Source organism: Melitaea cinxia, chromosome 6, assembly GCF_905220565.1.
Source record: "Melitaea cinxia chromosome 6, ilMelCinx1.1, whole genome shotgun sequence".
In the NCBI taxonomy this organism is placed as follows: domain Eukaryota; kingdom Metazoa; phylum Arthropoda; class Insecta; order Lepidoptera; family Nymphalidae; genus Melitaea; species Melitaea cinxia.
Genome location: NC_059399.1, coordinates 16,749,227 through 16,821,315, shown reverse-complemented (window position 1 = coordinate 16,821,315; position 72,089 = coordinate 16,749,227). Strand labels below are relative to the sequence as shown.

Here is a 72,089-nt window from a genome sequence, read left to right as displayed (position 1 = left end):
CCGAAAATTAAGTGTCGAATATTTTTAACATGGTGATTTTTTATTTGTTTTGCACAAATATCAGCTTCTAGTTTGGATGTCTGTCCTTGTGGTATGTCGGACGTGACGTAGAGAATACGTAGCTTCAGCTGTTGGTCACGGTTGTTATAGACCCTGCAATTGTTACTCGTACTAGGGAATATATAGGGATCGGCGTGGTGGATGAGACCTCTTCTGCTACTTGGGAAAAGTGCCCTATGCCCAAAAATTCGAACAAATGAAACTTAATTTCTTTGCAATAAATAAAAATTAAGACAGTGAAAGTTAGTGAATGCTAGAGTGGAAATAATGGAATGAAAATATTTTTCCACTATTATGTGATTACGAAACCAAGAACAACCGATGTAGTGTAGTGGTGCAAGTTCCGTGAGGGCCCATAAGCACCAAAGGTTTGCGGGTTCGATGGGGGCTCGGGATGGATATTTATATTTTTGCAAATATTTATGTCCGGTCTAGTTCTTTGTCCTTTTGGGTCTCTCCACCGTGCCTCGAAGAGCACATCGAACTGTCCGTCCCGGTTGTTGTCATATACACCTAGTAGCAATTATTACTCATTATAGGGAATTTACCCACCAACAAGCGCTGGAGCAGCGTGGTAGATTAATCTCCAATCCTTCTCCTACATTAATAAAGAACTCTATGCCCAGTAGTTGGACGTTAGAGGCTAAATCTATCGTCGTGAAAGTACATACACCCTTAACAAAAATAATAAGGAAAGGCAAGTTTATAAGTTCAAAGTCGCCTATATTTTTGTTCATATTAATAAAAGGCTCCATTTCTAATACTATAATGATATATCGTCGTAAATTTTATCATTAGGTAGGTACATTGCAAACTTGGACACATTCCCGATATTATCCTGCCAACTTAAGTTAATATCAATATTTAATGAACTAAGATAAAATCTAGCGCCACTGTAGATTATTAAAGAAGATGAAATTTTGTTTCATACTAAATGTACTCTATATCATATATACGAGTATTAATACGCTAATCTTAAGATGTTTGCCTCACTTTTTAGAAAAAAAAACCTCACAACTATTCCACATAAATTATATATTATTTTATAGATAGTTGCTTTCGCCACCGGCATCCACAATTTAATAAAACATTATTGCTTTTGTTTTTGTAAATTAATTAATAATTAAAATTATATATACCACTGCTTTAATTCTGAAACAATGTCAACATGATTGACGTTCGGTAAATTTATTTATTTATTGCGAATTATTCGCACGGGTATTGCTATTATACATGTAGACAATACGTCGCGACGGCGCAGCGGTCACACCCATGGATTGCACCTGTTGCGCTGGCGGTTGCGGGTTCGATCCCCGCACGTGACAAACATTTGTATTGGCCATATAGGTGTTTGCCGTGATCTGGGTGTTTGTGCAGTCCTCGTGGGTCTCCCCACCGTGCCTCGGAGAGCACGTTAAGCCGTCGGTCCCCGTTGTTATCATGTTCACCCGATAGCGATCGTTACTCATAGCAGGGAATATATCCGCCAACCCGCATTGGAGCAGCGTGGTGGATTAAGCTCTGACCCTTCTTCTATATGGGGAAAGAGGCCTATGCCCAGTAGTTGGATATTACAGGCTGAAGCGATATAGACAATATGTGTTCGTAGGTAATGACTGTCAGTACTTGTCAGGTAACACATGACAGGTAATGACAGTATATATTACATCATTACTTAGTACAAACAAAGTCGTTTCCCACTGTCTGTATGCTTAGATCTTTAAAATTACGAAAAGCATTTTGATACGATTTTCTTTAGTAAATAGAGTGATGAAAGAGGAAGGTTTATATGTATAATACATGCATAGTATAGTAAAGGAACACTGATAGTGTTTACCGTGCGAAGTCGGGGCGGGACGCTAGTTATTCATAAATGGTTGTGTTTACTTGCAAACGACAAAAACCCGACTATAATTACATGGACGAGTAATAAAACTCAGGTAGGTAGATAAAAAAAATAGTCAAGTAAATGCGCATTTTTAATGATAACTCAAAAAGTACTTGTCGGATCTCAATTTAATTTAAATGGGAATTCGAAAAAAAAAAAACATCGAAATCGGTCCACCCAGGAAAAAGATCTGAGGTAACATACATAAACGAAATATAGTCGAGTTGATAACTTCCTCTTTTTTTGAAGTCGGTTAAAAATGTATAACAGCATACACGTGTGTAGGTTTGATAACCATCTAAGTTTATAATAATAATAAATTACACTTCAAACGAATAATTTTAATTCAAGTTTGTATACAAAATAAAAACTAACAAAAAGATTTACGCGGATAAGATTTCCAGTTATTATCGTGAATCGCTATATTTTATAGTCTAAAGTGTGTTTTGAAAATAATCTAATATATAAAATTCTCGTGTCGCGGTGTTAGTTAAACTCCTCCGAAACGGCTTGACCGATTCTCATGAAATTTTGCGTGCATATTGGGTAGGTCTGAGAATCGAGCATCTATTTTTCATCCCCCTAAATGTTAAGGATAGTCCAAACCTATTTTTTTTAATTTTTAGATAAATTATTTATTTTTTATTTTATTATGTTTTGGCGTTAAAAAATATATACAAGCCTAAATTTTCACCCTTCTACCACCAAAACCTATTTTTAAATAGCATTTAGCGGCAAGACAACGTTTGCTCAGTCAGCTAGTATAATAATAAAATTATTCAATAATTACTTCGTAATATTAATAATTAACATTTAAAAATTTAAAAAAAAATGAAACAAAAAGTAAATGTACATAACTTCTCTTCGATCTTATCGCTTAGGAACTCCTCCATGTTACTTTTTTTAAAAAAAGTCAACAAGTTTCTGATAAGGCTAAAGTTGCTAAAGCATATCAGAATTTCTCAATATCAGTAGTGGTTGTCGAAATGGTTCAGAATTCGTCGAAAGAGGCCATGAACGAAGATTTAAATAATTTTGAATATTAGCTCGATCGATCCAAGGCTAGACTTGATCGGCTAATAGGTATAATTTTGAGGAATAAAAAAAAAATATTTTTAAAATCAAACGACTCGATGTTATCACCATGACTATAGATTAATACAATCTCGTTATTTGAGGCAGACACATAATTTATTGAGGTAGGTCATAGCAGGAAATATCTTGGAAAAAAATTTGGAGCAGCCGGACTGGTGACTTACCTCAACTTTACAGAAGATCATAGTTAAATAACTCTCAAGCTCAGATTTCAATTAGTATTGTGTTCCTGTGGTGAGTAAGGGAGCCAGAGCTCTGGGGGAGCGTGATGGAATATTAGCATTTTATTCTATTTCATTACCATCATTCAGACAGTACGCTTGTTGGCCGGCCACCTTTGTAATAAAAAAAAAATCTGCGTTAAAAATTTGACCTCCGGGAAGAGTTGTTGGTTGTTGTTCAACAGACATTTAAAACTTATATTATGCGGTATACTTACGAAAAATAAACAATAAACGTAAATATTTTACTCACCAAGGACTCGAATTTCCGAAACTTGATTTGACTTACTGCAAACTGTGTCAACGATTAGTCAAGTATTATTGTTAATATATAAATAATAATAATCATGAAAATATAATATAAATATACGTAATTCGTATAATTAATTATAAAGAGAGTAAATAAAGTATTTTTTTTTCATATTTAGTACAAACAAATGAGACACGATAGTTTTATACGATAGTATGAGAACACCTGTCTTTTTTCACACAAAGGTAATGATTAATATTATCAGTCGCTTGGATAAATATTAGAAGTTTATTGTATAAAATTTATATTGCATAAAACATAATAGCTAAAGAATATTTATGAGTTATTTATTGACGCTGTATTTTATGCAATATTTTCCTAATTTTATAATAAATCACATTTTTTTCAAAGAGTAACTGCGGAGTTTCTTACCTATTCTTCTCCGCAGAATCTACATTCCGAATCGGTGGTAGCTTCACTTCCAACTACACTAATAGACTAACTATATATTAATTAAAACAAATATAATTTTAATTTGTGAATGATGATACGAAAGTGCTTTAGAAGGCCTCTTAAATATTTTTTTATTTTTATTTTTATTTGGTTCTGAATAAATTTAGATTTGATTTTATTTGATCTAACTGCAAAAATATTTGCTTAAAATCAGTCGTTTCGAGTTTTGTTATTCGTGAAAACTTGATTGGTTTATATTTTTTGTATTATTTATTATTTTTATTAATGTATTATTTTTGTAGTATTATACGGTTTTTTTTTCCAAAATACAAATATAAGTATTTTATTTTCCTTAATAATAAAATAAGATACAGCTTAGTTTTATGTCTAAAATTATTAAATTATTATTTAAAATAGGATATTTAGCATGTAACCAAAAAAAAAAAATATATATATATATAATAAATATCACGCTTTAAACAATTTTAGTAATGAAAATATGTTAATTTAAAATTGTATATAGTTTTATTTCGTTTCGCTGTTGCAAAAAAAAATGTGCGTTCAAAGGCATTTGTTTAATGTATTTTTGTCTTAAATAGTTTTTTTTTTTCATATACATATAAAGATATATCCACAGGCTTATACTGCCCGTGCTTTTGTTATTCTAATTTTTATTTTTGTACCTACGCTGCAGCTTACATTAAGAAAACCAATTATTCTAACTTAGCGTCCCTAATGCAGACGTGAGTCCACGGACCAATATTACGCTAACTTAATTGATATCTTACATGCTAAAGATCATCACTTGAGCCTATGGCAGTCCACTGCTGGACAAAGGCCTCCCCAAGTTCGCGCCAGACATCCCGGTTTTCCGCAATCCTCATCCAGCCTACACTGGCAATCTTACGTAGATCGTCGGTCCAACGGGCCTGAGGACGTCCCACACTCCGTTTGCCAAGACGCGGTCTCCACTCTAGGACCCGTCTACTCCAACGGCCATCGGTCCTGCGACACAGATGACCAGCCCACTGCTACTTCAATTTGCTAATTCTGTGGGCTATCTATATTGCACCTTACCTTAATCATTATTGTCATTATTATTATTATTATTATGGTCAATGTTTATATACTTGCAATCTATAATATATGTACAATTATGTTCTAGTTACCGTATATGTACACTACTTGACCTAGCTACAATATACACTTAACCTATGTTATTATTAGTAAGTTTTTTTTTTTTTTTACTTAGAAAATCTTTTTATTCCCTTTTCTGTTTTTTTTTTATATTTTACTATCTCATTTTTATTTATTTGTGTAAAAAAAATCCTAAATAGTTAAGTTACATCCAGGTTTGGCGTTATCTCGTCTCCTGCAGTTCAAAATAGAATAAATCGTGCGTCTGCTGTTTAAAATTTGTCTTGTTTTATTAAACTCGGTTAAAAATTAAGTCATTACCATCTTGTTATTGTTTGGCTAATTTGACGTTCACGTGGCGTGGCGACTTGAAATTAGTACTTCTTTTGAACAATTTAAAACTTCCGAGATATTTTGAAACTGACGAACCATTTCTCACAATTATTAAATATTATGACCACAAGAAAACAATATCGTAAATGAAATTATCTTTAATAATGTACAAATAAAAAAAACAGGAAATATAATATGAAAAAATCCGTTAAGAATATTGTATTTGAGTTTGTATTTTGAAGCATTTTTGAATCGGCAATATCAAAAATTGACATTCCATTACTTATATTAAATAAAGGAAAGATTTGTAGTTTTATAAATATGAATATTTGTAACACATACATTTAAGAAACTACTGGACCATTTTTAATGCTGAATGATGTGCTATAATTATAACAGGCGAAAATGGACTTCCGAAATCCATGCGGGTGAAATCGCGAATAGATCGCACTAATCTATATAAAGCTATATCGACCTGAACCAGATCCTATAGAGAATAATTGACGATGATTTATATAATTGTTAAAATTGATAATTTTAGTCGTTTTTCTCGAAGTATTCGATATGGCATACCACAGGACTCCGTTCTCAGTCCACTTCTGTTTCTTATATATGTAAATAACATAAAATAGATAGGACTCAGTGGATTTATTACATCTTCGGCAATATAAGTTTATTTTATTTCAAAAAATCTTTACACGAAATAGTAAATGATGCGCAAAAAGATAAAGATGTGCTTAGTAAGTGGTTGCTGTGTAATTTGTTAACAATCAATATATCGTAAACCTCATATATGATTTTTGCAGCCAAAATTAAAATTATTCCAGTGTTTGCGCTATTAAAATAAATGAGTTTGTGAAAAGACCACACGAGGAAGAAATACACTGGGGTCTGTTTATTGACGATAAGCTAACGTGGAGACCACTCATTGAGTGCGTCAAATCTATACTAACATTTTTATTAGGAAGAGAAAAAAAAAACAATAAAATTATTTACATTTTCCTTAGTTAAATCACATCTCGAATATTTAGTAGAAATTTGGAAATCCGCTGCACCGACTACTTACGAGGCACCAGTGTCAGGCTTATTATATACATAGCATGTATATAACAGCCCCCCGGTTAAGAGGGAAACTTACGGAAAATGTAAGTTTCCGGTAGTAATTATTCAGTACGTAAACGCGGAATAGTTGAAACTGGTCTAAGTTCAATATCAGGTTTATCGTTATCTGTAATATCCTCTATTATAGGATTAACCACGAGCTTTTTATAACACTTGCCCCTTTTACAAAAATAGCTTAAAACTAAGGAGATACATAAAATTAAAGATAATATACTAATAATAGGATTACATGATTATTAAAGTTGCTAGGTTTTTCAACAACTTTCAAGTTATCAATTATTTCATCGGATACAATTTTAAAAGTTTTTAAATTATCTAGGCTAACACTTTTAATTTTTGGAGTTGGTATATCAATATTTATTTTCTTAAGACGATTAAAACTACAACAACTATCATTAATTATATCAAAGTCTGAGGATATAGAGGGAACATTAATTTTTGGATACGTTTTTGCAACTAATTTTAGATTTTTAAAGAAGCCTATCCATTGAGAAGGAATATTAAGAATACCTGTACCGGATATTACAAATTCAAAGGCATTGTGATCACATTCTATAGATAGTTTTGAGGATTTTGTTTGGATAAACACCCATTTATTATTGTTTAATCTGTGCCAAATATCTACATCTCCAAAGAAAAAATTATAAGGGCAATTTTCAGGAATCAATGACAAGGTTTGGGTAGTAATTTCTACTTCACAGGACGGGTTATTAAGTACAGCGTAGACGTCTGTGATTTCACAAAGGTAAGTTTCGGTAAGTATCTTTTTACAAGTATGTAGATTACTAAGGTAATATATGATAATCTATCTATACTAAGAGCCAGGAACTGTTTTGAAGGGAGAATCATAGCAAACGAGTTTAACTTGTCGCTGTCGTGTGGGGTTGGTAAAGGTATGTTTTTATATACATTAAATTGACACAGACATTAAAATGACCTATTATTTTATTGAACGATTCTAAATACTCATACGCACACACATACATATAGACACACGCACACTCACACGCACACACCTACCCACTCTCACCCTATCACACAATAATGAAAAAAATTTTTTTCCATACTTCAATAATTGTTAACCTTATATTTCAATTTATATTTATATACTTTTTGTTTATTATTGTGTTGTTGTCATCTTTGTATATGTACGCATTAGTAGCATTTATGTTTTCACTATTTGAACGCAAAGTCTGATTATGTAACAATAAACTAATTTTTGGGGAAGACTCTGTGGCATGTAACACAGCTTTTCAATCTAGCACAGGCCGCAGGGCTTCTAGATAATGTAAACTAAATAATAGTCCTGTGACTGCCTAGTAAAGCTAGAAATGGTCCGACGCTGACGCACCGACAAGGGTAGAAGGATAAAAATATACGCCTTGAAGTGTACAATAAATACTATTCCGATTATATGTTTTTTTTTTCGTGTGCGGTTTTTAAAAGATACGCTTCAGACTGTAATATCCCACTACTGGGCATAGGCCTCTTTCCCCATGTAGGAGAAGGATCAGAGCTTAATCCACCACGCTGCTCCAATGCGGGTTAGCGGATATATTCCCTTCTATGAGTAACGATCGCTATCAGGTGTATATGATAACAACCGGGACCGACGGCTTAACGTGCTCCCCGAGGCACGGTGCGGAGACCCACAAGAATTGCACAAGCACCCAGACCACGGCAAATACCAGTATGGCCAATACAAATGTTTGTCATGTGCGGGGATCGAACCCGTAACCGCCAGCACAACAGGTACAATCCATGGCTGTGACCGTTGCGCCAACGCGGCGTCAATTTTAAAATGTACGTTATGTTTAATGTTTACGTTATGTTTAATAGCCTAAGAAAGTAAAACAAACTTAAATTAATCAGTCAGTTCAGCCTCCCCAAATTTGCGCCAGACATCCCGGTTTTCCACAATCCTCATCCAGCCTACACCGGCAATCATGAAGTAAAATTCTAATAATTAATACTATACACCAAAATTAAATATGGAGTAAAGACAATATTATTTTTAATAGTATTTGAGGGAGATCAGCTGTATAACAAATAATAATGACTTTAAAAATGTTGTGAAAGTACTAGTATTTAAAAAATACTTATGTTGTACCTAGTTTCGAACACCAGCGACTAATGTACCTATTGCATGATTTTACTTTATTGTTTTAAATCATAATCATAATTTATCTCATTTTACGTAAAATTTGTATTTCTTATGAGAAAAAAATACGTGTAGTGTCGTGGGACACCAGATAGGAACGAAGTTCCTTATTATAAAATATTAATTTCAAGTTCTATTCGAGTTATAAAGAAAATAATTATTCGGGTATACATTTTATAATCGATAAAAATCAAAAACAGCCTTGCAAAATTATCTTAACACCTTTATTTTATTTACAATGATTAGTAAAAATATATATCTATAATAATTACCGAATGATATAATAATAATAGCAAACTGCAATAATAATAGCAGTCATCACTTTTGACAGTGTATAGTCCATCATACATGACTATAGATGCATAAGAATCTTACGGTATTATTTAACCAACTAGGGTACCCCTCCGCAACGACCTATAAGGAACTTCGTTCCAATAAATATCTTTTAACATAATCTAGAAGCTACTATTTCAAAATAACTTCAATGCTGTTGACTTCAACTAGAACCAGTTACCCTGCGAAATTCTCATAGTATTTGTATTTTTTCTTTTTTGTTTTGTCCCTTTCGTGCAGTCTTGACGTAGTGGTTAAAGAAACCGGCTTCTTCGTATGTTCTAGATAAATTTCCAAGTATATTTGTATAGGTCAGGGTAGACGAACCTTTATGCATCAACATGCCATTTTTTCTAAAGAAATGCTTAATGAGGTTATAGACGTACCAACAAATAATTCTGAGTTTGTGATTATTGGGAAAATAATAATATAAATACTATTAACTCAAATCTTTACTTGAACACTCAAAAAATACCTATTTCACACTTTTTTATCTTTGCGCATAATGAATTTTGTGATCAGTGACGTGCCCAAAATATTGTGTCACTTGCCATTGGTTTGCCATCCCTGGTAACGGTCATACGGATGATTGTGCGAATCTTGATGGTTGCATTATAATTATTGGTGCTTTTATTATGCTTCTTTACACTCGTCACATTTGTTTATCTTATCAGTCAGTCAGTCAGTTCAGCCTATTGCAATCCACTGCTGGACGTAGGACTCCCCAAGTTCGAGCCAGACATCTCGGTTTTCCGCAATCCTCATCCAGCCTACACCCGCAATCTTACGTAGGTCGTCTGTCCAACGGGTCGGAGGATGTCCCACATTACGTTTGCCAAGACGCGGTCTCCACTCCAGGACCCGTCTGCTCCAACGGCCATCGGTCCTGCGACACAGATGACCAGCCCACTGCCACTTCAACTTGCTAATTCTGTGGACTATGTCGGTTACTTTCGTTCTCTCGCGGATAGTTTATCTTATAGGAGCCATGTTTGTTAAATCTTTTTGTGAGCCTTTTGTGGCTGACGACCCTTCCCCGTCACTTCACAGAGGCTGTTTACTTTACTGCTGCTTACTGTTACTTGCACAATACTGCTGGAGAACAGTAGTATTTAGATCTTCAGACCTTCGCTATATTCTAAAAAAAAATTATATGCTTAATTAAATATATATATACGTATCATTATATATTCACTATGTTTTTTCATTTGCACAGTAAATATTAAAAAAAACTAGCTGTGCCCGCGACTTAAAAGTTATTGTTCAGTTCGCAGAGTAATAAAATAAATTTCGTTCCATAGCTTAATTGGCTAGAGCGCCGACACGGTCAGTCGGAGACGCGGGTTCGAATCCCGCTGGAGCGGTCAATTTTTGATATGATATTAAAAAATGTTTAAAATAAATTTCTAAAATAAAAGTAGCCTAAATTACTCTTTATTACATCAGCTATCTGCAAAATTGGCCCAGCCGTTTCAGAGATTAGCCGAAACAAATAGACCGACAGACAGACAGACAAACAAAAATTGTAAAAAATGTTATTTTGGTATAATATGTACTGTGTATACATCCATTAGCATTTAGTAAAAAGTGGTTATCTTAATATTACAAACAGACACGCCAATTTTTCCAAAATCTAATCTAAATACTCACTTTATTTTTTTATAACAGTGAATTTGAGTTCTGAATGAGGTGGCTAGCTTGAAGGAAGGATATATTTAATTGAAATAATGTTGGTTAGTTTTGTAATTCCAAACAAATATAAAAATTCAATTTAAATTGTAATTGAAGGCTATTTACTGAGTAACATGACTACTACATTTGGTAAAGCCGTTTTTAATTTTTAAATTATAATTAATATATTCGTATAATAAATATAATACGTAATTAGTGCAGTTTTTTCTTATCTGCAAATAAAAAATAATAATAATTAACTGTAAATTATATTGTTTTTTAAAAGCTTTTATTTAACTTGCGTATGTATGTATGTTTGTGGTGCAATATTGCAGCTCCACTTTGAAGCATATATCTTTAACCGATTGCTGAAATTTTGTATGCACGCTTTGTTTGGATGACAATGCACGTTTAGCTATGTGACGTGATTCTAAATCCAACATGGCGTCCGCACCCAAGATGGGGTAGTCGTTATTTTTAATTCACTTCCACAATATAGATATCAAAAGAAAAAACTTGCTGAGAATAGCTCGAAAAACAAAGTAAAGTTACTCTAAATGCAATATGGCGGACTTGTAAAAATGGCGAACTAATGTTTTTTTATGCTTTGTAGTAACTCGAAAATAAAAGCGACATTACTTTAAATCCAATATGGCAAACTGCTAAAAATGGCGGACTAAGTTTTTTTATGCTTTCCTTTATTACGGGTATAAAATGAAAGCATATGCTAAGAATATCAGACTGAGAAACCTGTCTAGCGATAGATAAAAAGTAAAATTAATTACAGTAAAAAACTTTAAAATAAATTCATTTTTTCTTTATAGGTGAAGGGTTCAACAAAATGCCTACGATTTCTAAGGTCTTCAGAATTCTATTGGTATTGTTTTCTCGACCGCGCCGACAAATCTCCTTTATGCCTTCTCTATTCTACATAAAACATTGGCGATCTTTGTAATTTTGCTACTATTGGATGCCATTAATCCAAATGAGTGAATAAACTTGAAATTTATCATTGTTCTTTTTTATTTTATAATACTGAAAATATTATAAACAATGTACATATTATATGACTATTATTCAACACCTTTGTACCACATTGAGTCGTTTGTCCGTTTTGCAACTGAATCGAGTTTTGAAGGTTAGCCTGTGATATAAATATTTTGAAATAATCGGATCTTTTACTTTCAAATCAAGTGTAAAGAACTTTTAAACGCTATATTTTATTGTTAATAAAATTATATGGTTCATACTGAACTAGTCAAATGTCCGGTTTCACACGATTCTCAAAAGACTCTACAGGTACGAGTCGCAGTAGTATGCCAGTTTCCTGTTTGTACATAAATAATTTATACTGTTTGCGAATAGCTCTGTGACTAAGCCAGCACTTCAGCCTATCGCAGTCCACTGCTGGACGTAGGCCTACCCAAGCTCGCGCCTTACATTCCAATTTTCTGCTATGCTCATAAAACCTCCACCGGTAATCTTACGTAGATTATCAGTCCTGCCAGGGCCCGGGTCAATCAAGTCTGAGAAGAAAGGAATGACCCTGATATATTATTATGATATATAGTTGTCGCCCTGTGATATGTGCGATGTTAAATAGTTGTTTTATATAAATTCTGTGTGACACCAAACAGGCGTACGGCACGCCAGCTGGTGAACGTATACAGTAGCGTATAAATGTCTTCAACACCACGTGTATTGTGAGAGCGTTGCCGACCGGATATCCTCCTCGGAGGGTACAGGGGTATAGTCTTTGACGTACTTGCTATTCTCCTTAATTTGCAAGCATCCACAGGCTATGTGGATGCACTACATGCACTACACTAATACTCAGGCGCACGTGTAATAAACATAAAACCTTAAGGCATAAATCACTACTTGACCCTAGAAAACTAACCTTTGACAATATGCCTTTAAAGTTAACCATCCGTCCACTAGCTCTATATGCGTAACCAACATACATAAATGAAATATACGTGCATAATCACAATGATACACTCGTCATAAAAACACACTTGACAAATGGCTTGAATCACCACGATAAACAATTCCGACATTCTCTTAATAAAGTAGAACAATTTTTGTGAGCTATTTTCGACGGCGTGTCTTTATAACGTTAAAAACGTCTTTTTTTAAACATTTTTTTTTTATTAATATACAACTTGGTCGGCAATCAAGCGTACGGCTCACCTGATGGTAAGTGATTACTGTAGCCTTACTAGCCTATAGGCTACTAGTCGAGTTACTACCCCAGTCGGGCTGCTCCATATTTTGAGCAGAAAATTTCCCGTTGCACTGTCCCTGTATACTTTAGTTAAATATATTGAAATTCAATAATAAAATTTTATTTCATATTATTTCTCTAACAGAATAAAGTTCAGTAAATGCGAGAAGTGGCGTAAATGAGTCTTATCAAAACAAAGTATTATTTTTCTGTTTTTATAACAATAAAAGTAATTTAGATCTAAAAATGTGATGTAATTATGAATTTAAATTGAAAACTATACTTCACATAAACAAAAGGAAGGTCACTTTTTACATTAAAATTCACTATGAACATTTTGTATTAAGCACAACATGGACACTGTTGTTTTTAGACTCTAATAAAAATATACAGTAATGTATAATAATGATATTATTAACTGGCGCATTGATTACAGAACTGGTTTGTGGCTGTTGCGCTGGCGGTTGTGATAAACATTTGTATCGGCCAGTCTGTGTGTCTGGTGGTAAGCGATTACCGTGCCCTACAGACGCCTGAAACTACGGAAGCATCGCAAACGCGTTACCCATCCCCAGCTTGCCCAGGAGCTCTGGTCACCTTACTCACCAACAGGAACAAAACACTGTTTGAAAACAGTATTATTTAGCTATGGTCTTCTGTAAGGTCGAGATACTACCCCAGTCGAGCTGCTCCATATTTTGAGCAGGCAAGTTCCTGCTGTGCCCTACCTCAGATAAAACCTCTGATCCTTCTCCTACATGGGGACAGAGGCATATGCGAATATTCTTGCTATACATATAAATAATTTAAATAAAACAACACAAATTTTATATCTATGAAGTAACTATTGTATCTATGAAAATATTTATAAAACACGTATTAGCGATATAAATTTTTTGACGTATTAAAATTTAATCTTAAAAAATTCGGACTTTAAATAACATGACATATAACATCGCAGTCCCCTGCTGAACATAGGCCTCAACAAGTTCGCGCCAAAAATGGCGTGAACTCATGTGGGTTGCCCATAGTCACCACGCTGGACAGGCGGATTGGTAACCGCAGGCACCTATGATGGTACTAAATTATTTTTATACAAAGTCGACTCACACTTCCTTATTATTGGAAAAACTAATAGCTGTCAGCCCTATATATGGCCAGGATTACTATAAACGTAGTTACTCGGCTCATTTATAAACATACACATTATGTAATGTTTGTATATAGTACAATAATAAACATTCACGTAACGTGAATAAGTACATACATAAATAAATTATACATAATAAAATAATATAGTAAGAATATTTTATTTACCTAAATACCTCGACCTTCTAAATCTCAAATCTTTTTCTGTTTAAAAAAAGCGTGTGTACTTATGTGCGCACGTAAAAAAATTACATTATCGTCTAGCTAACTTCATGTTGCTATCATAATTTCGTTAAGCATATTTACTTGTAACTATAAGGTAAAACAGCTTTTTTGGGTATGCAAAAGTATTGGACCCCAGTGGTTCACACATTCGCCGTACCTTGTCTCAAGATTTTATGATATTTTCTTCCTGATTGGTTTTAGAAAACGTATTTTAATAGAACATTATCTATAATATGCGTTTATTTTGCTACGATGCTGAAACATACGAGCATCCAAGTCCTTCAAATCATGTTAAAACTTTCTTCGAATAAAAAATTTCGAATTTATCGATAAGCTACTGTCAATCGTATAATTTAAATAAAAAGTGAAGTGACCGCGAAGAACTTCGAACCGTGTGGATTTACATAATTATAAAAAGGAAAAGCGTAATAGATCCGCGAAAAACTGCAGCGAACGTTTCCCGGGAATTGAGAAGTGAAACATATATTAGTACGGTGTTGCGACGTATGAGGTTTGTGGGATTTATTGGACGTATTGGTGTAAAGAAGGCTTTAATTGTAAATTTGATTGAATTTTACTATGGATGTATTTTAAGTTCGATTTGCTTTTAATTGTAATTTTTATTCAATTTTAGTACCTCGTGATTGGATTTTAATTCTAACTTTGATTTTGATTCTAAGCGTAATTCACAAAAAAAAAAAAACATTCAGACAAAAATCACACGTGTTACAGTGTGTTATACTAACATTAGTTTTTAAGTTATAATATTGTTACTAACACTTGTATGGATGTAAATCTACAATAAATAAACTATTAATTATAATTATTATTATCAATATTATTCAATAAGCACAAAAAAATATGAAGGCTCGGGTGGACTTAACGAAAAAGTATCAACACTGCCTACTGTTCGGCATCAGATTGGAGCAAGCTTGTACGTAAATTTTCGTAGTCGCCATCTGTTGAGTTACTTACGTACTATGTCGTGAAAGTTTCAACTAACATAGGACTAGTCCGCTAGCCCGTTGGCGCAGTTCTAGTGGCCCTGTTTTCTGTTCCGCGGGTTGTAGTTTCGATTCCCGTCCTAGTCTGGGTGTCATATTTGTATATAGTATAGCTGTATCAGCCGGCTATTACCTATAACACAATCATTAAGTTGCTTAGGAACAAACGACTATGTGTATGTTATAAGATATTTATTTTATTAATACTTTTGAAACCGAAATATTAATAATTTGGTTGTTATTTAAATTTAGCTTTAGAAATTTAGTGTCGCTTATGCATTTTAATTTGACTGTGAAAAAATTTGTGTGATTAATATTTCCAAATAAAATAAAATTTATCATAACAGCGCCATCTCTCCAAAAGTTGTTGAACTTTTTACTAAAAAGGATACCGGATGAATTAAATTATTTATTTTAAAGTGTATCAGTGTCTTACCGGTAGATAGAGCAGCTACATGAAAAAAGAAATAAATTTTGAAACCATTTTTAACTGACTTGAAAAAAGGTTCTCTGATTCGACTGTATTTTTACTCGACTGCCAAGGAAGGGTTATGTTTTTCGCGCGTATTTTGTATGTATGTATGTTTGTATGTAATATTCTTTACTACCTCATATTTCCAGAACCACTAAACGGATTTGCATAATTGAGGTATCGTTAGGTTCGTCTTAGCTGCCCAAGTGTTCTTAGATAGGTGACATTAAAAAAATCAAACATGGCGGCTGCGCGAAGCCATTGTAGTTAATGAAAAAAAAATTTTTTTTCTCGAATACTACAATATGGGTATCAAATTGAAGGGCACAATACAAGGATTTTAAAAAGGTATATCGTGGAGGCATGAAATTGAAGGATAAGTCAAATCATTCTCTCTTTGTGCATGTCTCCGACTGCATGTTATCTACGACGTTGCATAAAGTTTCGAAGGACTACCATATTAATATATTTTAAATGTACAGCACAAAATGTTTGATATTGTTTCTATTTATTTCGCTGACTTTGTGTGCATATTGAATTTTTATCTTGTTCCAGCTTTTTCAGTTGATTTTCTATTAGTTGTTCTTCATGCAGGCGGGTTTTTTGTTTTTTTTTTTTAATTATAATTTTTTTTATCTGAGTTACCCCATAACTTTTTAAAAGGTATGTTTATGATTATGATTATTATATATTTATGATTCTTTTTTGTATTCAGTGTATTGTGTATTGCAGCTTGTGTTATTCCAAATAAATGCCTCAGTTTAGTAGATGATATCCTCTTTTTATTATCTACTTATCGATGTAAAATTACCAAATAATAGTTGTGTTTGCTTACAAACGAAAAAAAAACCGACTTCCATTACATCGACAAGTAATACAACGTAGGTAGACGAAAAATAGTCAAGTAAGTACGCGTTATCAAAGAATAGTCGCCAGATCTTAGCAGAGATTATGATTACAATCAGAGACAATACTTTATTTGTTCTCCGAGGCACATAAGATCATCAACGATAAGCATCCAATACAAACGGGAATTTAACCCTCGACCGCTGTAGGAATTTTGATACCCCATACACCAAAACTGCTATCTACACATTGTTAACACATTGTCTTAATCTAAATCTTAAGTAAAACAGTTTTAAATACGAGTACAATTCAACATAAACCCAATTTCGTTTATTTTAGAGTGAACATGTTTGTTACAATAGAAAGCCTCAGAGAATTCATTAAGATTCACATTGAGTCAAGTCTTAAATTTGGAGACATATTAGGAATATTTTAACTGCCTTCAATATGTTCAGCTTCTTGTTTTCTTACTTGTAATTACTCTCGTTTAAGCATTTATTCTAGTCGGTCTCAGGGAGCACGTTAAGCGGTCCCGTTTGTAATGATAAACAGCTGATAGCGATCGTTAAGTAAGGAAAATATCCTCCAACGCGCAGTGGAGCAGCAGGGTGCATTAAGCTCCGCCTCTTCTCCGAGACGACATATACCCAGCAGTGGGATGTAAGAGGTTGAATCAATTAATCATAAAAAGTAGATATTCTTCAGCCAAGATGGTACATTGAATGAACATTTAGGACTTTTGTAAGCGATTTCCGTAGCTTATAGACGCCTGCAGCACCAGAAGCATCGCATGCGCGTTGCCGACCCTACACCCAATTTTCCCCAGGAGCTCTGGCCACCTTACTCATCACAGGAACCAACACTGCTTGAAAGAAACATTAATATTATGTCGAGGTACTTCCTCAGTCGGGCTACCCCAGATTTTGAGCCGGTTATTTCCTGCTGTGCCCTGTCTCAGGTAATTTTGAGGCTTACTAATATTCAAAATTTATTGATAACATTAAACTGTTACTAATATAATGTTATCAATATTTATAACGTAAACATGTTTGTTGGATTTAGATACAGAGGTAAATATGACAAACCCACATCGTGAAATTTATGTGTGTGTGTTTTCGAAGACCCCTACATAAGACCCAGATCCTACTGGGATCGATAAGTCTAACACGTTTATACTGCACCGGTGATATTCGGGTCAAGATTCAATTATTTATCACAGGATTATCTTATAGGTATATAAAATTCTCGTGTTACAATGTTAGTTTATATGGTTATGTTAGTTACCATATTCCTCCAAAACGGCAGGACCGATTTTTATGAAATTTTGTGTTCATATTGGGTAGGTCTGAGAATCGGCCAACATTTATTTTTCATACCCCTAAGTTAAAGGGGGGGAATTAAGGGGGTTAATAAAATATATGGCAAAACAACTTTTGCGGGCTCAGCTACTAATTATATATATAAGCATAATTATTAATGACTTCTAGAAATAATTTCTTAGAAAGCAAACAAGTCGTGTTACGAAAGCCCCTCATCAAATAGTATATAAATAAAGTTATGAATTCTATCCACGACAGCTAAAATTGTTCAACAATGAACATCACGTAGTCATAGAATTAATGTCTCCTAGAAATATCTCTATAACTTAATACGAAACAGTAAATAAGACGAATCATTTGAAACATTACTAAGAATAAATTATCGTTTATTATTTCAAACAATATATTCGTTTTAGTATACTTTCAAATTATTATAGTTTATTGTTACAAACTGAATCACAATGAATAGGTAAATACTTTCATCATTTCAGCCTATTGCAGTCCACTGCCAAATATGGCGCGAACTCATGTGTTTTGCCCATAGTCACCACGCTGGGCAGGTTGGTGACCGCAGAGCTGGCTTTGTCGCACCTAAGACGCTGCTGCCCGTCTTCGGCCTGTGTATTTCGAAGCCAGCAGTTAGATGGCTATCCCGCCATCGGTCGGCTTTATAAGTTCCAAGGTGGTAGTAGAACTATGCTTAAATACTTTATCAACTGGGTTTCTTGATATTTCGTATTCAGTTACTGTCTGAAAACGACCTGTTTATAGGTAAATATAATTTCTGTATTAGAGAGAAATCTAGGGGCTTATGTGTATGTGTATTTGTACCTTCTATTAAATTTGACAACGTATGTAGCTGCAGGCGCTTTTCCTGACTTGATCATGAAATGGTTTATACTTACGTTAAATTCATGGAAAACTACCACCGAAACTAATTGTAAACATAATATGAATGTTTTGGTATATTCGGCGAGTTATGTTATTTCAGCTTAATAATTATAATATAGGATATATCTAAATATATGTAATATATGTAAGTAATAATAAATGAGTTTATATAGATGGACATTAAAATTAATTGGAAAGTTTAAAATCTAAAAGAAAAATATATAACAAAAACAGAAGCTGGTGTAATGGCCCCGAAAAGGAATGTCACTCAGTTTTACACTAATTATTATATTACATTTTGATGTTACGATTTAGAAAATTACAATATTATGATATAATGTTAGAAGTACATTTTTATATATTAGATAAGAAATAATTGGACAACCGTTGACGCAGTTGGCAGTGACACTGATTTTTGCTCCGAGGGTGTGGGTTCAATTCCCACCTCGAGGCTGGGCACAATAGGTTTATGTATTTTTTTTAGTATTCTCGATGTATGAATCGAAAAAAATGTAGCGATGTCTGTGTGTGTGTTTAATATAATATTAAATACTTATTAATAATTTAATACTTATGTACTTATTTATTTATGTACGACACACATTGTATATACATTTATTACAATTTATAAAGAAAGAAATTGTAATTGATTATTAATAATTCAACTTAACATTTCAATCTTAGGAACAGATAACTATGAATGTAAAATAATTAAAAATATATATATATCGAAAATAGAATTTTAATTAGATATCACAGGTTTAAGATTTGACATTCCATTTCAATTCATTTTTATTAAAATACTTTCTGAGTTTACATTTAAAATCATCTCCCGTCTACTCAGAAGTTAAAGTAACTCCGCCCAAGATTGCCTTTAAACTTGTTTTACTGCCAACCGTTTATTTCCAACATTTTTCTGCATAAGGCTTCCTTCAAGTTCTGTCTAAGTCTGTCTAATTTGATATGCAACTCTCTTGATTGGTTTCTTTCGAATTGAATTTTTATTACTGACAAACTTTTGATTTTTAGTTATTGAATGATTTACATATTTTGTTTTTGATGATTCGATTTGAAAATTAATAATTTATTCAAGCTTACTAAATTCCTATCAGTCTAAGCCATCTTTGGCTTGTATAAAACCAAAATGTCTTAAATAGTAATAAAATGAAACAGTGCTATGTCGTCAGATGTCGGTTAGTTCAAGAGTACCGATATTAATGAAAAAGATATATGGATTTAGTGACGCTGTACTTACATATTTCATGCAGGATGTTACGAATTTAATAATGACATTTGAAATTCAAAATATGTCATATAATAACTGGATATTAAGTGGCTATTGCGCAACTGGAATTAGTATTACGAACGTAGTTTTATACTTTCACTGTTATATGTTGTAGCTTTGACAAATAATTGAATAGAATAAGTGCAATAATGAATAGCGAGACGAGTGATAAATATTTTTCTTTATACAATAATGAAAAAAAAGGAATGAAAATCTAATTAGACCTCCTAAATTTATTATAATTTATGTAAATTGGCTCCTTGTAACGATTTAACGGATCTAGAGCAAATAAGATAAACGATTGTTACATTACTTTTACTGAATGTATTATCATTAAAAATAAAATATATTCAAAAATAAGAGAAAAAGAAAAGTTTGTGTGTAACCTCCGATGCACGACTGTCTAAATAGGCACAAAAAAGGCTTACTAGATTAAGAAAAGAGTAATACCATATCAGAATCAAATAACGCCATCTATCGGAAGCCTATTGGGTTCCGATAGATGGCGTATATAGTGGCGATAGATGGCGCACAAAATCGTATTGTTTTTTTTTTATAGAAGAGGGGGCAAACGGACAGTTGGCTCACCTGGTGGTAAGTGAAAAACAACATCCACAGACACCCGCTAAATCAAAGGATTAGCAGGCACGTTGCCGGCCCTTCAAAAAGGAATATGCTCTTCTTTTGAAGGTCCCTAGGTCGTATCGGTTCGGAAATACCGTTGGTGGCAGCTGGTTCCATAGAGGGGTCATGCGTGGCAGAAAATGGCGCAAAAATCGAGCTGTCGTAGACCTCCAGACATTGAGGTGATGTGGATGAAATTTTGAATTTTGACGCGATGTCCGGAGGTGGAATTCTGCTGTAGGTATTAGTCCGAACAATTCCTCAGAACAATCGTAACCAGGTCATTCGTTCAGTAGATTTTACTACTTTTTTTCATACTGGGGGCCTTATATGAAAATCGAGTTTTAGTCCACTTACTCATTTGGTTTACTGCAAAAAACTAAAGGAAATTAAAAACGTAGCGTTCGTAATGTCTTTACATTAATAGATAGTAATAAAAAATTTAATTGTTTTTTTAGTATATAGTTAAAGCCAGTTTCAGTAATTTTTAAATGTTTTATTTTGTTATTGCTTATATTAATTTACTATTAATTAATTACTGTTCAATTATTTGAATACAAGAGAAAGTAAATATTTAAGCGAGAAACGCCTACACTTTGTTAATAGCAATTTGCTCGTTAAGTTAATATAGTTTAAAAAGTAACAGGTGTCACGTACAAACAAATTATTTGACTATAGCCGCCTGCCCTAAAAGGGGGGTAATGTTATTTGACTGTGTGTATGTATGTATGTTTGTAAGTACATATGTGTGTAAGCATGTATGTATGTAAGTATATATGTATGTATGCATGTATGTATGTATATAGATTTCTATATTTTCCACTTGTGGATTGCTTGTTTTATGTTTTATTAAACCTACACTTTACTTACTCATTTAATACCCTTTCCGAGTGATAATGTATGTATGTGTGTATTCCTTAATCCCTTTACTTAGGGACATTGTTATAAATTCTAATACCGTGAGAAATTCACTCGTGATTACAAAACGCTCATAATTCTATTTTGTTCAAATGTAACCAAGTTTTGGTTTTGTGTCAAGTGATTTTGGAGATAATTATTTTTATTTTTATTTGTGATTGTTCTCTCAGGAACTTTCATTCTTATAAATAACCCTTCATTTAAATGTCATCTCAACAATCATAAGGTATGTTTATTTTAATTTTGTAAAACTTTAGTTAAGTTATCATCTGAAATTATTAATTAATATTAATACTTAATTTTTTGTTATAAATATTTTAAGATTAATTTTATACATTTTATTTTTAAATTCAAGGGTGGATCCACGGTTATTAGTATACTGGACATGCCCACAATCTTCAGCCGAATGATTTACTGATTATTTTCCCTTGACTCGATTATTTTATGGAATTATGATGACCCAAAAAAAGTGCAGCCATAATTTTCATATGAAATTTCATTACTTTTTTCGTTATTTCATGGGATAGCAAATCGAAATGGGCTAGGTCTGCCCATACCATATATAAGGTCTGACTTATTCCAATGATTCTTTCCAAACCTAAGATGCGCGTTCAAAAGACGTTTATAAGTCATGATGGTTCATGTTTGAGTTCGCACTCTGACTAACATTTCACCGATTTTCAATTGGATCTACCCCCGATAATTGTTAAGGTAGACAACATTTTAATCAAAATCTGGAGCAACCCGATTGATAATACTTCCTCAATCCCTTAAAATCATAGTAGACCGTAGCTAACTTCTAAATATAATTGCTGTTCTCCAACAGTGTTGTATTCCTGTGGTATTTACTACCCAAGCTGAATTTCGGAGAATATGCTGAATTGACTTTGGAGGTAGTATTTGCGACGCGCTTGCGATGCTCATTGTATTGCAAGCGTCAAATCAAGTACACGTTAAGCTTTTTTCCCATCCAAAGGATATAAAAATAATATTATCAAAACGGCAACACATTTAAATATGATGACAACTCTAAAGATTATATTGCATCCAATTATACTTTTCATAACAAAGCGGACGCAATAAAAAATTTAAAAATGTATAAAAACGAGGAAGTAAGCATAATTATAAATATAGAAAACAGTTAAAATGACGAATTTTTTCTACTTAATAATTCCTTTGAACGTTGTGTGCGTCGTCTTTGTAATTATACTGGAGCTTTCATTACTCGAACTGGAACACAGGGGATAGCTCTTGACCACAGAAGTAGAAACACATATCTCGCATACGTAGATAATGTTAGCAGTTGTAGATATCTAGATAAACTCGGTTTAATACAACATACTGTAACAGCCATTAAATATCGTTGTTCTAGTCGTGGTAAAATATATGAAGCTTAAATAAATAAATTAAAAGTGTGTGTCACCTCCGACGCACGACTGGAGTTTACGCCTTCAGATCGACTATCTAAATACGCACAAAAAGGTTTACTAGTCTTAGAAAACAATTAGTACCATATCAAATGGTAAATAAACGAATAGAGAACATCGTCGTCGACAATAGATGGCGTTGCGAGAAACGCAACGAGGTCATTCGTTCAGTAGATATCACTCCTCATGCTTTTTCATACTATGGGCCTTATTAAACGAAAATAATTGATGTTTTTTTTGTCAAACAAAAAATTAAAAAAACCAACTTCAAAAACGCATTATCAGAGATAACTCAAAAACAACTTGTTAGATCTTGCTTAAATTTAAATAGGACTATAAGTCTCAGCTTTTGAATATAAAAGAATAAACAAAATTAGTACTTACATCCGGTAAAAAAGGAATGAGATAGACCAAAAAAAAGTACAATCCAGTCGAGAACATGCTTTTTTTAGGTCGATTAAATTAGAAAAAAAAAACCGATTGTGCTTCACACACATTGCCCACACGACTGAAGTAAAAGTCACGAAACTCTCTCTCTATCTATCTCCACTAACTTATATCTCCCTCTCAACTTCCATTCGCCTCGCCCGATGACGCTTTTCGTAACGCTCTCGTCACACATTCACCAGCATACTCCCCAAGTCAAGCGTGCTTAAAGAAGTTTTACTTCGAGAAACATAAAAGAGTCTGCTGCTATTACTTGGAACACACCGTGGAACATGCAAAAGTACGTGTCTGAGAGTTTTTCGTAAATGTGCAGATGTAGAATGCACCGCAAACTAAATACGTTAAGAAAATGATATTAGATTTTCTAATTTAGATACGAGACTATGTTTTTTGATCAAAGTTTTTTGTATTGCGTGCTTATCTTCCGGAGCCGTGCCTCGGAGAGCACGTTAAGCCGTCGGTCCCGGTTGTTATCATGTACACCTGATAGCGATCGTTACTCGTAGTCGGGAATATATCCGCCAACCCGCATTGGAGCAGCGTGATGGATTAAGTTCTGATCCTTCTCCTACATGGGGAAAGAGGCCTATGCCCAATAGTGTGATATTACAGGCTAAAGCGTGCTTATCTTGGCTCAAAAGCGAAATAAAATTAAATTATATTTATATGTAATCTTAGTTAGGGCTTAAGGACAAAGATTTTTGATTTCACCCTTAACATTGCTATCTTTATTATAATACGAAACCGGTGGTAGATCCACTTTTTAAAATAATTTAAAAAATTAATTTGTAATTCAAATAAATTATCTGATGCTTTCTACGGATAATCTGGGACTAGGACGTCATGTCATGATTTCAGGAACTGTATTTTATCGCAACTTCTAAATTTTTTTTCCTATGAATCAGGTCATTGATCCTTACGTGGATAAGTATAATATAATAGTTCAGAATATACGGAGATCGGTCCTTCTAAGCATCGCCTTTTAACCTTAGTTAAATTTTGAAGGATTAAAGATTACAAAAATAAAATGTTTAATTTGCAGTATCGACAATAATGGCGTATGTTGGTTTAGACTAATATAACCCAATTGACTCAAATATTTTATACTTAATCAATAAAAATCCCAGACTATGGCGATAAATCTTGACTAGAGATCCTTTTTTATATTTCTTTAAATCAACTTACGTTATATTCTGATATAAATCTATAAATTGCGTCTGGACAGAACGAAAGTCTGAAGTTAAATTGGAAATTGGTGTCAGCGTTTTTCAACTGTAGCTTTTATAACGAATTTCCTTTTAAAATATGAAAATATTATAAAATTAAATAAAATACGCTAGACGAAAAATTCATCTTCCAAAGTTGATTAGATTTAAAACAAAAAGATTAGATTTAAAAAAAACTTGAGGGCAACAGTCTGCAAACGCTCCAGAACTTGTTTTCAACTTCAAAAAATTAATTTCGGTTCTATTTTAAGATTTTTTATGGGAATATGATTCCGTCAGTAAAGCTATTGTTACTATGTGTCCATATTTTGAGTAGTGCCTTATGTTGTTATGTTGTGCTCTCGTGTTAATGACATAATACGATAAACAAACATTAAAGCTTTTTTTAAAACTTAGCTGAAGTCGGGGGTCGTTCTATCAATAAATTATATATGATATATTTAATATGATGTGAGAGGATGAAAGTGATAGATTGAACCCAGAATACGTCTGTTATTCCAAAAACTTGCCCGCGAGAACGAAGAAATCAATGACCCTGAGAAAGCGGAAGAACTCACCTGTTCCGACGCAGATGAAGTTGAGACGGGAAAAGATACTTACTCTTAGAGCGAAGATGAAGAAGAAATAACAAGAATACCGTACCAAAAATATTATGTGTACCAAATGTAAGGCTAAAGTCGATGAATTTTTGAATGGGTTTAGTTTTAGGGTGTCAATTTCTTAGTTTCACTTGATCTCGAAAGGAATGTCTGGTTTTTATAGGAAAGTGATGTAAATAAAAGTTCCTATTATTACATACTACTTAATTATACTTCCTATTATTACATATTACTATTATTACATCACACTTCAGCCTATCGCAGTCCACTGCTGGACATAGGCCTCCCCAAGTTCTTGCCAGACATCCTGGTCTTCCGCAATCCTCATCCAGCCTACACCGGCAATCTTACGTAGATTATTACATATTTGTTATTAATATCTATTAATTATTTATTCAAATAAAGACTTAGTTTGAATAATTAATTAGTAACAGCAGCAATACTGACTGATTAACGAGCTGATTACATATCAAAAGCATAACATAACGCTGTCCATCATTTGAATAATTTATATACAAAATTACGTTGGAAAAACAATGAATGTTTATTAACCCTCGACGCAAAAGAGTGGTGTTATAAGTTTGATGCCAATGTCAGTCTGTGTGTCTGTCAGTGGTATTGTATCGATTTCAGTGCGCCTTTGTCAACGGGAAAGCGAGTTTCTTTATGTTGGTTTATCTAAGTTAATTTGGTAAAAATCTATTCAGCAGTTTGAAGAGTATCAGCTCTTTTAAGAATGATTCAAAACGTTTTTGGCATAAAATAATTCCTACATAGCTTTCTTTTTTTTATTATTGAATAACTATTTACGACCTACGCTTCAGCCTGTCATATCCCACTGCTGGACATAGGCCTCTTCCCACATATACAAGAAGGATCAGAGCATAATCCAACACGCTGCTCCAATGCGGGTTGCGTCTTAGTAACTGATAATTGAAAATTAAAACTAAATCTAAATGCCTGTATATAACTAACGTAGATACAAACGCATATATACGTCACACACACGCACACAAATGGACAAATTCAATTGTTCAAAAATATATAATAACTAGCTGACCTCGCAAACGTTGTTTTGTCATATATTTTATTAAACTTCTCAATCCCCCACCCCCATAACTTAGGGGTATGAAAAATAGATGTTGTTTGATTCTCAGACCTACCCGATATGCACACAAAATTTCCTGAGAATCGGTCAAGCCGTTTCGGAGGAGTTTAACTATAAACACCGCGACACGAGAATTTTATATATTAGATTAGTTATGCGCGACTTGACGCTTCCTATTCGTATACCTACCTGCAGGAAATGCTGGTATTTTATTATACCCATATCTTACATAAACAGCATTAATTGCAGCATAACTGCATAAAATTGTGTATTATTTAGCACTGTAAAACCATACTCTCAGTGTCACTGAACGTCAGTGTCAGCAGTTGTTTCAACGATTTCAGAACCGAACTTTTTATGTTAGTTTATATCGTTTCCTAAGAATTAAACTCCAATAATTAGCTTAACTAATAAAAATTACTAGAAAAATCTCATAGGTAATAAGCATTAGTGCTTAAATCGCGAAACAGACCCGTTGTCTCTCACAAAGGTGGCAAGCAAGGGAACGATCTGCTTGCTGACCCTATCTCTAACTCTCCTCTAGAAGCTCTGCCTATCTTATCACCACAGAAACACAACACAACTTGAGATTAGTGTAAATTAGCTGAGATTTTATGTAACGTGATATACTTCCACAGTCGGTCTGGTCCAGAATTTGAGCAGGATATTTCCTGCTGTACCCTATAAGTTTAGTGGGTGTCATGCCCAGTGCACTACTCACAAAGGGGCGCCAAATGGTCCACTTTTTTTAGGTCACTAGGTCGGCAAGCAAGCGTACGGCTCACCTGATGGTAAGCGATTACGTAACTTATAGACGCCTGCAACACCAGAAGCATCGCAAGCGCGTTGCCGACCCAACCCGCAATCCCCCCAGGAGCTCTGGTCACCTTACTCACCAACAGGAACACAATACTGCTTGAAAACAGTATTATTTAGCTGTGATCTTCTGTAAGGTCGAGGTACTACCCCAGTCGGGCTGCTCCATATTTTGAGCAGGAAATTCCTGCTGTGCCCTACCTCAGTTATCACTACTACCACTAGGACATTACAATAAAAATTGCTTGATAGTTTTTATTTTTATTGTATTTGATTTCTGGAAAATATATTTCAAATTTGATGCCAGTGTAATATCGCTTCAGCCTGTAATATCCCACTACTGGGCATAGGCCTCTTTCCCCATATAGGAGAAGGATCAGAGCTTAATCCACCACGCTGCTCCAATGCGGGTTGGCGGATATATTCCCTACTATGAGTACCGATCGCTATCAGGTGCACATGATAACAACCGGGACCGACGGCTTAACGCGCTCTCCGAGGTACGGTGGGGAGACCCACAAGGACTGCACAAACACCCAGACCACGGCAAACACCTGTATAGCCAATACAAATGTTAGTCATGTGCGGGGATCGAATCCGCAACCGCCAGCGCAAAAGGTACAATCCATGGCTGTAACCGCTGCGCCAACGCGGCGTCTGTAATATATGGCGAGTTTAATATAATAAATGTAAATTCGTAAATAAAACACATAGGAATGGCACTTCTTTTTGTGAGTTAAGCTCGCTACGCCACTGACACGTTAACATTCTTATATCGGGACCTACTTAAATTATTAAATTTCTTACTTACCATTGAAGTAACAATAGATTACATTGTGTAAGTTTTAAGTGTAATACTACTGTAAATGTTAGACTGCTGTATTGAATACTGAAGGCTTAGTAATGTAATGACCCTATTTGGTTACGGAACTTGCACAATCATTAAAAGCAGTCAATAATGCACAGCAAATAGCCATTTGAAATTAGAACATCATTATTTCTCAAAAACAGATTATGCTTATCGCCATCGGCGTATCCTGATAATGATCCGATCAATCTGTATTAGCAGAACAATGCATTATTCATATGTATTTGCAAACCAAATCTTTAATTATTGTAACAGATTAGGTATTAGATGATTTTCGACAACATTGACTGTTTATTGTTGACCAGCTCTTGACAATGGCTTTGTTCTTGCGGGATTTCTGGAGATTCTTACATATAAAAATTGCTACATTATTTTAAATTAATGATAGTTACGTTAGATAAAATTTTATAATATACCTATTATGGATATTGTATAATGTATGACAAGCGTTAATTCCACCGGTGGACTAGTGTTTAGTCCAAACAAAGAATTTATTATTTATTTATTGCTAAAATTACTCCAAAACGGGATGTTTACTAAGTTTTTTATTTTCGTTTTACGGAGCTCGATATTTCGACATTAGCTGCGAATGTCTTGCTCTCGTGATTAATTTTAGCAATATAAATAACCGTGTTAATTTAAAACATATTTATTTATTATTTATAATTTGTGATTCAGCCGTTCATAAGCTATATATCTAGTGGTATGAATAAAAAGAAGTATCAAAAATAAGTGTAAGTGTAAAAATAATTGTCAAAAAAATTTCTTTGATGCCACAAATATAAAAACATTTTGAAAAAATAAATAAAATAGTGGAAATACAAAAATGCTCTCCTTTATTCCCTTTCAAGGTAATCTATACGATTCAGTCTGTAACATCCGACAGCTGGGCATAGACCTCTCTTTCCATGTAGGTGGAGGAAACTTATGTTATGAAATAAAAGAATCCAGTGTCTTAGTTCGCAGTATGGATTTTAATGGTACCAAATTTCATTGAAATCCATTCAGTAGCTACAGCGTGATGCGCGGTCAATTTCTAAATAGACTGACGACTAAACAAAAAAAAAAAATAATTATGGTAAATAATTATGGTAGTGACTTCAGTATCAATTATAGAGAACCCTCTAAAACATTCGCTTACTCAAAATCATTTATATATAACACGTCCATATATTACTGGATATATTTCAGTTTTACTAAATGTATCTGTTTCGTTGTATTGCTTGTTGCTTGTATTTTATTGAGTTGTTGTTTGAAGAGTTGGAGAAAATGAAAGATGGAAGAGAATAGATTACTGTATTACAAATTACATTGTTTAGCAAACACTTCTTACGACGAGAAGAAATATGGGAAAAGAGGGTTTAAATGTCAAATCACTGTCTTATATACCCAACGTTCTGTCACATCACTGATTGTCTATTGCACTCACAGTTTATATAAATACTTCACACCGCTGACCGATAAATTAAGTATGGATCACACGATGTGAATCGTTATAGAGTTGCACCGCAATGAAAATGTGAGACGTTCCTTAACATACTCCCCCCGTTGAAGAATCCAGATTCTTCAACTCTGTGTCTTCATCGTCGAGTAAAGGGCAGAGGCGAACCAGAGGACGGCGATAACAACCCACCGTGGTCTGAACATCAGCAACACGAGGAATCCCATCTGGCCCTGGATATAGCCTGGTTACTCGTCCGGTACTCCAACATAACGGTGGCAGGGAGTCTTCACTTATGAGCACCAAGTCTCCAACCTTTAGTTTAGCCTTGTTTGTCTTCCATTTTGTACGTATTTGTAGTTCGCAGATGTACTCCTTTTGCCACCTCAGCCAGAAATGTTGTTTGATTTGCTCGAGACGTGCGTAGCGTTTTAATTGCGGTTCCTTTTCATTCTCCAAGGCGCGAGCCGGCAGAGCATTTAGTGGTCTTCCGATCAAGAAGTGCCCTGGGGAAAGGAAAAGGAAATCGTCAGGGGAAGTGGATAATGGGCACAAGGGACGACTATTCAAAATAGCCTCCACTTGTGCAAACAAAGTTAGAATTTCTTCAAAAGTTAAATGAAAATTCCCCATGACTCGTTTGATATGATACTTTGCCGATTTCACACCGGCCTCCCATATGCCGCCGAAGTGAGGAGAGTAAGATGGAGTGATGTTAAATTTGATGTTTTGCTGAGCTGTAAATTCAGTTAACGCGATGTTTTGTATATCGGTGAATTTACTGAGCTCCCTTGCCGCTCCTACAAAATTGCGTCCGTTATCAGAATAGATCTCAGCTGGTTTACCGCGGCGCGAAACAAATCTATGCAAAGTCATGATGAAGGCATCTTTAGAGAGGTCACTAACGGCCTCTAAGTGTAAACATTTAAAACGAAGGCAAATAAATAAACAAAGATAGCATTTCATCAACCTGGCCCCACGTTGGGCGCCACGCCAAATGTTTCTTGCATTGCCTTCCAAATAAGAAATTAAATAATGAAATTTTTGAATCAATGAAATGCGACTATTGTTGTGAACTAAATTATTAAAAGTATCTCGAAATTCTAACCAACGGAAGAACGAACCATCAAACTTTGCAATTTGTATTTGCGGCAAGGTTATACAATTTTCATTATTATGATCGCGACCACATTGAGCATCTTGGAATAAGGACTCACGACGTCTCTTATCCTGTTCTAAATTCTTTAATTCATTTTGTTCTTCAATGATATTTTTTGCCATCGCGGTACATAATATGAAATCTTGCTCAATGCGTTCACGCTCATCGAGCTCTTCGTCTAAATTGTCAGCATTTATTAGTTCAATTTGAGTTTGCAGCTCATCATATTTAGCGGATAGATTCTCAAAGCGACTGAGCTTCAGTGAAAGCACAGCGACTTCGATACCCGTCAGTTGAGATTGCCTTGTAATCTTGTCTAAATAGTTTTTGAATTTAGTAATTTGTCCTTTTATAGAACTGCGCTTTACAATTAAAACCTTTATCCCGGATTCTTTGTTCATAGTTGATACTGAAGGTTCGGACATTGTGAAAAATATAGATAGAAAATATTTTTTGTAATTATTGAAAATAGAAAACTGTATGAACTAGAATAATAGTAAAATTATTTGTATATGAATATGAATAATACTAAAGTTATTTGAATATGAACTGGATTAATACTAAAGTTGTTTGAATATGAACTGGATTAATACTAAAGTTATTTGAATTTGAATATGAATATGAACTAGAATAATATAAACTACTATTGAATTTAAGTTAATTAATTACAAGACACCTCAAAAAGAAAGAAAATAAAATAAAATGATGCAAATGTCTTAGCTGAAGCTCCTCAATCGACGACACATAGAAGACCGGCGCGGAGCGGCAAGACAAGATGGCCGAAGCCCCAACCACGTGGTGCGCCTCACGTACAGCAACGCTGAAATAGTCGGCCGAATCGTCTAAGCATCGCACAGTAAATAGGATTGAGGCTCAATATTGCCTTTAGAATTGAATTAATTTTGAAATGAATTGAATCAATTTTTGAAATGAATTGAATTATGTTGTTAAGTTAATGTTGTATCAAGTAAGGAAATTTAAAAAAAAATTAAATGTAATTAATTTGAATTAAGTACTGAATAAACATTTGTATTATCGTAGTTGTATAAAAAATTTGATGCTGTTGACTCGAAATCTAATATAATAAAATATTAAGTTTAATTTGTATTAAGTAATGGAATTTAAAAAAAGTTAAATGTAATTAAATTGAATGAAGTATTGAATAAACATTTGTAATAATGTATGGAAAACATTTGGATTAGGTGTGACACACCTTGAAGTAAAGAAATAAAAATCTGAAGCGGTTAAACTAGTAATATAAAACATTAAATTTAATTTAAAGTAAATTTGGAAAATAATATGCAAGTAAATTAAAAACTACTGTTATAAAATATTAAATTTAATGTCTTAATGAAAGAAATTTGGAATAAGAAGTTATTGTGAAATATTAATTTTAATGCATTGATGAAAGAAATTTAAAGGTTAAGTCGAAAAATATTATTGTAAATTTGTATTAAATGAAGAAATTCGAACAAGAAAATTGAATATAAGAACACATGTTTGTTTAATGTAGTACGGCAATTAAGAAATTAAACCAAAAATCATTGTAAATTTGCAATAGCAGAATGCTAATTTTGAAATATAAATGGAAATAGGAAAAAAGGAAATATAAATTTAGGAGATTAGGATGGATTAGGATTTAGGATTGGTAATCATGATTGTTAAAAATAAGGAAAAATAATTTGGAAAAAGGTTAGGATCGATTAGGATTGATTAGGATTGGGGATCACGGTTTGGATGAATGTAGGGCACTTATCTTATCATGGTTGCGAGGTGAGGCTTGAACCGCGTCACTGCTCGGCACAAGATGTCGGCCATGTGTTCCGGTGATCCTGGATTGATTTTGAAGTCCCTGTTCGGGCGCCAAATGTTTCGTTGTATTGCTTGTTGCTTGTATTTTATTGAGTTGTTGTTTTGAAGAGTTGGAGAAAATGAAAGATGGAAGAGAATAGATTACTGTATTACAAATTACATTGTTTAGCAAACACTTCTTACGACGAGAAGAAATATGGGAAAAGAGGGTTTAAATGTCAAATCACTGTCTTATATACCCAACGTTCTGTCACATCACTGATTGTCTATTGCACTCACAGTTTATATAAATACTTCACACCGATGACCGATAAATTAAGTATGGATCACACGATGTGAATCGTTATAGAGTTGCACCGCAATGAAAATGTGAGACGTTCCTTAACAGTATCATTTCACTAAAACATAAGTGTTGATTATGACGTAATTTCTTCAATATTAATTATTTGTCTTACAAACGCCTGAACTAGAAACATAATAAAAATACTAACAAACTTCTCTAAGTGGAAGTCAAACAGGTGACTAAAAGGAATACCAGAACGACCGCGTCAGATCGCAACTTTCATACTAATTGAATTAAAATTGATCTTGAAATCATTATGCTACAGGTAGATTCACATTTAGTCAGTTACTAGCGCTAGTAGTGATTCTCTGAAACTTACACAATTTTTTTTAAAATTTAAACGATACATTATTAGAATATCTGACTCCTCGTAAGAGTTACTATAATAGTATAAATAGATTTAGAAGACAATTTGACTCATGACAATGTCGTTCATATGCAATGTGCTTTGAAATATAAAATAACTCAAATAATACTTATGACGTTTCCTACGATTGGCTGACGATAAGAAAAAAAAAACTTGAAGTAACTAGCCAGTGCTAGCGTCAGTACTTATATCAATGCAAATCAACTTTTTGACTTAAAAACTTTACTAACAAAGTTTGGAACTGTCGGCGTCAATTTACCTTCCAGATATAACTTAAAAGTTGGTTATATCGGGCGATCTTTGACAGTGACCCCATTTACAAATTTTAAGTCGTAATTTATTGATGAAACTTACATTTCTACATCTATACAAATAAATAAAATTGGAGTTTCTGTTTTTAATATTAAAACAACCACTTTTTACTAAATTCATAGGTATGTACACGGTACATACACACAAAATAACATTTTTTACTATTTTTGTCTGTCTGTCTGTCTCTCTGTTTGTCTTTTTTTTTTCCAGCTAATCTCTAAAACGGCTGGACCGATTTTGGTGGGACTTTCACTGGCAGATAGCTGATGTAATAAGGAGTAACTTAGGCTACTATTATTTTAGTTTTATTTTATTTTATTTTATAGCTTTGCGAACTAAACTATTTTGTTAAATTCCACGCGGAGGAAGTTGCGGGCGCAGCTAGTATATATATATATATATATAAATATACTAGCTGCGCCCGCATTTTTTTTTATCGTTACAACTTCTGGGGGGAATTGAACAACGTATCATTTTAAGCTGTAATCCTACTACAAAATCAGAATGAGTAGCCTCGTTCTGATTTTACCTATCATTAAAACTTTGACCCATTACTGGTTACACGTGTTCATTAAAGAAAAAAAAAAGACTTCCTCAGTAAATGGGCTATCCAAGACAAAAACATTTTTTTTTTACAATTCGAACGCGTTTAAAAAAGCAAACAAACTTTTCAGCTTTATAATATTAGTAAAGATGAGACTTTATTCACGGAAGTTTTACGTTTCGAATACTAAAACTAAATTTCAAACGGAGAATTAATGTCGCTGCAACGGTTCTCTACGTGAATAATTTGTAAATTCAAAGCACTAAATTACCAAAGGAGCTAACAAAGTTGAACACCATCCGCAATAACTTAAACTAGTGACAACTAGAACTTACTGGCGCTAACTGTCCTCTAACCGTGATGTGTATATTAAGAGTGCATTCAAGCTACGACAAATGTAGAGCCAAAATCATACTATAGTACTCAAGCGCCAATGTATATATGTAAACTAGCTGAACCCGCAAACGTTGTTTTTCAATATATGTTATTAACCCCCTTAACTTAATCCCTTCCTCCTTGTAACTTAGGGGTATGAAAAATAAATGTTGGCCGATTCTCAGACCTACCCGATATGTACACAAAATTTCATAAAAATCGGCTCAGCCGTTTCGGAGGAGTATGGTAACTAACATTGTGACACGAGATTTTTATATACAAGACTAGCTGACCCCGCAAACGTTGTTTTGTCATATATTTTATTAAACTTCTCAATCCCCCACCCCCATAACTTAGGGGTATGAAAAATAGATGTTGTTCGATTCTCAGACCTACCCGATATGCACACAAAATTTCATGAGAATCGGTCAAGCCGTTTCGGAGGAGTTTAACTACAAATAACGCGACACGAGAATTTTATATATTAGATTATAATTATTTATTAAGTACACGTACTCGTAAATATTTTTCAAGACATGAAAGCCACAGTTAAATACTGCAATTTTTCTTCTATTAATGTGGAAAATGTACTGAGATGAAGATGAGATTAGATGTTGTTAATCCGCTTTTCATTTAATAACATAGCTCATGGTTTTCTTGCTACATGTTTTAACATAAAGTAGGTAAAAAATAATGCAATAACCCCGCGGCAATGACAGCGACACTTAACAGAGCTTCAGAAGTTTTGGATGAGTGTCTTTCCAAACTGGACTTGTATTAAAATCTTAAACGTAATCAAATTAAAAAAAAAACCACTAATAATATATCAACGTCTAATTTATCGATTTCAATTTTAATTTGTTATTCATAATCGCAGCGTCTTCGGTGTGACAAAACCAGCCCAGCGGTCACCAATCCGTCTGCCCAGCGTAGTGACTATGGGAAAAAACACGAGTTTACGCCATTTTTGGCACGAACTTGTGGAGGCCTATGTCCAGCAGTGGACTGTGATAGGCTGAAACGATTCATAATCATACATTAGAAAAGCTTGAAAACTCACGTCAATATTGTATAGGTAGGTTTTGAAACGCCATTTTATGAACTGTAATTGTATTAGATAAATTGCTTATGTTTATTGTGAAATCATTTATCGCTTTAAATTTTTGTAACTTCTTGCTTGAAATTTAGAATAACTATATCATCATAATGAAACCACTTTTTTTGGATCTTATCGCGGCTTATTAAGTTTTTTAAATGCCCGACGCTTCGGATACAGCAACCATGGTCACGGGAGGAAGTTCGAAAAAATTGTTTCATTATAATGACTGAAATTCGCGTAATCATTAGAAAATAACTATATCATTAAATAATTTTGAATCAAATAATAGCATAAGCTGTTAAATTAAAACCGTTTGTGAGTCTAATGTGTACACGAGTATCATAGAATCATATTATACATATATATCTAAGAATTTCCTTTACATCACTTCCTTGCCCTCGTCTAACTTAATGTAAGGTTGGCACAATACGGTCCCTTCTTTTACTCTCTTATATCAGCTGTCATCACAGTTGTTTCGCCTTACCCTTGTCATCTACAACCTTAACCTAGTTACATTTAAACTTAATATTAATACTAAAAAAAGCTGTTTCCTATTCTTTATATTAAACGTAATGCGTGTTATGTTTGTATTAGACGTTTCCTCATAGACAACGGTTGTAGATTCGAAGTTTTTGATAAAAATATTTATATTTGTCAAATATTTGATTATGGTCTTTTGTATGTAGGTCCTTTGGAATCTCCCGTAAAACTGCGCTTATCGTTACCACAGCTTGAACTAAATTGAATCAGACTTAAGATAATCGTATCTCACTGATACGAAAATATCATCTTCATCATAAGACAAGGATTGAATGTAACCGACTACGTTATACAACAGCAGAGTGATACATAGTTTCCCTACCATAATTTTAATGATGTTGTTGGGTTTCCCAATATTGGTCCTCCAATATTCCTTCGTGACGATGCGTTGGCGTGGTAACAGCACTAGCTGTTGCGCTGGCGGTCGTGGGTATCGTGGTCTGGGCATTTATGTGTGTGTATCCTGCGTGTTTTTGGATCCCCGTCACACGAGAAAATTCTACTTTTGGCCGCTGAATGTGAAGCGTTTACTTATTTATTTATATAAAGAGATATCCATTTGTCTAACAGTTTCAGCGCACAAACTATTTCAGATGCAGATTGAGAACATGTATTAAAATAATCTCACAAAGACAAATAGTCTCCAATAATCTTCACTCGACGAGGACATCGTAAATTTCGTGACCATAAAATTTCGGTGACGATAAATTTTCAATTCTACGTCGGTCTTTATTCAACGGATCAGAATATTACATTGAGTAATGGCGGTTACAAATGAACAAGAGAACTGATACGGATGGGGAGGAGGTTAGAGGTCGAGGTCTGGTTCATTAGTTGTACCAAGGAATCTTGTGTCGTGATAGCGATTTTTTGGTCTTGGGCCATTGTTGTAAATTTGATTTACATCTGTTACAACATTTGTAAAAATTTATAGATTTTTTTTTAGGGAAATTAGCTGATTATTCAAACTTTGCGTTTATTATCATACGCGAAACAACATAGTATCAGGTAGTTGATAGTCTAAATTATGTAATTATTCACTTTTAACAACATTAATAAAAACAAACAATGATAAAATACTTCATTTATTGTGATTTCTGAGTAATTCGTGATGATATATTCCAATGTATTATGAAAACAACCTTAGTACTCCCTCAAGTAAATAAAAGTTAAATAATAGTACGGCTTATGGAAAAAATATCCCGTTTTGTTTTTCGATTCGAAGTTTTAAACACACGATAGAAACCTCGAAGATGGAGAAAACAATGTTACAAATGACGCACAAACTCTCTTCCTACAAAATATATTGTGATCGATGAACTCTATGTTTTTAGAACAATCTTTCTCTTTGTTGTTTGAAATGTTAGTGAAATCTTGGTGGGGACATAATATATCCTATATAGTGCGAATGGGGAAGTACCTCAACTAGACAGAACACACACACGCACACACACAGACTTCAGCCTATCGCAGTCCACCACTGAACATAGGCCTCCACAAGTTCATGCCAAAAATGGCGTGAACTCGTGTGTTTTGCCCATAGTCACCACGCTGGGCAGGCGGATTGGTGACTGCAGGGCTGGCTTTGTCGCACCGAAGACGCCGCTGCCTGTCTTCGGCCTGTTCGGCTTTTTAAGTTTCAAGGCGGTAGTGGAACTGTGTTATCGCTTAGTTGCCTCTTACGACACCCACGGGAAGAGAGGGGTTTTTTTTTATGTCACTAGGTGGGCAAACAAGCGTACGGCTCACCTGAAGGTAAGCGATTACCGCAGCTTATAGACACCTGCAACACCAGAAACAATGTTTCTGTTGTTATAGGTGTCTATCGCATACGGTAATCGCTTACCATCAGGTGTGCCATACGGTTAGTTTCTGACCTAGTTCTATAACAAAATATTATTTATTGACTAGCCCGTTGCCTCAATTTGCAATGACTCTAATTTCGGCTCCGCGCGTTGTGTTATTTATAATTTTATATGCAAATTCATAGAAAAAATATATCTATATAAACCGGCTGATATCTATAACGCAAGCATTAAGTTAATTATCCTAATAACAGCAGCTGTATATGTGCTTTAAATAAATTTATTTATTTTTTAGTTTTTTTTTTTTTAAGACAAGTTTGGTTTGATAGACAGACTTTATTTCTGTTATTGTATTAACATACGTAGATACAAGTAAGTTCAAAAGTAGACGATTAAGATTTATTGCCTTTGTTTAAGCTGACGGCCGCCTGATGTAGCAATATTTTTTTTATTCACATAAGCGTATTACAGTACATAAATATTCTTAATAAATGATAAGACATATTTGCGATCTTAGAGTGGAAAGGAAAAACAATGCCACTGCGGACGATTTAAAAAGGTTCTCCTTAAATCAAATTAAATAAAGCTAATGTTTGATTTTAACCGACTAAAAAAAGGAGGCTCTCAAGTCAACTGCATGATTTTTTATGTTTGTGTTATCTCATAGCTTTTTACTGGGTGTACCGATGTTAATAATTATTTATTTAATAGAAATCTGGTGCTTGTCATGTGGCCCCGTTCAAATTTGATTGATATCTGACATGTACTTTTTGAGTTATCCCTAATAATCGCTCTTTTAGCGATAAGAACGCCTTTGTGATGTACAAAGGCGGTCCTCTTATTGTACTATACAAAGGCGGTTCCTCTAATTGTACTTTTTTTTGTTTGTATCTTTTAATGGTAAATATTATTATTATTATTATTATGAAAATGACTTTTTTCGACTACTTTCGTATTATTTATCGATGTAAATTAAAGGTGTTTTTTTTTTCGTTTGTGAACAAACATAATAGTTACTTTGATATTACATAATTACTGATACAGTAATACTACAAATGTGAAGCGTAGTGAAAACGACTTATCATGCACATTGACTAAAATATATTTTAATTAAACATTAAATTTAAAATCTAAAACCTCTTTTTTTACGATTTGGTAAGAAAATATATTTTCAAAGATTTTCATTGTAATATGAAACTTTGAATAGTTACGGGTCTCTGTAAAGAACTCACTATAGACGGCGCCACGGTTCGCTTAAACCGAAAATAAAAATCATCATATCAAAAATTTCGCTCTAGCGGGTACATCGTTCCATAGCTTAATTGGCTAGAGCGCCGACACGGTCAGTCGGAGACGCGGGTTCGAACCCCGCTGGAGCGGTCAATTTTTGATATGATATTCAAAAATGTTAAGAAAATATATATTGCTATAATACAATATAAGTTAAATACTGAATTTAGTGTATCTCTGACTTTAGCTTGGAGTTTATTTATAACTCTAGGTAATGGAAAATAAGCAGTCCGGGTAAAAAACAAGCTCTGGACCGTTCACAGACTTTTGCCCTCCAGTTTTAAATCTAAGCATCTTTGGAAGATGAATTTCTTCGTCTAGCGTATTTTGTTTAATTTGGTGAAATTTTTACCATTTCAAAAATAAATTTGCTTGAAAATAACATATCTTGAAAAGCTGACACTAATTTCCATTTTAACTCCAGACTTTCATATCCTAAGATCAGACGTAATTTATAGATTTCTATCAGAATGTTACGTAACTTAATCAAAAGATAATTGTGTTTGCTCGCAAACGAAAAAAAAAAACCGCCTTTAATTACATCGACGAAAAAATAGTCAAGTAAATACGCATAATTAGACATAACTCGAAAATTACTTGTTAGATCTCAATTTAATTTAAATGGGACCACATGACACGCATCGCATTTCGATTAAAAAAAATATCAAATAAGTTCTGAGGTAACACACATAAAAAAATACAATCATTTTTTTTTACCTACGCTGTCTTATACCGTATAACTTTTTAGTGGGCTTACCGATTTTGATAATCCTTACTTTAATCGATAGTTAATGCTTGTCACGTGGTCTCGTTTACTTAAATTTGGTCGAGATTTAATTACTACTGTTTCAGTAATCTATAATAACGCGTATTTACTTGAATATTTTTTTCTGTACCTACGTTGTGTTACTTGTCGATGTAATTGAAGTCGGTTTATATAATATTAAAAAAAAAGTTTTCTTTAATCAAGATTTTTGTGTTTGACATTTAAGTTTATTTTTTAAGGATAAAAGTTTGTAGCGTTTTTTTATATATTGTACACCTAGCTTGACGAACAAGCATACGGCTGACGTGATGGTTATCGATTAACGTAGCTTATAGACGCCTGTAACACTAGAAGGATCACGAGCACGTTTCCGACCCCCCCCCCCCCTCCCCCTAGTAATATTAGTAAGATCGAGATACTTCCCCAGTCAGGCTGCTCCAGATTTGGTGCAGGATATGTCTTGATGTGTCCTACGTCAGCTAAGTGATAATTCTTATATAGTAACATCATGTATACAAAGTGAATTAGCTGGATTACATTAGTAACCAACAAAACGCCATTGTCGTTGACTAACTTCCATACCTAATTTCATTAGTTATTTCAACTCCATCAAACTGTTTTTGTTCAGCTAGAAAAAGTAGATAATTATTACCTTTTCCCAAGTCTAGTCTACTCTGTTTTAAATTTCATTAAATACAAACAAATAGGCAGATACAATTTCACACTTATAGCATTTAGATTAATTAAAAAGTTAGAAGTCTAAAAAAAGGTTCCATATAACAACAATAAACCTTAATGTATTTAGATGAACAAGTCTCAGAACTCAATAACTTCACTCTTAACCAGGAACAAATGTCTGCAGTTCCATTTTCGGATTCGCCAACAAATTACCGCCTTCACGGACTTAGTTTTGAATTTGAAAAGTTTCCAATTGAATTTTTCCTTTCATTTAATAGAGGCTTAACGTCGCCCTGTTTCTCTTTTTAATCTGAAAGGAACGCTTAAATCGACTATGTACATTACTTCTTTTTATTTTTATTTTTGTTAACCGACTTCAATAAAAGTAGGATATTCTCAATACGACTGTATTTGTTATGTATATTATATTAATATAAAAGTGAAAAAAAATTGTGTTCGTTACCTTTATCTTATTTTGGGATATTAGTTGTTTTTGTTAAGTCTATATGGTGCTCCACAACCTCCTCTACCTTCCAGTGACAGTTCCATATAAATCGGTTCAGCTATTCCGAAGATTAGCCCGGACTTACAGAAAAACAAAAATTTTAAAATTGTTTGTTATTTAGTACCGTCTAAATAACTATATGAGCTTGAAAAAACACAGTTGTTTTGAAATTATAGACAGACACTTCAATTTTATTTATTTATTTATTTTATTTTTTTTTATTTTTATACTTTATTGTACACCACAAATATATTACAAACAAAGCATAAAGATAGTTACAGACAGTGAAGTACAATGTGCGGACTTATGGCTAATTAGCCATTTCTTCCAGACAACCTATATATATGTATAAAAAAATACCAGGAGATTACTACTAATCACTTAGTGACATAGGCTACATTTTAACGTAGAAAAACAGAACGAAGCCACGAGCGAAAAGCTAGTGTTAAATAAAATAAAAACATTGAAATAGTCCATTCCAGTCATGATACTTTCATCTCGTTACAACGAGAGCGCAATACAATATCACGTAGCACTGTTCGCTGAGATGTAAACGCGTTTCTTATTATTTTTAATACACTTGCAAAAATCCATGCATCTCATAATTTTTGAGAAAATAAGAATTTTAAAAATGAAAATTAATATGTTAAAGCGATATTCTAGAGACTCGTATTTATATAATTGTCGGTGAATGTTGATAGAATATTACATTTTAAATAATATTTGTTTTAAATATAATTTTTACGTTTGAATTCTGGTAAATAAAGTAAACATTACTAGGAAATAATGATTTCTCTACTAACTATACTTGCTGTCGGAACGTTTTTTGTTGAATAGTGTTTTAATTTTATATTAGGTAAGGGTTCTATGTATCTTATGATGTAATAATAATTATTCAATTAATTTGAATTAAGCTGTCAATCGTACCAAAATTTCATGGAAAAATTTACAAATGTCGCTTAGGATTGAGAAGACACGAAGGAAGTAATCGGTGCGGTCGAGAATAAAACTTCAATAAAATGTTGACGATCATAGAATTTGTAGGTTTTGTATTTTATGATTAATTTGTTAAACATCGTGACATCACTCGATAATGGTATGTCAATTATAGTTGTTTCAATTAACAGTGCTGTATTGTTTATATTATTGTATTGTGCTGTAAAATATAGTATGTTATTTACCTTATGTAAACAATGAGAAAAAAGCCTTATTAATTTGACATATTGCAAATATGCAATAATTCATGTAAGGTGAAATAACGCGACGACGTAAAGGGAACTTTAAAAGTGGCACATCTTATAATCCTAAGGAGAGTCAGGGGTGGGGTCGGCTACGCTTGCGGTGTTTCTAGTATTGCAGGCAGATACAGTTACCACCCTACCATCAGGTGGGCTGTATACTTGTTTACCGCCCTTGAAGTGTAACAAAACTCTTTACACAATCACGGGATAATTGGCAATTGATTTACAGAAAATAGAAATTAAGTAGGCGTAGTTTCAAGTCATATACCTTTGTTATATACGCCAGTGGTCAACAAGTCACGTTTTCGATACTGGAATCATACCGCTTTGAATATTTAAATGACCTATTTTCAGAATATTCAGAGCTCTGGCCCGTTGGCGCAGTTGGCAGTGACGCTGCTTTACCCCGATACTATGACTATGTACGAGTATATACCTTATTAAATGATTTAACGAGCTTAGTACCGCAATAAAAGAAATGAATCATGAATATACGACTTTTTGAAGTTCTTTAGGCGCATGAGGGGTAAATTTTTTATGGATTTTTAAACTTCCATACCGCGTTGAATACACCGGTTCTCGTCCGATCATCGAAGATAAGCAACGTCGGGCGCGGTCAGTACTTGGATGGGTGACCGCTTGGGAAAATCGCGTGAAGTTAGCTTTTTCTTTTTTTTTTTCAATTTGTTTTTTTTTCAATTAGGTTTTGTAATTTAACTCAACATAAAAAAAATTATAGATTAAATTATGACCCTCAATTTTTATTGGAATAGATACTTAGGGTAAGGCGTATTAAAGTAAGTCGAGATACGAAATGTAGTCAGTCTATAATTTAACAAAATACATCATGTTCTTGCGGATAATTTATTCTTTCATGAGATACAAAATAATGAAACGTTAAAGTACTTTCCTACAACTTACAGAAAACGACGTATAAAATTATATTTATAAATATATAGAACATTCACTAACCTTGTCCTGATAAATTGATAATATAGAAAAAAAATTGGTAAAAATACATAAATAATAAATTACAAATTACGACAGTTATGACGTATTGAGCGACGTATTATGCTTTTTAAGACGTTGCTTCAAGCAAGCTAGCGTTGGTTCTCAATTCAAAAGTATTTTTTTTTGTGAAATCTTTAAAAAATTCAATCTATAAAATCGAGACTATTAAGTCAGCACTATATAACAAAATTCCTTTTAATTTTAACGATCAAAAACCGAGACTACACTTTAAAATCGCTTAATTTAATTACTTTTTTAAACCAAGATAGCTAAAGAGTCAGAAAACACAGGTCGAAAGAGACAGAAAACAGAAATCGAAAGAGACAGTCACGTGTCTAAATTGGAATTTCAGATATAATTTGCTCAGCTGTGTCTCCTACACCTGAATGTTTTGCTAGAAATTCTGAGACACGTACTCTTAGCCAATAGCATAGAGTAATGGTAAAATAGCATTATTGTTTTTATTTTATTTTATGATTATTTATTTTCTTATTCAAAATCTTTCATCGTGACTAGAATAGAGATTTAATAATGGCTTTTACAGTATTTTGTATTAAACCGAGTTTATCTAGATGTCTGCAACTCCTAACATACGTATGTGAGATAATAGGTCGTTGAAAAAGTCTTTTCGATTTTTTTTGTAAAAGTTACCTACATTTTTTTTAAATATATTATTTGTAACTGGCTGGTTTTGATAATATGAAAAGGTGACATTTTAAAAATGAAATTAAAAAGTTTCCCGGCCCCTTTTCATTTGTTTTTCTGTCCGCGAAGATGGATGAATCCAACGAAGAAATTCGGTCAATTTAAAAGTTTTACTTTAAAAAGGGGACAAATGCGATTCAAGTTGCAAAAAAAAATCTAACATTTAGGAATAGACCTAATCCAGTGTCAGAGAAGTGAAGAGTAGAACAATATTGGTTTAAGGATTTTCAGTTAGAAAATTTTGATGTCAAAGATGCATTTCGCTGTTTTCATCCTGTTACGGATAAATGTGACCATATTTTTGGAACAGTGAAGCTAGACCGACATTTGAGTAGTTAAGATATAGAAGAAGATCTGAGAATTGATCATAAAACAGTTTTGACCAATTTGAAGAATGCTGGCTATACAAAAAAGCTCGATATATGGGTGACACATGAACTCACTGAAAGTAACCTAATGGACCATTTTTGAAGAAATTGATGGTGAAAATTGGATCACCTGCAATAAGGATAAACGAAAGAGATAGTAGTCAAAGGTCAGTGAAGCTGCACAGACTATCGCGAAAACCGGGTTAACACGCAATAAGATGATGTTGAGTGTGTGATAAGATTGGAAGGTCATCATTTATAATGAGCTTTTACCGCCGGGCAAAACCATCGATACAGATTTCTACGATCAGAATTGATCAACAGAAAAGATGTAGTCTTTCATTACGATAAAGCTCAACCATATAGGACTTTAGGCACTCAACGAAAATTGCGAGAATTTGTCTTTGAAGTTTTAATACATTCACAATATAGCACCGATCTTACTCCCTCAGATTTCCATCTGTTTCGGTCTCTACAGAATTCTTTAGGTAGAGTAAAGTTAACATAAATAGTAGACTGTCAAAACAACTTCTAAAAAAATGGAACCTGTCACTACTTACGAGATCACGGCAAGTTATCGAAAAAAAAAAAAACAAAAAAATATATATGTACCATTTATATATTATAATTAATGTAAATAAATTTGGACAAATCTTAACTTGAATTTCTGTTTAAAATAGGAAGAAACTTTTTCCCCAACCTATTATTTCTACTTCTGTGGTCAAGAGCTATCCCCTGTGTTCCAGTTAGAGTAATGAGAGCTCCAGTATAATTACAAAGACGACGCACACAACGTACGTACCTATATATTAAAAATAAAAAATGCGTCATTTTATTTCTCATCTCTTCTATATTCTGACTTGTTTTTGTACATTTTGAAAAAAATGCTGTCTTCGTAATGTTTGCATTTTGAATACTTTTTAATATTTTCCGTTTATAATTTAAGCTGCCTTTGAATGGAAGATGGAAACATCTGACGCAGATGTCGTCTATATATTATGTGTATTATTTTTAATGGATTTTTAGAACAACTTTTATAATACTGATAAGTTTAAAGTATAACATATTTTTTATTTTACTTTTTAATTGTAGCTACTATAATAAATTAAATAACTCACGTTAGGCGAAGGCAGCATTCTAAAATGATTTGAAGAAAAAATATTCATCTAGAAGATATAACTTTTTTTCGAAGAGATCCGATGTAAAAATAAATGTTTTAAAAACTCATCTGTGACATTCCAAATTTGAACCTTCCGATGTAAAAAACAAATATGCTTTAAAAACTCATCTGCGACATTCCAAATTTGAACCTCAAAACGCGAGTCAATCCACTACTAAGCTACGTCAGTTCATTCGTATAGTTGCCACTTTTACGTTTCAATTCTCACGATTAAAAAGTCGCATAACAATGGCCTGCATCCATTGACACCCACAACAAAGCTCGCGATACAGCGTTTATATTAAAACTCGCGTCCAGGAAATTGCTATCATACTTGATTTCAAAGTGTCACTGCACACAGAAACACCGCCACGAGCGGAGCGGTTAGCGGGAAATGGAAAATATACATATAAAAAGATTTTGTTCAAGAAAATTTGTAGTAAGTAATATTCTTACTTTTGAAGAATCCAAGATTTATAGCTACAATTATCTGTAATGATAAAAAAAAATTAAGTTTGGCGCTATAAAAATATATAATATTGTATTTTTCACGATCAATCACGATTCAGCCTGTAACATCCCACTACTGGGGATAGGCCTCTTTCTCCACGTAGGAGAAGAATGTTGTATTTTTATTTGAAACAAATTATTTCAAAGTCTAGTTTTAAATTCTATTTGACGAGCACAACGCAATACTAGCGTACAAGCATAAAAAAAAACAAAAAAAAAACAAGCATAAGTCTAACCTGATGGTAAGTGGTTACAGTAGTTAGTAGACGCCAACAACAGTAGCATCGCAACATCTTTTCGATCCTACTTGACTCAGTCACCACAAGAACACACCACTGCTTGCTGCTTTTATTATTTCGCTGTGACTTTTTGAAAGGTTACGGTGCTTCTCTAGTCGAGCTGCTCCAGATTTTGTCCAAGTTATTACCTGCTATGATCTACTTCAATTGTAATTCGCCTCGATAAACATATAGCTAAATGTAAACGCAGAATTAAGAGATAGAAAAAAAAATGAAAACAATAGCATACGAGCAATAGATATTTAGTTATCGCCTAAATAAAATTTGGATATGTTTCTTTAACACTCGACTGATAACAGCTCAGTTATATGTTACATTATGCAAAAACATGTCACAGAAAACTTTCCTTGGTCGTGTGATATTTTAGAGATTAATACATTTTTTTTTTAATTTTATTTAGTAACCCGACGCATGAAATGTATGCACCCCTTCGTTCTTAGAATAATTAACTTTGAAGGACCAAGTACTAACTGCTCTTTAGTTCATCTCGTTTCTTTTCAACTTAGAAACATATTTTTTTCTGCATAATAAATCGCTCCACTTAACACAGGAACATCGTTTGCTTTTGACGCTTCATTTATATTATTTGCTATTTAAAATTAAACTTTAATGGTTCCCAATAAAGTTTATTTTAGAATGCAGTAAATAAATACATTAATAATGGAATAGAAAAGATTACTTTTCAATAAATATTAGTAATCGTTTAGCACCTCATCAGAGAATAGGAGGATAATAAACACGTAATCAAATCAATTAGTGAGTAACTTTGACATATTAATTTACTTAAGTATGTTTGAGACTATCAATCACATGACATTAGCGTTGTTATTAATTTAAAAAAAAAAAACTTATTATGAAACATCTATAGGTGACAGTGAAACTGATTGTTCGCGTGGCGGTACAGGCCGTGGCGATGCATCGCCACGCTACATGTTGGAATATATGTAATCATGTGAGTTAAAATACTTATCAACTGGTAATAAAGGACGTAATGCAGTTTAAATAAAATAATATCTGTACTTTACGAAAGCGATCATCAAGAAATGAGTCTGAGACATATTGAACTAAACTATATTGCTAAAGATATTTATAAAACATTAATGTACTGTTGTTAGTACTATCGAGAAATATTTAATATCAAAAATATATTCTATAAAACACAATTTCATACCCCATATAACCATTAAAACAATGCAAAATATAACGAAAAAAATTCATTTTTCTGACAGCAGTGGAAAATATGGAATCCGTACTAATAGCCACTTTAGCAAATTATCTGAAAAACAACCCAAGAACAACCAAGCGTTGACCATTTTAAGAATAATGCACTCCCGTATAAATCAGGCTTTATTGGCATCGGGAGAGCTGTATCATTTCGCAAGATATCTATTCAGGAGCAATGCCAGCCGTGCGTGGTTTGAATATGGACCACTCGGAAGCAAACTTAACTTTGCGGTTATTCAAGCTATGTTAAACGATTTTGATCTGAATCGCTTTAAAAATAAGGACGCTATTTATAAAGTCAATGTTGAAATTATGAATGATATAAATGTCTGATTCCTACGTTGCGCCGCATACTATCTGTCAAACCATAAAATAAAGTGAGAATGATTGGAGTATTTTTTAAACTAAATAGTGAACTTTTCAAATTACTATTATCTTACTTTACTCATTATTAGGCAGTGATCTAGTATCGTGTGTGATTTTTTTTTTGTTTTTATTTAGATTTTTTGAAAGTAATCTAAGAAGTTTTTATTAACTAAATTTTCATTTTTCTTTATGTGGCCGTTGTTTTTCTTCTTCTAGATTGTCAGACAGTTTCAATAAAACGTTTTAAAATAAAATCTAATTGGGTTATTTTACTTTCATCGGATAATATTTCACAATTAAATAAATATATTCTTTAAGAAAATAAGGTTAATGGAAAGAGTATACAGAAGTCTAATAATGCTAAAACTGCTTTTAGCAAAATTTTTAAAATATTATCTGTTGCTTCTGAAATAATATTATAAAATACGTGAATTTGAAATACACTTACCAAGATTAAACATGAAAACGTACTTATATAACGTAAAATATCGAATTGTTTTCCACTGCGCATACTGCAGGTACAACAAAAGTACGTGGATATTTCTACTCTTGTCGAACTTTGGAACAATATTCAGAACTGTCTGCCATCTTGAACATTGTTTCCGAAGGCCTCGGATAAAAGAAAACTCTTTCGACTATTTGAATTCCTTCCTCCAAATCTTCGAAGAAAGAATTCAATAGGCTTTTTTGCTTCGTCTTTGATTTAAAGCACGGATAGTTTTGTACAATTTAAAAATCATGCTGCCATGGTTCTGAATACTCTTTAAAGATTAAGGACATAGTGGTAGTAAGGCTTATACAATTTATGATTCTTTATGGATAAGGTTGTAACTTAGTCGACATGAAAATAAATATCTATATGTAATTTTATAGAGTTTCTTGGATTTTTTAGATACTTAATAGATTAACTAAGGTAGGGTACAGCAGGAATTTCCTGCGCAAATTATGGAGCAGCCCAACTGGGGTAGTACCTCGACCTTACAGAAGATCACAGCAAAATAATACTGTTTTCAAGTAGTATTGTGTTCCTGTTGGTGAATAAGGTGACCAGAGCTCCTGGGGGGATTGGGGATTGGGTCGGCAACGCGCTCGCGATGCTTCTGGTGTTGCAGCCGACTATAAGCTACGGTAATCTCTTACCATCAGGTGAGCCGTATGCTTGTTTGCCGACCTAGTGATATAAAAAAAATTGAGTAATATGAATATCTACTTGTTATTTATTTAATTCATTGCTTATAGCTTTCCATGTGCAGTTCTCGTGGGTCTCCCCACCGTGCCTCGGAGAGCACGTTAAGCCGTAAATCCCGGTTGTTATCATGTACATCTGATAGCGTTATTTACTCATAGTAGGGAATATATCCGCCACCCGCATTGCTGCTCCAACAGCGCGGTGGATCAAGATCTGGTTTTCTGCAACGAGCGTGTGATTATAACTTTCTGGAACAACTGTCGAGGCAACATTATTTATTTTTCAATAGTAATTCCTTTAATAAGCGTTTTTAAAAAATCAATGTTATGAATTTTAATATTATTAGATTATCTGGAAGTTCGGTTGTCTGGAAGAAATGGCTAAATAGCCATAAGTCCGCCCATTGTACTTCACAGTCTGTAACTGTCTTTTAATATGTTCAAAATGTAATTGTGGTGTACAATAAAGAATAAATAAATAAATAAATAAATAGCTTTTATTATATTAGTATTGAGTTATAGATGCTGATCCCGTAAGTCACCAGTGACCATGGTGTCTGCAACGTCGTCGAACTACCGACAGTTTTAAAAAATGTCAATCGCGGTAAGTTCCTTAAAATTAAAGGCGTTCACAGTGATCGTAAAATGAAATTAAAACTTATACAGATAATGTAAAAATAATTGTTGACAAGAGGGTTAATACCAGCTGTGGGACCATTTCAAAAATAGCTTAGCCATGATGTGACGTAGTGAAATAAGATGTCATTCATTAAGCCATTTAATAAATTTAACAAAATATAGTATAATCAATAGATACATAAATATTGATCTGAAACGTTTCTCAACGGTCACGATTTAACAATTACTCTTTCAGAGTTCAATGACTTTTTTCAATTAATGAAACGTTAACTTAAATCTTTTTTTGTGTAATTAGGTTTTAGATTCATTGCAGCCGTAAATCGAAATGACCCTTGAAGTAATCACGTTCTTCGGCTTAAGCTTTTAGTCCAATATATACGCCATAAATACATTTGTCTCGGAGCAAAAAAAAATCAAGGAACGTAACAGCAAATGGTGCATTGAAAACGTACACATTTTTCAATTTTATCGTGTGGATATGATTTGGGCGGTGTTAACTTTATTACATTTGTACTTTTTAAATGTATCTATTTACAAATTTCTTTCACTCGTATTTATTTCGACATTGTTATGAGTATTTAGAGAATTTTAGTATTATTAATAATTTAGAATTTAAAAATAATAAAAAATATTAATAAAAAAAGCAAAATAATGGCTGTGATTTCTAGAGGTCAACGGCACGGGTAGGTACCCCAGACGTGCTGCTCCAGATTTTATATGATATTTCTTAAAGTTATCTACCTTAATCACCGGATATTAGGCCTATTCCAGTGGTTTGTTTACAGGCTGATACTGTTCAGTCAGTCAATCAGTCAGTTTAGCCTAGTGCTGTCTAAAGCTGGGCATGACCTCCCCAAATTCAAGCCCCACATCCCGGTTTTCCGCAATTCTCATCCAGCCTACACCGGCAATCTTATGGATAGGTCGTCGGTCCAGCGGGTCCGAGGGTGTCCCACACTGCGTTTGCCAAAACGCGGTCTCCACTCCAGTACCCGTCTGCTCCAACGGCTATCGGTCATGCAAGATAGATGACCAACCCACTGCCATTTCAACTTGCTATCTCTGGTGGGCATAGTCTCGTTTCCAATCCTATATTTGAGAGAAACTCCAAGCATAGCCCGTTCACATTCACAAGCATTGCACGTTGAGTGACTTTAAGCTTATGGACCAGTCCCTTGGTTAGTGTCCACGTATCGGCTCCGTAAGTTAGCACAATAGTGTATAAATTTGTAAATAAATAAATAATAATTATATTCCTACATGTATGAATAATTTGTTTATAGGCTCGAAAAACATTCCCTTTCAGTAGATTGATAAAAATTACTCATTCCCACCGAAATCGTACTAATTTACTTATTATTCATTCTCGAAAACAAATGAATGTTCTAGGAACCACGTGCTCGTACAAAAAACACTACTGTTAGTAATACCGCGTTTTCATCCAAATACTCCTTTCATCTCGTTGCTACGACACGCTTTACGAAATGTTTTTACTATTGTGATTAATGTATCATTAAATGTCACAGTCGACTAACACAGGCCGCAGAGGCAGAATAAACAATGAAACAAATTTCAATGTTTTTTTGCGTCGCTTTTTCTTCGAAACGATATTAATTCGACATATTTTGTATACACGTTTGAAACGTGCCTTCGGTTAATTATGTTACACGTGTCGGGATTTATTTTAATCTTATTAATTAATTAATTTATTTATTTGTACAATATTCTGTTTTTGTTTTTCCCTCATGTTAATGTTTTAATGATCATATTAACAACAAGTCGCGTCTCGTGATTACATCCGTGTAATTTCTGATCTCGTGGGAATATCGGGATAAAAAGTAGGCAATGTGTTATTTTGGACCTCCAGCTGTTTGAGTTTCATTACAATCGGTTCCGTAGTTCTTTCGTTATCTATCTTCAGAAAGTTTCGCATTTAAAATATTATAAGGATAAATAAAAACACTCATTAAACTCATTTAAGTCTAAAGCTTTAAATTTTGAAATACAACAGTAAACATAACAAAATTTATAAAAAACGTATGCTATATGGCTATTTTTACGATTTAAAGTTGTTTGACTAAATTTTTTGTCAGTCACTTTTTTTTTGCCATCACTGCACATGTCAAACAGTTAATTGGTACAAAATTTATCGTTGTCAGTATTCTATTCTTAGTCGCGAAATGCCATAACGTAATTAAAACCAAAGTAACCCTTATAATTTGCATCATAGGAGTTATTTTTGTATATCAAATACTTTAAAAGCTAGACCCTGTCTTATTATCAGATGTTATTAATAAAGAATTGAATATTTCTTTTTAAAGTACGTTTTTAGAGATTACATTTTTTTTCATTTTTTTTTTATATATAATATTTGAAAAACCATTTTCGATCGATTCGATTCAGCCTGTAATATCAAACTGCTGGGCATAAACCTCTTTCTCCATATAAGAGAAGGATTGGAAGTTGATATATTCCCTACTACGAATAACGATCGCTATCAGGTGTATAAGATAACATCGGTACCGAAAGCTTAACTTACTCTATATAAAATAAACAGGTCCATATATGCAAATGTTAAAAGTTTCTGATATGCCATATCCGTTTTACCATCAAACTTATTTTATCAGTCATATATTTCTAGTCAGAACTTCGCTAACTAGAAGTTTTAGCTTTCTCTAATAGTTCATAAAGATAAAGTTTATTAGCAGATATTTGTCCTTAGTTTTACTATCGTTGTTAAGGAAGATTACTCTTAAAATGAAATACATTAACAGAATTTTGAAAGTTTCATACCTCTCAATTAAATAAACTATTACGCTTCAGCCTGTATCACTCGCGTAGCCTATCCCACTACAGGGCATAGGCCTCTTTCCCCATGTAGGAGAGGGATCAGAGCTTAATCCACCACGCTGCTCCAATGCGGGTTGGCGGATATATTCCCTACTATGAGTAACGATCGCTATCAGGTGTACATGATAACAACCGGGACCAACGGCTTAACGTGCTCTCCGAGGAACGGTGGGGAGATCCACAAGGACTGCACAAACACCCAGACCACGGCAAACACCTCTATGGCCAATACAAATGTTTGTCATGTGCGGGGATCGAACCCGCAACCGCCAGCACAACAGGTACAATCCATGGCTGTGACCGTTGCACCTACGCGGCGTCAAATAAACTATATTGTGATTTAATTTTGAAGGCAAATTCGTATTTCATTGCATTAAGAGAAAGCAAAATCATATTTATTTTTAATTTCTTCATTTCATGTTAAAATAATGAATGGAATAATTTTGCTAACATTTTATTATGCACCATCGCACTTTACCCTCCTGTCTCACCCTTGTCTTTCTGAAATAACATTAAATTTAATTTAATTACTGGGACGTACAAACGATTGTGTTCGTGGAGTACTATTTAAAAGACATGGTATATAATGAAATGAAAACATTTATTTCACCATTAGCGAAAAAAAACAACACGGACACGTTGTAGCAAAATCGTTAAACAATTTAAAATTAACTTTAAAAAAATTTGCGTAATGATTTCCGCAAAAATATACGAAAAAACTCAAATAAACACACACATAAAAAAAAAATTATTAAAAAAAATTATTAAAATTTATGCTCATGTTTATCTGATATAATGATTGATTCATTGAGCCTGTATCGTCTCATACATACTGCATGGCATACGCCTCTGTGACCAATTAGGAGAAGGGTCGGAGCTTAATCCACCACGCTGCTCCCCTGAGGATTGGCGGATATTTTGTCAAGTGTCTATTACCATAGAAAGAGACCGGGACAGACAGTTTAGCGTGCTCTCCGAAACACATTGGCGAGACCCACAAAAAATTATGTTTATGTTAATTATTCAAACAATATCAAACACTGTTGATTCAATTTTGAGATATAATATAATAACTGTTTTCAACAACAATTATCAACACTATGGCCATATAGGGTGTTTAAATAAATACGTATAACATATGCAGCAACTTAAAGCTTGTATTATAGGTAACAGACGACTGTTAATGCTAATTTTTTATAAATAAATAATATTATACATATATAAATACACAAAACCAGACAAAGTGTACTTGGGGAGGCGTATGTCCAACAGTGGCTTGCGATAGGTTGAAGTAATGGTATGTAAATATATCAATACACATATTACACTAAGACTCAGGCGGGAATCGAATCCGCAACTCGCGAAACAGAAAGCAGAGCCACTACGAACTGGGCCAACGTTGAAAGTATATCGTAATGTAGGCGTTATTAGTACATTGTGTACCTATCTGGACTTCCTACACAAGAATTTGATTCTACCAAGGGGTGGCTGGAATTAATTATTTTTATCTTATACTCAGTTGTAGATACACCGTTTACCATCCATCCGTAAAAAAATCCATTTCAGTAACGTTCAATTTGAAATTATTTCGAAAAGAACGATATCATAAAAAAAAAAATCTTTTTTAATATCGTATCACCAAAAAAATCTCTTTCGACACTTTTTGACAGATTTGATTTCATCGATACAGTCGTTAAAAACATTCGAATCACTGTGACGTCAATTGTCACAATCGTTTAAAAACATTTCAAAGCATAAACAAAATTGAAAAATTTTACACTAATGTAAATGTATAGAAACTTGTCTATGAATAAAATATTTAAAAAAAAGACAAGAAAAAACGTTGACCCTACTCGCACAATCATTTTATTTAAAAGTATAAATTTACGTATCAATTGTATGTCGTAAAACAAAATGTTGTATTTCGAACGAACGGTTCAATTAAAAAATTTGGTAAAAATACGACTGTTCCGTCGTGTTTTTAATTGCCTACAGTGAGCGATTCTGTTCGCGCTGACGAACGGAAATCCAGATTATTTATAACTTTGAATGATAATAAATAAGGGACAGTAAAAATACATATTTGTATTAGAAATAATAATCAGAAATGATGTGGCTAAAAATTTCGAATCAATATCAAAAGATCTTTGCTTCAAACTCAGGTTAATTTCGATTTTTTATTTCAAAATGGTGGGAAATAAGCATTCATTCCACCTGAATATAAGCGGAAACCACAGCTTATAAACACCACACCACGAGCATCACAAACGTGTTGCCAGCCCTAACCTCGACCCTCTTTACGAGCTCTTAGTACCTTACTCACCACAGAAACACAACCCTGCTTCAAAGCACTATTATTCAACTATGAACGTAAGGGTACATCCCTAGTTCAAATTTTGTGCTAAGTACTTCCTGGTGTGACATACTTGAAATCTAGGTTAATCATTAATATTGACTGTAAAAAAATAATAATCGACGTCTCTCTCACATTTTATCAATAACGTAGAAATGTTGTTTGTAAAAACCAGCGTCAGAAAATGTCAATATAGTCCGGCTCGGCTTAGAGCACAAACTGTATGCGTTGTTAGCATTGGTTTTTTCTGAACGTACGACGTATATATGGTGTGTGTGTGTGTGTGTATGTGTATGTTTGTGTGTACGTTTTATACGAACATCGATGTCTGAATAACTATCGCAGCTTACCTGCCACGGGTAAAGATTTTATTCGCCGTATTTTTAACATGAGTTATTTTTATATGTTATTTGTCAAGCCAATAAATTCAGCACCTTAAAAATGCAGTATGTCACTAATTACCGAGAATTTGAAGACCTAAAAATATTCAATCGAAATCGAATAATTATATAAGAGTCTCTTGCTCTTAGTTCGTGCACGATCTTCATTCAGTGTCCTTACTGTGCCTTTTGACCTTAGAAAGTCTCAGGTTTAATACGACCCTGTATTCACCTCGCTAGAATAAACATTATTCTACGCAAATTCCCTCTTTTATTGCCTTCCTCCCTGTCCTTTCTTGTCGTCGTGTTATTCCACCCTCATCGTGTCGTCGTACCCGTGTCTCCGTGTCTCCGTGTCGTCCTGTCGCCACCTGCATCACTGGCACCCCGCCCCCACTACTCTTTGTGAAATTATTAAATTGATTTAATAATTTTTATAGGAGCCTATAAATAAATCGTAACTGCACAGCCTTATAAAAATAATTGAAAATCAAACAATACGGGTTTAGTAAAAAAGCAATTAAACCCCTTTTTAAGATAATCTATTATAATTTAAATATTAAAATATTAATTAATATATTTTCTGTGAATATTCCTTATAAACAAATTTTTATTTTATTTACAATATCATACTGTGTGTGTGGCTACGGCACTAAAGAATTTAGCCACCCCCTCTCTTCCCGTGGGTGTCGTAAGAGGCGACTAAGGGATAACAAGGTTCCATCACCACTTTGGAACTTAAGAAGCCGACCGATGGCGGGATAACCATCCAACTGCTGGCTTTGAAATACACAGGCCGAAGACGGGCAGCAGCGTCTTCGGTGCGACAAAGCCAGTACTGCGGTCACCAACCCGCCTGCCCAGCGTGATGACTATGGGCAAAACACATGAGTTCACGTTATTTTTGGCGTAAACTTGTGGAGGCCTATGTCCAGCAGTGGACTGTATAGGCTGTAATGATTACAATATCATACATGATTAACTTGTATTATTACTTGGTGTGTGGTTACGGAAATGAAGAATATAGCCACCCGTCTCTTCCCGTGGGTGTCGTAAGAGACTGGCAATGAAATACACAGGCCGTAGACGGCAGATGCGTCTTCGGTACGACAAAGCCAGCCCTGCGATCACCAACCCACCTGCCCAGCGTGGTGACTATGGGCAACACACATAAGTTTACACCATTTTTGGCGTGAACTTGTGAAGCCTATGTCCAGCAGTGGACTGTGATAGGCTGAAATGATGATGGTGATGATACATTATTGAGATATGATGCATGATCAAATTTTAATAATTCTTGAAAGTTCAATGAATCGATTAAATCATTCGATATGAAATCGAGTAGAGCATTATCGATTTTACTTCATCGATAATCTCGAATCTCTATTAGGATTCCGGGAACGAGGTCACCTTTGATCCGAAAGTGTGTTATTTAAGATGTAAACGCAGCAGTTCTTTGTGAATAAATCATTTTTATGATAGACTTTTAAGTTGATATCTCTGAAAAGTGCACCATCAAAGATTGAATGCATAATGAGAGGTGAAATCGGATTCGGAATCAAGCGACCTTTATAGTTGCATGAAAGTTTTATTAAAAGCGAAAATTTTATAAGTAAAAACTATATAAGTAGTCCAATAGTTATATATGTAGTACTAGATTTTTATTTTTTATAGAACTAAGGAGGCCAACAAGATGACGGCCCACCGGTGTTTATCATAGCTTATGGACACTTGCAACACCAGAAACTTAAAAAGCGAGTTGCCCTACAAACGTGACTTGAACTACAAACTACGCCAAGCACATATAATTACATTAAAATAATGATTATACTTAAGATAGAAAAAAACAAAATAGAGTTTCTTATAACAGACATGATATAAAGTCACTGTCAACACAATCGTATTCGCACAAACTTAAACAAACAAACACACTCACACCTTTAAATTTCTGCTTCATCTACAAAACGATTATAATTGTTTCAAAGATCAAAATTTTAGTAAAAGTTAAAATATCAAACGATAAATAATATATAAAAAAATGAATTCGATTTACGTATACTTATGAACTTCCCGTCATAACCCGAGACACGAAAATCAGAACGTAGATCCGTCCAAGAGATATTTTAAAACGAGTGTCTTCAACGGAACAAAACTTCTGAGTTCCAAAGAAACTTCGTGGCTGTTTGGCCGACATTTTGCTTTACGTGACAATCCCGGCCACAACAGTGAATGAACATCGGTATATTTAAGTATGGATCTATCTTTTATAAAGCCTTTGTTCTTCGTTCAACCTATCATGTCAGAGGATTGTTTATCACGCGTTTCTAGTTTTAATGTAATAGTTAATAGATAAATAGATATATCTTTACATAAAAAGAAATATTAAGAAAACTATTAATTCGCCAAAGATGGAAATGCAATCTTCATTAAAAACACTATGACTGTTTATAATTTGTTTATTTCATAACTATTACATTGCCTTTCGCTAGAGCTCATCGTTAAGTGTTTTATTTTCGGGCCCTTTTGATGACAATGTCAAAACGACAAGAGGGATTAAAATCTCTTGATAATATAGTTCTATTTAATAACAAATTATGATAAAATAACAATACAATTACATTTTAAAAATTTGTTTCTAAATATATTATAGATAACATACATAGTGTAGACAGAATCACGGTCTTCTACACAGGTCTTACAGAACTTCACAGAAGGTCTTCACAGAAGGGGGGTACTTCTGCTTAATAGTTGCGCTTTTCTTTTCAATTTATTGTCGCCAGACGTATGACGACAGATGGGTGTGCCGTTTTTCTATGACACGTAACGCATTTATGTTTTAAATATAACCACTTACAATAAAACGTTACTCAACCGGGCAGTGAGCACTGCGCACCGCACCACGTGACCGCACCCATCGATAGCAGTGACATACAGCGATGTTGACGCGAACGAAAACTTATGACACTATCGTACTATGAGCTCTCACCATAGAAATTGGGTTCCGTTGCAAGACGTGTATATAAGACCGTGAAAAGAGTCATATTTTTCATGTTATTTTTATTAGTGACTCTCTCTGCTCTCGATTTTTTAACTTATGTACATAAAGTTATAGGTGGGTAGTTTCCGATTGTTGTACAATCTCGGCGCCATCATATTCATATATTGGGAACGCTAAAACCTGTTAATAAATTATTTAAAAAAAAATCTTAAACGAGGTATGTGTGAGTGAGGTGTTTGCAAAATATTACGGAACATCAGCAATCACAATTAAGTTCAAATTACGACGATGATAAATTAAAATAATAGAATCATTCATTGTAAAAAAAAAGTGCTGTGGTAGTAAATGTAAGGCAGCAAAAAATGATAAAGCTTCAAAACGAACAAAGAAAAGAACCAATAGATTGGTACTTAACCCTCATTTAATAAAAAGGGTTGTCAACAGTTCTGACGTCGCTTTCTAATATTAAAAATATAAATGTCAGAGCTAGCCGTTACATTTTAGCATGATGAAGAGTCATTGAAATGAAAATTATTTTAAGAATTTTAGAAAAAAATAGTTTATAATTTGTCTCTCTTATTAAATAATTGCCTTTACTCGCAAACGATAAAAACCTGACTGCTATTGCAACATAGAAAGTTGAAAAAATAATAAAAACGCTTTGTAAGGAATAACTTAAAAAAGTGCTTGTTAGATCTTGATCAAATTTAAATGGAACCACACTACAAGTACATACATGGATTGTACCTGTTGCGCTGACGGTTGCGGGTTCGATCCCCGCACATGACAAACATTTGTATTGGTCATACACGTGTTTGCCGTGGTCTGGGTGATTGTGCAGTCCTTGTGGGTCTGCCCACCGTGCTTCGGAGAGCACGTTAAGCCGCCGGTCCCGATTGTTATCCTATTCACCTGCTAGCGATCGTTACTCAGAGTAGGGAATATATCCGCCAACCCGCATTGGAGCAGCGTGGTGAATTAAGCTCTGATCCTTCTCCTACATAGGGAAAGAGGCCTATGCCCTGTAATGGGATATTACAGGCTGAAGCGACACTACAAGTAACAGCTATTGATTTAGAAAGCAATCATCAAAATCAGTACACCGGTTAAAAAGTTATGAAGTAACACACATAAAAAATAAACAGTCGAAATGAGAACTTCCTCCCTTTTTGAAGGTGGCTAAAAATCAAAATTTGACTTTATTTAACTTTAGAAAGTCGGTTAAAAATAGTGGCAATCTAATCTGCCACATAACTTCAGCAAATTCTAAAAAAAAAACTTGATACCTTTAGGTTTCTTTGGTGATTTTCTTCATCATCAGCAAATAAGATAATTTTTTAATTGAGGAGTAATTTAAAACCTTGATTTGAATATCAATTGCCGTACACATATATGCAACATAAGTTTCTGAAAAAAAAAACAAGACATGAAACAGTAAATTAGAGACCAAAACCGCTCAGTGAACTTGGAAGTTAAAGTCACTTGTACGAAAAGGAATAAAGAACTAACATACTGAAGCAAAAATAAAAGTCAGATAAAGTGAAGGTGTAGAAAGAGCCCTGGAAAAAGACACGAGTACTTCTACGGATCGCTACCTACCGTGACATTGACGCATCGTTCTGTCTCGTATCAGAGATATGGCAGGGCTACAGGGCAAAAATTGTTGTCATACCTTATTTCAATTTACAGTTGAATGACATCTCATCGCTTCTAATAGTGGCAAAACAACTGGCTCATATATACATTTAAAATTAATATAAAGCGTATCTACGATTTTATTTTTGTGTTACCCACACATGAGGAATTCTAAACATTTTTGAATATCATATCAAAAATTGACCGCTCCAGCGGGGTTCGAACCCGCGTCTCCGACTGACCGTGTTGGCGCTCTAGCCAATTAAGCTATGGAACGATGTACCTGCTAGATCGAAATTTTTGATATGATGATTTTTATATTCGGTTTAAGCGAACCGTGGCGCCGTCTATAGTGAGCTGACGTGCGTGAGCGTGACATTGGCGAAATCATCTGTGCTAATTTGGCACTGTTGGAAGCCATTAAGCCATATTCAATTTTATTTCTTATAGTCAACTTACTTATTTTTTCATCAAAATTTTGTTTTAAATTAAATAAATTTCGTATACATTTTTTTTCTGTCAATTTTTAACCCGAATGTGTTTAAAGCTAGTGACCAGGCTTTTCTGGGCGAACTCGCTCCATCTTCGACCTCGTCTCTGCCCTAGAGCTAGACTGGGATCAAGAGTTTTAAGAAAAAAATAATAAAAAATAAAATAAAATAAAAATTAATTAGTAAGTGTTTATGAGATTAAAGCTAATTTCAAAATAAAACAAACAACTTGTATATAGCACCAGTGTTCAAATCTATACAAAATAAATTTATTTACACAAGAAATATCATATGAAATAAAAGATTTCCTTCAATACAGGCCTAAAGCGATATTTGTATGCATTGGCTACTAGGCCATTTCTATGGGACCCTGTAGATCGACTCATAACTTACGTTGACATGCGATCGGTCAAATATTCTCACAAACATATTTATGAACGTTGACCGTTAACACGGACAATATATCTTCTATTGTTCTTTTTGCTTGGTGTTCTTTGTTTCAGATACATCGTCATGTCGATTAAACATGTTGTATCAAGTCCGAATAGTACATAAATATACTATTTATTGGAATATAAAAAAAAATCTTTTCCAACCGACTACAAAAGAAGAGGAGGTTCTCAATCCGATTGTATTTGTTTATGTGCATTAATCCACAAGTTTTTACTGGGTTCAGTACCTTTGAGCATTAGTTTTGATCGAAAGCTGGTGTTTGTCGTATGGTTGCATTTAAGTTTGATTGAGATTTGGTCGTGACTCAAAAAAGTAATTCGGTGAATTACAAATCCTCATCATCATGATACGCATTACGATACACATAAAAATGGTACATATATTTATATATCCATTAACAGGAACACAGCATTACGCCAACTAGCTGCCAGGAAGCATGGTATAATAACCGTAAACAAATCAGAAATAATGAAGGAAATCAAGAAATGCTTTTTCCTTCAACGGTATACGAAATAAATATGTACAACCTTCTCGACAGAAATTGTGCGAAACTAATAAATATTGGGTGGGAGTGTTGTATGTTCAGCAAATTTATTGATTTTTGACGTAATTTTGAATGTAAATTATGACCAATTATAAGTTTTTGGTAACTCAGTCAATATCGATGCGTTTTGGTCACGGGTGATAGGAGGTGATTGGAATCGCTGAAATATTGGGAGTACCGAAATGACTCGCTCACTGCAAACAACTCAATTTGACAATTGCGGTGAGTTCCTTATATACAAAAGTGTAAGTCTAAACTCTGTCGTAAAAATATCAAATCAAGTTTAGATTTAAAGTAATTGAATATTTAGACGATATTTAGATGATAAAAATGGGTCTATTCCAGTTTGTGTACATTATAACTTTGTGATGTTTTAACTAATATTATGATATTTATTATTAATGTAACAAGAGTCACGTTGAAATTAGCTAATAAATAATTAAACAGCTCTGTTTAGTAATTTGGAAAACGATGTTACCAAATTAAATTTGTAAATTCAATTAAATATTAACGTGATCTTTTATTAAACAGAGCTATAGACGTGACTTCGTTTCCGATTACCATTTATTTATTATCTGTACCTTAACGTAGGTATGTAACAGAGATCTTAAAATATTCACTAACAATATTTAAAATGTAACGGCCTACAGAAATACAGTCGAATAATATATATATATAACTACTACTACTACTATTACTACTACTGTGTGGCTACGGTAGTAAAGAATATAGCACCCCCTCTCTTCCCGTGGGTGTCGTAAGAGGCGACTAAGGGTAACACAGTTCCACTACCACCTTGGAACTTGAAAAGCTGACCGATGGCAGGATAACCATCAAACTGCTGGTTTTGAAATATACAGGCCGAAGACGGGCAGCAGCGTCTTCGGTGCGACAAAGCCAGCCAGCGTGGTGACTATGGGCAAAACACATGAGTTTACGCCATTTTTGGCACGAACTTGTAGAGGCCTGTGTCCAGCAGTGGACTGTGATAGGCTGAAATGATGATATATATATAACTAGCTGACTCGGCAAACGTTGTCTTGCCGCTAAATGCTATTTAAAAATAGGGGTCGGTGGTAGAAGGGTGAAAGTTTAGGGCTGTATGTATTTTTCAATGCCAAATCATAATAAAATAAAAAATAAATAATTTATCTAAAAATTAAAAAAAAAATTAGGTGTGGACTACCCTTAACATTTAGGGGGATGAAAAATAGATGTTGTTCGATTCTCAGACCTACCCAATATGCACACGAAATTTCATGAGAATCAGTCAAGCCGTTTCGGAGGAGTTTAACTAGAAACACCGCGACACGAGAATTTTATATATTAGATTAAAAGGAACTATAACCAGGAACACACTTCTAAGGGAAATTTGTACTTTGGTGCAAATAATATCCGGTTTTCTTATACGTAGCATTCAGTCAACTAATGACCGGTATACTTCAAATTAATAAATATACTGAGATAAACAGATAGGCAGATAGATAGCTAGACAAATAGCAGACAGACAGATAAACAGAAAGACAAAGGCTACTATTTTGGTTTCACTAACAATATAGACGAAGTGTTTGTGGCTGTTGCGGGTTTGATCCCCGCACATGACATTCGTTTGTGTTGACCATACAGATGTTTGACGTGGTCTGGGTGTTTCTGCATTTCTTATGGGTCTCCACACCGTGCCTCGGAGAGCACGTTAAGCCGTCGGTCCCAGTTGTTATCATGTACACCTGATAGCGATCGTTACTCATAATAGGGAATATATCCGCCAATCTGCATTAAAGGAGCGTGGTAGATTAAGCTCTGATCCATATCTACATATGGAAAGAGGCCTATGCCCAGCAGTGGGATATTACAGGCTGAAGCGTACCAATATATAGACCATCGATTTTTAATATGTTCAATATATACATCTTGACATATCACAATTTTTTTGTATGTATGAGTACGTTTTGGTTGAATTGTATTTGAAAAATAAAACAAAAATAGAAAATCGTAGATTTCCTACAGGCGCTTACTGTTATTGAAGTAAACAGTAATAGCCCGTAAAAGTCCCGCTAGGGAAGGTTTGTTTGTCGAAGGATTCCGAGCTAAAGCCTAAGCTGCTATACTGCAAATTGGCAACTTTTCTTATTGCAATTTGTCCCAGCACATGCAGGCTTGTACACGTTTTCCTTCAACATCGCTTACGAGGGTGACGTAAAAAAGTTTACACTTGTGAAATTCTGTTTTTGCACACATTTGTAAATGTAACCTTCGTCATTTCACATGATATATTCATATTATTCTTACCTAATGTGCACTGAGTGCTAACTGGTAAATTCACTAACTATAGATTAGCAAGCATTGACTGATAGCGCTAGCTGTGTATTCTAGCTTCGATTAACTGAATATTAATTAGGAAACTTTGTACCATCGTGTGATCGTTTGTCTACAACCATATTGCTAAATGTCAATTGCTGATTGTTCGCTAAATGTCAAATTCGTATTATATTTAAAATAATTAATTGTGTTATCGGTTTTTTATTTTTTCTAAACTCTTTATTGTACACCAAAAGTGAGCAAAATTACAAAAATAAAAACAGGAGATAAGTACAACATATTTAATTTTAAAATTATAAATAAATGATATTTAATTCTAAGACCTAAATGTATTTTATACACGAATAGTCTTCTGAAATCTTCGAGGAGCGTAGGCTCAGTATACGTTGATCTTTTATAAGCGTTATAAAGATAAATAGAAAAACACTCGTGTTATTTTGTTATAAAAATAGATATGTACGATTTTATTTTTTTGTTACCTAAACAATAGGAATTCTAAACATTTTTGATATGATATTAAAAAATGTATAAAATAGATTTTGATAAATAATTTAACAAAAATAGTTTTCCACAAAGTACGAGATAATATTTTCGTTTGCCTTCATACGAATATTATTTTGTAATTGTAAAGATTAAAGTCACATACTATAACTATTCGACTCTGTACGTACCCAATCTTACTGGAGATTTAAATATCCTTGCGAATAATTCGCACTAAATAAGTAAAAAATTTACCGACCGTTAATCACGTTGACTTTGTTTCAAAATTAAATCTGACATATACTATAATTAATATAATTTTAATACTTGATTTATTTAAAAAACAAAAGCAATAATGAATGTTTTAGTTATTGACACCGGTAGAGCAAGCAATGATCTATAAAATGATATGTAATTTATGTGTAGTAATAGTGAGGTTTTTTCTAAAAGGAAGGCAAACATTACAAACCTTAGCGTATTAATATATATGATAATGCTACTTTTAATTACTGCTGTGTTTCTGTCGTAAGTAAGGTAGTCGCCCCTGGTATGGTTCAGGGGTAGGGTCGGCAACATGCGTTATATATTATTTGCCGCCCTAGACGTTATAGAAAGAAAATTATTTATGAATACAGAGGGTAAATTTATATTCTATCTTCACGGTTCATTAAATAAATCTTTTCATGCAATATATTTATGTTTATTCCATTTAAAGTACAATATTCTATGAAATATTAAAAAATATGGTAATTCATAATTCAATATTGGAAATGTAGTTTCTCCAATCAATTGCAAACAATGCTCTCGATAATAATGTTTACATTGCATTTCTGCATTTCGTATGCATTGCATGCGACGTTCCGCGTTCATAACGTCTTGAAATATACGGTACTTATCGGCCAATCGGAGCGGACTTCAATATTATTGGTACTATTTAATATTAAATAGGAATCCGTATTTCATATACGACAGGATTTCGAATTTCAAATTTAAGTTTTGCGTGTTGTATGAAGTTTTGAAAATTACGTCAATTTATTATTAAAGAACTCTTGAACTCCTTGAAATAATTTACGAGTACCAGCGGAGTAATGGTACTTCCATATCTCTTACTTCAAACATTTATGCAAACAGTATTCAAACTTTATAATAATAATAACTTTATAGGAAAAAGTGTCCTTCGCTTAACTTTTATTAATTGTTTTTGAGTTTTTTTTTTCAGTAACTTAGTGTTGTTATTTAAGTGTAGTACAAAACCGTAAATCGATGAGTAACATAGAGTAGGTAGTCGATAAAATATTCAATTAAATAACCATTATGAGAGATACCCGAATCATTACTCGTCAGATCTTGATCATGACAAGCACCAATAAAAAAAGAATCATTAAAATCGATACACTTAGTAAAAAGTTATTAGGTAACACAGAAAAAAAATTACAGTCGAATTAAGATCGTCCTTCATTTTTCAAAATCGTTTAAAAAATTTGTTTTTATCTAGTTATATGACCATCATACTTTAGATGAAAAAATGCAATGTGTATTCCGGATAGAGTGCCTATGCGTGCTATCGCGTTTTGTAAATTCTTCATAACTGTATTAAACGAAGTGACAAAATTTTCTCAAAAGTAATATATAATTCAACTGATCTTTTAATATGATTTACGTATACGTAAATATACAAAATCACTTCCACTTCATTTAAAATGAGCATGATTGATATTTCAGTCGTTTTTGAGACTGAAGCTTTTAAACAATACAATGCAGAGATAGCCCTTGTTCAATAACGTACTTTTTTAAAGAAATCATTTTAAAAAATAAAACTATAGAATACAATTAACTTTATTATATATATATATATATATATATATATATATATATATATATATATATATATATATATCATAATTTTGATTATTTTATTTTTCTTTTGGACGAACCAAATTTCAAAGGAATTGAAAGAGTAAAAGAAAAGTTATATTTAAAAGCATAATAATACGAGGATAACAACACCATAACTTTCTCAACTGCGTCGAATTTTTTCCACTATAGATTATCAGATTTGATATTATGAGTACGAAATAATAAGCTTTTCTTTTTATACTATAAACGGAAATTGTTATGGAAATATTAGAAAGGGCGGATGAAGAAATGGCGAGGGATAATTGCATTGACTTGTAAGATTAAGTTGTGTCGAGTGGTTTCTTTTTGATATTATTATGGACATTGTTACAGAAATTGAATGAAATTTTTATGAAAAATATGGACGTAATTTATGTCTGGTTTACTTTCAATTGGCACAAAATATATTTAGAAATTATGTCCCTGTTTTCTTTCTCCAAAAAGTTACTGAAAAATCCCATCCACTATAACTCCAATCTTCAAAAAAACTATTTACGTCGTATTTATCATTAAACTTGTTATTTATTTTTGGTCTTTTTATTTCCTTGTTTGAATAACGCGGACTAATGTAATAGCGAGTTTCAAGATTTTAATGGGCTATTCAGTTCGATCGTGAGTATAGTTTAAATTACTAACTATCCGAGTTAGGTCAACATCAAAGAAGGAATTTTAATTTATTGCCAAACGCAAGCAATGCTTCAATAATCCGTAAGCTTCGCATTTTCTCAGATGTGAATTAATGTCTCCTTGATATAATATATTTTTTGTGAACTAAGTGATACAATATTGAAAGTCGGCATCGAATCGGCATTGAAGGTACAAAATTTATAGTGATTGACCACGGTGTAAAAATAGCAACTGCTTACCGATTACCGATTTTAAGCGATTTTTATCAACTTCTTTATAAGGCAAATGTCATCACAATTTGTGGAACGACCACGATTTGTGGAATCCAAAATTACTTTTAAAGTTCACTTGATCAAAGAAGAAGAACAAGAAATCACGTAGAAGCTAGTGAAGGATAAATCAAGAGTGTAGTCGACAATCTTACAATGAACTGCGTAATGTATGCTGAAGCATGCACTTCGTTAATTATTCAATAAATAGTTATCGATTGAATCAGTGTTATGTTTTCTGGACTAAGATTATGTTTGCATTAGACAGTCTAACTTAGTCTACTTAATTTTGAATAATTTTCGTTAACATTTGGTCGGTTTTGTTTTTTTGTAAATCTGTTTCAGAAGGGAAGCCATGACATAGGCCACAATGCTGTCTGTATTTTTTGCACGTGTATATATAGAAGCTTGACACTCAACGGCCCACAGTAGGACTTTCCTGTGTCAGGGATCCGGAAAGACACATCTAAGATCACAAACATCTATATGGGTATGATCCAGCCAGCCAACCAGTGCTTTGACCGCTATGCCAAAACGTCATCATACTGCGTGTGTGTGTGAGTACTTGTGTGTGTGCTGCTTTCATTTGGATTTTTATACGCACATTATGTTATAAATAACTATCCTTACACTACTTACACATACCAAAATGACATTTTTTATAATTTTTGTCTGTCTGTCTGTCTGTTTGTTTCGGATAATTTCTGAAACGGCTGGACCGATTTTGACGGGACTTTCACTGGCAGATAGCTGATGTAATAAGGAGTAGCTTATGCTACCGCAGGCACAGCTAATTTCTTTATAAAATTACATTTTAAAAATAACCCAATTCATTTCAAGTTTTAATAAAAATACCGTAGTAAATAAAATAATTATGAGCAAAATTGTTTCATCGAAATTTCCAGTAACTTTTAAGTTCTATAAAAATAGTGTGACTTTATCAGATATTCAATTTTAATAAAGAGTTCCTCATTTCCTTGAAATTATTAAAATCCGCTCTGTTTTAATTTAAATATTAAAACAGAATAATTAAATTTAATCTAATTATTTGGTCGTGTCGTCCAGCCGGCCGAAGTCCCCCGACTATCCGTCATTGTGGATCTTACCACCGTGCGTCAGAGAGCACGTTAAGCCTTCGGTACCGGTTGTGTACATACACCTGATAGCGATCGTTACTCATAGTAGGGAATATATCCGCTAACCTGCGTTGGACCCGCGCAGTGGATTAAGCTCTGATCCTTCCCCTACGTGGGGAAAGAAGCCTATGCCAACCAGTGGGATATTACAGGCTGAAGCGAGCATAAAACTATGCAAACAATATATATGTAACATCTATGATGTTATATCATACCTTACATATCATGCCTTACATAACTCGTTACGAGAATTTGATCTGCAGTAGTCCATATATTTATGAGGTTTATGAGACTTTTCTCATAAGGTATCGTTGTCATAATCAAGTATGACAATGAACGACCAAAATACAGTTATAAGGCCTATGGTATGCCATTGTGAAACAAGTGTGACCACAAAATATTCAGTCTAGTGACGAAAGTTAATTCATAGTCGACAAAGGTATTATGATACCCATCACTTCAGCCTATCGCAGTCCACTGCTGGACATAGGCTTCCCCAAGTTCACCACGCTGGGCAGGCGGGTTGGTGACCGCAGGGCTGGCTTTGTCTGGTTTTGTGTATTTATATATGTATAATATTATTCATTTATTAAAAAAAAATAGCTATAACAGTTGGCTGCCTATACAAGCATTAAGTTGATTACCATAGGAACAGACGACCGTCTGTGTATGTTATATTTATTTAAACACCCCATATGGCAATAGTGTTGATAATTGTTGTTAATAACAGTTATTATATTATATCTCAAAATTGAGTCAACAGTGTGTGGTTTTGTTTGAAATCAACATATAATTATGCATACATTTTTGTGGGTCTTTCATGTCAACTCATGTGTGTTGCCCATATACCTTATTATAAGTAACCTTTATAGCGCGCAAATATTAAATTAGTAAGTACCGTAGGAAGTAGTCGTAAGTGTTGTAATTTACTGATCACTTATAAAATTTATTAATACCAAGAACATTTTTAATAAATATATATCTGAAGTTTACAGATCGTGTATCATTAAGCCTATAATTTATTATCAGCATAGTTTATGTACTAAGCATCGCCTATTTATTAAATTTGCTACATTAATAATTATTTTCCTCTGCGTCACATAATACTAGATAAAATACTGCCTACGTTTCGTAAATAAACAACGACCATGAGAGATAACGACCATTATAAATATCACTAAAATACTGTCTTTGTGTCACCGCTTTTGAATTTGGTTAAAATAAAATTAATTAAATTATATAAAAAAAAAATAAGATTAACAGAAAAACGTCAATAACTGATTACTTGATACAGAGTTTGAAGGTTCTTAACAGAGAAAAACTCACACACATTTAAAGAGGGGGTAATCTAATGTATAAAACTAGGACTATGCCCAGTAGTGGGATGTTACAGGCTGAAGCGTAGCTATTATATATTATTTATTATAATGGACATTTAAAATAAATAATCAAAAGATATAATTGTACTAAACGACTAGCCTGTTGACACAGTATGCAGTGACTTTACTGTTTGCTCCAGAAGTTGAATCAAACGTGGGGGGAAAGACTATCACTTGGACTTATACGCATATTATATTGTACACTAGCTGTGTCCGCGACTTCGTCTGCGTGCAATTTAACAAAAAAGTTATTGTTCATATCGTAGAGTTATAAAATAAATAAATCTCTAAAATAAAAGTGGCCTAAGTTAGTCCTTACTACATCAGCTATCTGTCAGTGAGGCCCGTCAAAATAGGTCCAGCCGTTTCAGAGATTAGCCGGAACAAACAGACAGATAGACAGACAAAAAATGTAAAAAAAAAATATTTTGTTATATGTACCATGTCTACATCCTTATGCATTTAGTAAAAAGCGGTTATTTTAATATGACAAACAGATAATCCAATTTTATTTATTTTTATAGATAACCAGCTGACCCCGCAAACGTTGTTTTGCCTTGTATTTTATTAACCTTCTCAATCCCCCCCTCCCCCCTTATAACTTATGGCAATAAAAATAGATGTTGGCCAATTCTCAGACCTAACTGATATGAACACAAAATTTCATAATATTTTATTAACCCTCTTACCCCCCCCCCCCCCCCTTTATAACTTAGGGGTATGTAAAATAGATGTTGTTCAATTCTCAGACCTACCCGATATACACACAAAAATTCATGAGAATCGGTCAAGCCGCTTCGGAGTAGTTTAACTACAAACACCGCGACACGAGAATTTTATATATTAGATTAATATTGTCTTTACTGAATGTCAAACATAATAGCTAATATAATGTATGTTCAAACTTTTAATTTAAATTACTCAGAATTTCGACTACTAGTCGATCACTAGTTTAAATAAATATTTAGGTAATCTTTGCAGTATAATTATTATTTTGATCTAATAATGATGTTCCCGTATATAAGTCTCACAGAACACTGTAATAGCCTTCCTGTGATTTAATACATTAAATTAACTTGAATACTACCAACGCAGTTGAATTTATAGTTTTGCCGGTCACAACAGCATTTAGTGTAGACATTATGGGATGTGCATTTGTTGTCAGTAAATTGTTTTCAACGTCGTTATTATTGTTGTAAAGTTTATTTCTATGTTTTAATGTTCTAAACACATTTTTGAGGAACTGTTGTTTTTAAAGATAACAAAATTCATATCAAATAAAAAAAAATTAAGTTAACGGTTTCTGAGTAAAGTGATGTGAAATTCGGTTTTTAATTTAGATAAAAAAACGGTTTTTTTATTTATTTATCGATTCTTTTTGAAATACACAAGGCCAAAAAAATAAATGAAAAGCGATATATAATTTGATATCTTTATTAACATTTAGGAATGAACCAATAATTTAAATGCACATTTCTCGTATAAACTACTAAGACTGAATAGCAAAGTAATAAAAATTGTGGCAAAAATGCAACAAGTATTTTTCTGTTTAGTTCCAGTTCAATAAGGAAATGCATACCAACTCTTTTGTAACTTTTTTAAAATAAGCATTCAGTTCTTTCAGTGTTTTTTCACATTTTTGCTCTCTACTTTAAGCTTTTTCACTGGAATAATTGTTATTACTTGTTATAGTAGGCTGAGCAACACTATCTTTAGTGCAGGACATTTGACTGAATGTATATTCGTTAAACAATGTATTGAAAACTGAAAAAGAAACTATCTGTTTCTTGCGGTTCTTCTCAGTAGATTCTTATTCGTTTGTAGGTGTACAATTATTAAAATTAAATGACTATTAAAAATACTTTGTAACAAATAATACCAATATGATCTTATTTGAATGAAGACAATTTTGATATTGAGTTTTTAAAATAGAATTCGATAATATTGCTAATTATCCGACTGCCAAGGAAGGGTTATGTTTTTCGCGCGTATCTTGTATGAATGTATGTATGTATGTTTGTATGTAATATTCTTTACTACCTCATATTTCCAGAACCACTGAACGGATTTACATAATTGAGGTATCGTTAGGTTCGTCTTAGCTGCCCAAGTCTTCTTAGATAAGTGACATTACAAAAAAAATCAAACATGGCGGCTGCGCGAAGCCATTGTAGTTAATGAAAAAAAAAAATTTTTTTCTCGAATACTACAATATGGGTATCAAATTGAAGGACACAATACAAGGATTTTAAAAAGGTATATCATGATTATTATTACCGTAATACTAATAAAGAAATTCAATATTAAAGTTTAAAAAATGTGGACTTTGCTCTTTCCCACGCCTATGCCATGCCAAAC

The 72,089-nt window shown here is 33.4% G+C and overlaps 1 pseudogene; it reads left to right on the top strand.

Moving 5' to 3' along the window:
• The first annotated feature begins 42,997 nt into the window (after nt 1-42,997).
• On the top strand, nt 42,998-43,116 carry LOC123654832 (annotated as a pseudogene).
• Nucleotides 43,117-72,089: the final 28,973 nt, after the last annotated feature.